This window comes from Aedes aegypti, chromosome 2, assembly GCF_002204515.2.
Source record: "Aedes aegypti strain LVP_AGWG chromosome 2, AaegL5.0 Primary Assembly, whole genome shotgun sequence".
NCBI lineage: Eukaryota > Metazoa > Arthropoda > Insecta > Diptera > Culicidae > Aedes > Aedes aegypti.
This window is the reverse complement of record NC_035108.1, coordinates 273,833,712-273,896,171: the sequence shown is the minus strand read 5'-3', so window position 1 is coordinate 273,896,171 and position 62,460 is coordinate 273,833,712. Positions and strand designations below refer to the sequence as shown.

The 62,460-nt window shown below is 36.3% G+C and overlaps 2 protein-coding genes across 3 annotated transcripts; one reads left to right on the top strand and one right to left on the bottom strand.

The window, feature by feature from the left end:
* Positions 1–5,985: 5,985 nt before the first annotated feature.
* Positions 5,986–50,844, top strand: LOC5570421 (chromosome transmission fidelity protein 18 homolog). Its single transcript, XM_001659081.2, has 10 exons — positions 5,986–6,235; positions 6,301–6,865; positions 6,931–7,099; positions 10,959–11,731; positions 11,799–12,018; positions 44,706–45,077; positions 48,286–48,461; positions 48,526–48,916; positions 50,560–50,620; positions 50,695–50,844. The coding sequence occupies exons 1-10, from the start codon at positions 6,151–6,153 to the stop codon at positions 50,793–50,795; spliced, it is 2,913 nt and encodes a 970-aa protein (XP_001659131.2). The 5' UTR covers positions 5,986–6,150; the 3' UTR covers positions 50,796–50,844.
* On the bottom strand, positions 12,035–41,284 carry LOC5570426 (cilia- and flagella-associated protein 206). Of its 2 annotated transcripts, XM_021845102.1 has the most exons (7): positions 40,904–40,994; positions 40,748–40,842; positions 40,271–40,687; positions 29,120–29,481; positions 28,792–29,049; positions 28,572–28,726; positions 12,038–12,552 (listed from the first exon to the last, which is right to left on the bottom strand). In XM_021845102.1, exons 2-7 carry the CDS (start codon positions 40,815–40,817, stop codon positions 12,090–12,092), a joined length of 1,725 nt encoding a protein of 574 aa, XP_021700794.1. In that variant the 5' UTR covers positions 40,818–40,842; positions 40,904–40,994; the 3' UTR covers positions 12,038–12,089. The 2 variants fall into 2 exon arrangements, with proteins under 2 accessions (XP_001659130.2, XP_021700794.1); XM_001659080.2 differs by having other exon boundaries at positions 12,035–12,552; positions 40,748–41,284.
* Positions 50,845–62,460: the final 11,616 nt, after the last annotated feature.

Genomic DNA, 62,460 nt, shown 5'->3' with positions numbered 1-62,460 from the left:
TTTAAGCAGCATGATTGCTTAGCTGTCGTGAATTAGCAGAAGCACTGCTATTCAAAATCTTTTGGTTATTAATAAGCATCTCCACAACACAGGTTGTTTTCTGTTTTCAGGCATCGTAATGCTCTTTTGTTGTTGTACAAATGCAATCAAGGAGTAGTACAGAGTGTATGTTACATAAGCAACATTGCGCTTTGTCTCTCTCACACCTTAGTGCCCTCGCTTTGACTGCTGTTGCAACCAATTTTGGGGAAGAGGAAAACATATTCAAACATGGTTGCAAAAGGAATTGGCAGAAATGTTTTTTTATCGGAAGAGGTACGCGTACTTCACAACGCAAAATATCAATATTCCGGCATGGGAGAAAGAAAATTGAATTATTTTATCGTGCCACCAGCTATCAATGTTTTGCCATACCATAAATGTTCATAATGTGCTTTTCGTTAACTCAATTTACATCCCAATACATCGTGCTTTGATAAGGGCATAAAATCAGCGCTCGACACCACATCATTTATAGCGTAGGGTAACGTATATAATTTGGACATGCATATAATTTGGACAGGCTGGTCGTTCTATGCTCATTTCCAATGAGATGGTGAGAAATCTATGTACGGGAAATCATGTATCGCATTATTAATACACTACGCTACTTATTAATGACGACCGTTTTCATAACAATTACAAATTGGCTTCAAAAATATCAAAATTGTAAATTGTATCAACAGGACATCTGTGAAACCTACGAATGCAAGAGGATGTACATTTCAAGGACATACATTAAATGCAATAATAGCGCATAAATTGTCATTCATAAAAAGTATAAAAGTGGCAATATGATAAAATATGTCTAAAATTAAAGCTAAGATCATTTAAAATCTTAACATGAGTATATAAGGCATAAATCAGATGATGTCCAAAATACATTATGGTTTCTGTTCAGTTGATATAATTTGGCCATCTGATGAAACACACTGGAATGTAGCATACATGCATATTTGCGGGCGTATCCGTGGATCAGATAATATTTGCTTGCAATAAATTGAATTATTGATTATCACTAATATACACATCCAATAGGCGAAAAAATGCATAAGTCACATGTGAACTCTTTAAATTTAATGATATGACCGTATTTTTAAGAAACCATTGTATGGCTATTGAGATAACTTCCCTGTCCAAATTATATTCACATGAGGATGTCCAAAATGTATATTTGGTGTCCGAAATGTACAGACAAGCCGCTAAAAACGCTATTTTGGAAGCTAATGCTACAGTTTGTTAGCTTTTGCTCCTCAGAAACTCAAAGTGCAATGGAACATTAAGCATATAAGTAACATTACGTAATAAAAGATTAGTATCTAATGTAGTTATTCGATCGCCGTTTCCAGACATATGCTTAGCCTGTCCAAAATACATAATTTACCCTATTTATAACGTAGCTCATCAATGTGTACCTAATAAGATTACAATTATCTATTGTAAATAATTTCAACTAAGAATTTGAAATTCACACGATGAATTGTTTCATTTAGTACGTCAAAGTTCTCCTCACGGTTGGCAAAGCGATTGGCTAAATGGCCAACTGGGACGGTGGTTACATTCCATAATTCCTAGAGTTTCCTTGCGAGCGTGGTGGAAAGGTTTGGATCTAAGTCGAGATTTCATTCGCGTGATGTCAAGACTTATGTCCAACCATTACTCGCTAGATGCACATTTGCACAGGATTAACCCTAGGACAGGACGTGACAGCTCAATTAAGACTGCCCCGTTGTTTTTCAGTCGATAGCCTTGAAGATACAAAAGCCAGTGTTACCAGTATCCTTTTGTAGCAAATCTTGTAAACACATTTAAAATTCAAAGCTCATAATTTGATTGTTTCATGCACGCTTCATTCATTTAGTGCAATAGACGAAGCTATATTTGTTATAAGTTAGGTTAAATTTCCAAACCGGCGATATTTTTAGAGTGGATTGACAAAAATTCCATCCTATTCGTCTCAATTATGTACTTTTTATTTGTTTTAGAATTGTAGGAGCAACATGCTTTGAGCTTAATATCGAATGTAAATTGATTTGTTAGGAAAAGATTAAATGAAAAATTTCCAAACTTTTGATAAAACTCTAATGTATGAACTAGCAACACAGCCGGACTAGCAACAAAGTGCTCTGTTGCAATCAAACTCAACGATGTGAAAGTAGGCCTTTGCCAAAACGACCAATGAGAAGTGGTCTTTTTTGACAGGCAATTGGTTTCGTTTTTGTACTATGACCTGTCACGTCTTGTCTTAGGATTAACCTTGCGCTGAGCAATATTTGTAATAGGTGTGGTTATGGAATAGAAATATAAGTAGTAGAACGCTAGTGGCGCTGTTATCACAAAATAGAATTATTTTATTATTACTTACTGTTGAGGTTTTTGTCTGCTTGTTTAGTGTCATGTTGTAGAGAATGTTTTATTTTGGTCGAAAAAATTGATTTGACACTTATAGACCCGGTACTCAAGCTGTCAGAGCGTGGCAAACTAGATGTTGGTCACACGAACAGTCGCGACATTAGCCTTCTACGGCTAATGCTTCTACTGGTTATGGTTATGATGACATCGATCACGTAGTTTGGAAATGCCCGGATATGGACGCCTCCAGAGCACAACTTTTGGATACCCTTGCGGCCCGAGGTAGACAAGCCTATGTTCCTGTTAGAGATGTGTTGGGCACCCGCGATCTCATTTATATGGTCGCAATTTACGATTTTCTTCGCTTGTCCTGTATAAAAGTTTAATTCTCTTGTGTTCTCTTCTCCAGTTTTTTTTCTCTGTGTTTTGTCCCCTTTATGTTGGATTGAGGATCCTGGCCATCCGGCAGGCGAATACCGGCAAGAAATTGGTACCAACGCCATTACACGTTACCACGAGTTACCACGATATACCTCCCGGATGAGCTGCAGAAAACCCTAAACCCAATCCTCACCATGTCCTTCCTTTCAAAAATTGTGACCATTAACCTCGAGTTGCCACGAGTACCCTGGCTCCATCCCATACTAATTTTGGTATGAAAAATTGAATAATTTGTAAATAATACAAAAAATGGATTTTGGATTTCGGCTCCGTAAAGCGTTAAACGCGATTGAGCCTCAAATAAATGAACTAGTTAAAAAAAAAGAATTTGAAATTCACTTCCTTTATCTTGCCGGGTAATTTTCTTAACGCTTCTCGTATCGAGTAAACTTTTTACAGATGGCAGAACCTTACTTATGGACTCTATTTAAAAAGCAGAGAAGTTTGGATTAATTATTATTGCTCGCTGAATGTGTAAGCTTCACGCTTTCATATTTTATTTGCAACAAACACATCATGTGTCCGTGAGATTGTGTTTTTAGCAAAATACATATTAGGTTGATTTCAATTATTGGATGTTCTTTGAATTTCTTGCTTAAACAAACGTTTTGCTTACAGCCGACATCAAGCTCAATCGGGAAAACTGGGGTTCGTAATTATAGAAATACATTCAAATCATACCGACTTATTAACTCTGAGATCACTCTGAATTTTGTGTCGTGGATTTTCCTAACTCTTACATTTCAGTACTTTATACTTTCAGTACTTTATAAATTTTCAAGCTTCCAATTTCAATTTTACAAATAGTTTTTTTTAGGAGTTCGAGTTTTAACTCTTCTATGTTTACTAAACAATTTGGCGTCATGTTTTGATCGATCGTTATGCAGCATCCATTTATTACGTAACGCTCAAATTAGAAGATTTCATCCTGCGTTGAAAATATTCACAATATTGTATGAGTCGTAACGCTTGAACCCACCACTCCCCCTCTTTGAGCGTTATGTAATTTGTGGGCGGTGAGTTGTAAATGTGGCCCGCGCTAATCTCTGTGAGCACCACAGTGGCCAGCACCATCAGTTAGGCTGAGGATCACTGATGTACCGTATTCCGGGGTAACACTGTTCAGTATTCTTCAATCATTCATCAGTAATTATTGCGATTTTTTAAGACAAGTGCCTGCTCATAAATTTGACGTCAACAAATCTTAATTATAAACTCAGTTTTTGACATGAATTATTGTACAGTGGGATTCCGTTTTTGGCAACAAAGTCGAAATTTTCAGTTGCCAAAAACGGAACCGTGCCAAAATCGGAACCCATATTTCAAATTTTATTTTTCAACTGTTGGTTTTGGAAACTTCATTAGAATGTTATTACATGATCCTTATGGAATCATATGACATCGAGACTTCGGAACGGTTCACTTCGAAACAGTTTTCCGTAGAGTTGTACTATGCTATGAATCTATAGTTCCAGAATGTTAATTGTGGCAAACGTTTTACATACTTCTTACGCCTAATCTCCAATGGTTTTTTGGAAGCTTAATGTACTTTATTTATTTGTATGAGTGGGTCTCGTAAAATCAATAATCGCATAAGTGACCTTTATTTAAGAACTCGACGTTTTCTTAAAACTGACTAAAAATACGAAAAATACAATGTATTACTGTGTTCGTACAAAGACGTTTTTACAAAACAAAAGCGCTGAGTATTGCAAAACGGCATATCTTTATTAATTTGATGAACATCAAAAATCAGTTTAACTTTTAGACTTTAGTTGAAAATTTGACAAAATTTATTATGTTTAGAATGGTTCCTTTAATCTATGTTTCTTATAAAGTAAAGTATTTCATAATGAATGAAAAACTGCAGTCAAAATTGCAAACATTAACATGAGGTGATCCATAAATGCGGCTTATAATTTTGTTGAATATCATTTTTACTTGATATATGTTTTACATTTACCTTATGTGATCAAAAGAAATTTACACGACGCCTTAGCAATCCTAAGAGTTTATTAGGAATCATTAGATTTTAGACATAATCCCCAATAACCAATAATACATTCTCAGCATCCCGCCAGAAACCCTCAGTGTACGTTAGGAATCTGGAGATATCCTCAATTATCCGTTGAAATTTCTGAAGAAGTCCCCGAATAACCGAGAATCCTCAAAGGTTTCTCATAGACCCAGCTCGTAAGGAATATTTTGATTATGTTCAGACCCGTATCCTTGGTTAAAAACCTAGTATCGAATTCTGGATCGTCTCTTAATCTAACGTCTTACAGAATTTCTAACAAAGAGGGAACGTAACTCTAGATAGATATATCTCTAAACCAGATTTCATTACCAAAACTCGTACCAATTAGCTCATATGGTTGAATTAATTGAATTTCTGTTAGATATCATTGAATGCCTTAGGAAATTGCATATATTTAGGCGTTTTCCGCGTAATTGTTGAAATTTAACTGTTCGTTATTTATATAAATATTGCATTGTTAAGAATTTGACAAGCATATTCGGATTCAGGGAGCTCAAATTTATCATGTAGAGTTGTTTTGAAAACAAACAATAATGGCATTGACAAGTGATCAATTTCACCCCGAAATAAGATCCCCTGATTTTTTATTTTAGAGATATTTGTTAACACTAAAATGACATTTGTTAGAAAATTTCAGTACATGAGTCGATGAGGCTCACCTTCGTACTTGTTTTCCTGCATTTAGTTGTTTGGCATTGTTAACATTATAGAAAACAGACTAGAAAAACCGTGAAAAATGATCAATTTCACCCGAAATTACGGTACTGCTCTAAACCATGTCATCATAAAATCACATTCTGCGGGCCACATTACACTAACTATCAAAATCAGTTCGCGGGCCGCACAAAACCTCTCTAGGGGGGGGGGGGGGGCGTGGGGGGCACAGTTTGGTGACCACTGCGGTACATGAACAAATGAACTTCAATATTATTTCTAAGAAAATTCCTCTGAGGCTTGAGTAGAAAACTCTCACAGTGTGCAGATGTCCGCCTAAAAGTATGCTTTAAGTTTATCATTTTGAAAAGCTTCCAACGTAATCCATCTGATGTCGCAAGTGTACTTATGCAGATCATGTGGAACAGCAGTATGCTTGAGGAAAGAGCGCGAAATACTGACAGACCCACCGATGTTTACGTTGTTCCTCAGTTGAATCCAAACATTGTTCATGTCGTTAGTTGTTTTTCGTGGCGGTTTGCGAAAAAATTGTGTTTTTCACCGATTTACGTGTTATTAAGTTGTTATTTCCTTCTGGAGAGTGCGCAAAATAGTTATCCATCAAAATGGATCAATATCCCACGGAGGAAGAGGAATTTGAGTTGATGTACGGCGATGACCTGGAAGCTATGAATGATATGGATATCGAGAGTAAGTGGTCTTCCTAAGATCATAAATCGTAATCGTGACTGATATTACGTTGTTGCTTATTTTAGTGAATCCAGCCACCCCGGGTCCATCGAGAGCTAAGGAGAAGCCAGCAGATCCACCTCGAGCATCGACATCACATTCGCACTATTCCCGTCCTCCGCTGGATAGCCCCAGTCTCTCTCAAATTAACGAAGACAGCCCACTGCGAAGTCCAGCATATTCAGTTATTTCCAAGAACTCCACAACCATCAATAAGCGTCTGTTCGATGGGGATGGGAATTACGGTCGCATGGCTTCCACGCCGTTCCCGCGATTGTCTCAATCTTCGGCTACGGATCCGTTGGCTGAAATCCAGAACATCGGTCTCAATACGCGAAAGAGACGTTTGGACGCCTTGTTTGGCGATATTCAAGATATTGAAGATGATGGCAGTGTGTATGACTTTTGCCAGCAGGGCAATACAAAAAAGACCAAGACGGAAGAGGAGCGGGACATGGAATTGATTGAAAAGATTCTGGAAGCCAGGAAGCGCTTCCAAGCGATTGTTCATCCAACTAAATCCAGCGGGTTGGATAGAGCTGAGGCTTTGCATCGGTTCAAAATGCAAAATTTATCGTATTCGTTGCCAAAGTATGCTTTAAATCTCAAGAAGATTGTTAAATGATTTTAATGATGAAAGTAACTTATTATTTCAGATGGCCGTTTGCTACTGTCGTTAGAAGCGATAAAGAACGCGTCTATGTGCGGTTTCATTCTGAGGAGTTTGAAACCAACGCAATTAATGAGATTAACTGCTTTAAAGATGGCTATAACGGACTGCTCGGAGACGCCAAGGAAAGAATTTGGAAAGAGGCTAACGACATAGTGAGTGTAGTTTTGCGCAATACATTTCAGGGCTGGTAGTGAGTCATAATTTAGTGATTTGGTCACATTTTTTCAAATTAATTACCGTGAAGGTCCCATACTCTGCGCACTTAAGGTGAAGATGAATCGAAGCCAAACCTCAAATTTTTAAGAGCACAAATCTGGAGAACCGAACACCCGTTTGAGCTGAAAACTTAATCGATTGGTCACCACCAGCGAGTGACCAATCGATAAAGTTTTCAGCTCAGACGGATGCTTGGTTCTCCAGATCCGTGCTCTTGAAAATTTGAGGTTTGGCTTCGATTCATCTTCACCTTAAGGCTTTTCAATTTTCAAACAGCTGTAATTAATTGAAAACAAAACACAATATTCTGATATTTTGGAAGCAAATACTTATTGATCTTATGTATAAAGCGAAGTATGCACTTCAACAGAAAAGTAATCACCTATCTAGATGCGTGGGAAATTTCTTGCAAGAAATGGTCAAGAAAAGCATCTTTCTTTGATCGCACTACGCAGTTGAAAAGAAAGGTCATTTCAAATGGAACTCACTGTAGAAAATTTCTTGACCATTTCTTCCGCAGAAATTTTTACTTTTCGGAACAGCATACTTAGCTTAAGGAAAAATATAAAAGCTTCACTAAGTAATGATTTTTATGACAAATTATTAAGGGTGTTCGTGTTCCTAACTCTGCGCAGTCATTTTTGCAATGCTCCTTTTCTTTTTTTATTTTTAATTTCTTTATTAGTATCATTCCAAACATTACATTCATTATTTCTTATATCTAGGTGTTCTGTGTTATTAGACAACACTATCATCCTAATTTGGTAACACAAATCTAAGATTTTATTAACATATTGTTAACAACATATTACATTTCATTTGCCGTAGCAGTTCAGATTTTTTTACAGGTGAATTGATTTCACCTGCTTATAAGAGAAAAAAAAAGTTTTGAATATACTTCACCTAACTTAACCTAAACATATAACGCATTAATCGTGGCAATATTGTAACGATTTTTGCCTGAAATTATTAATTATTTTATTTGACATTTGTTCCAATGCTTCAACATTGAATATTCTATGTAACTCATTGGTATTATACCAGAAAGGAAGCCTCAGAATCATTTTCAAAATTTTATTTTGAATTCTCTGCAGAACAATAGTAATAAAAAAGTACGCGAAGAATTTTCTTGACAAATTTACGTTTATTACATTAATAAAAAATAAAATAGCTTTAAAAATATTGAAAAACGTCCAAATTGATTGCCCGTTAGCAAAAATGCTATCACTTAAGTCATTTTAAGAAAATTAAAGACAATATATTTCATATTTTTAGTAGGTAGGCACTAGTAGATTCATCGAGCAATAATCACTGGTGAAGTGCAACTTATTTTCTCTTCATTTTCTTATTCTTCTTAAGTGTGCATAGTAAGGAACCATTTTTCAACTATATTCCTTACTATGCGCAGCAGGTATAAAACGTTATTTTCAACATACAATCAACCCTCCACATGTCGATATTGAAGGGAACCATCGACTTGTCGACACCATCGGAATAGAAATGCTTTGGAAAATTGTTTGAGGAGACCATCATAGTAAGGGAATATTAAAAAATGACGTCCATCATATTTTAAGGATTTTTACACTCCGTCCCCTCAATCCTCTGATTGTTTTTTTATTTTCCAAAAAATATATCTCTTAAACTAAAAAACATACATCGCTGAAAATTTGAAAGTAAGCGTAAAATTTTCTGAACCTTTAAGAAAAAATGAGAACAGCAATAGCCCCTTTGGTCCCGAGGCCTTCAAAATACGAAAAAGCGGAAATTGATGATTTTTGTTCATGTAAAAAAACAATTTTTGTGAAATTTTATATTTTTCCAGAAAAGTCAAAATCTTTGGGTATAATTTAACGTGTAATACAAAAAATTGTATACACTAAAGATTTTTTACACGCTTTTTTGCACGCTTTTTTGCACGCTTTTTTGCACGTTTTATTTTACACCCCTTTCGGAATTTACACGGTACTTTTTTGCACGGAATTCGGATTTAACACGGTTTTTTTTTATTTACACGGATTTGAATTAACACGGTTTTTTGCACGGAATTTTTTTGCACACGACCTTAGTGTATTTTATATTTTTCTACAATCAACATATCACAGAAAAAGAGCCTGGTGGAATTGAAATAATTTCAAACCGATTTTTCCATTAGTTACACAGAAAATAAAATGAAAAATAAAAAATTGTGTATTTTCAAATGTACCGCAAAAACTCATTTTTTTAAAGGGGTAGGGATGTTCAAAAATGAAAATTAACCAAATCGAAACCCAAAATTCATAAATTGGCTAATAAAAATAAATCATTGTCCAAAACGTGCATAGATTGATTTTAGATATCGAAAAATGATACTTAGATCGAAAATAAAAATTTGGGTATTAGAGGGTTAAACTGAATCGATCATCAACGTTTTGATTTTAAAGTCACTATTTTCTTAAATCTCCCTGGCCACGATCACAGGGTTTGACGGTGCCAAAGTAGAAGGTGCACCATAATAATACCCGTCTGTGAAACATATCACCTTCCCAATACTTTGGCACACCTCTAACGGTTCATGATTTATCATGAAACGGCTGCAATCAGGCGGAGGATCTGTTAATATGTTTCGGCATATTATCAGGTCCTCTTCGAACGGGTCCCTCCAGGGCTCATTAGTTACTTATAAACCAGTGCTGGTTGTTGATGTTTCAGTTCGTTTACACGAGCTGTAGTATCCTTTGTACTAATCAGCAATGGTGGTTAAGTTTCGAAGCCAACGTGTGATCAATCGTTTTATAATGCAACATAAAAATGGGTGTTTCGTGGAACTGTGCGTTACATTCGTCGTTATTAAATTTAGTGATTGTGAAGGTGCTAATAGTGATTTTATAATAAAATCTATGGTGTTGAAAATTTGAAAATGAAAGTGGAAGTGGTTCTGATAGTTTTGTTAAAAATATAATAATAATGATGTGATCTCTACTAATTTAATTATGGCCATAATACATTGTGCAATCATTTCTCTGAATATAAACTTTATTGCCTAGTTCTTCAAACGTGCATGATAAAAGTGTTAATAATGACAGCGAGTGCAGAAGAATGGATCTAAGTGAGTTTTTACTGTAACTTTCTTGATCATAGTGCTAAATCGTAGTTTGAATAGTAATTACTCTACAGCAACAAAAATAATGATACATTTAAATTGAATATCTTTTAATTACATAGTAATGCTAACAGATGGTAAATGGTAATAACAATGAATTTATATGAAAATGATGTGATGTGAAAAGTGGTATAATGGAAAGTATATCTAAAGTGTATTACGAAAGTTGATGAGTGATAATCGGTGATATACGTGAACGTGATAGTGTCGAAAATAAAAGTGACGATAGTGAGTGATGAAATGAAATGGGGAATGAGGACCTTTTAATAAAACTATTTCGTTCTTCACTTTAACCACTCTAGTAGCATTTCAGGCCTTATCATAGTTTGATAGTAGTCTGAACTACTAGACTGCAAAACTACGGCAAGGGCTGATTGCTGCTAGCGTACACAGTGACCATTTGAGCAACATTGCTTAGGAACGTCTGTGTGATGAACGCAATAGAGGCTTATAAAAGCAAATGCTGGGAAGGAGCTTAGGGCAGATTAAGAGTGCCAGTACTACCCCTATCGCTACCGACAAAAAAAAAAAAAAAAAAAAGTCACTATTTTCTTAAATCTGCTTGCTATATTATAACTATTTTTGGCTCTTATTTCCACTACCAGAACTGACATTTGAATAATCTATATAACCTGTTATAAATAATTTAATTTCAGATAGCCAAGCGATTGGACGCATCATCCCGAGCCATTGCACCTAACCCGGATGTAGTCGTCGTTCCGGATCAAGGCAACTCGTTGTGGGTTGAAAAGTATCGTCCTAAACGGTACGTTGATCTGCTGTCGGATGAAACGACCAACAGAAGTCTGCTTCAGTGGCTCAAACTTTGGGATAAGGTCGTTTTCGGACGAGAACCTAAAGAGAAGAAAGACGTCAAACAATTGAACAGCTTTAACAAGAAGACCGGCCGATTTGAGTCCAATGGAGGATGGAAAAAGAAGAATCGCTCTGCGCTGAATACTGAACTGGACGAGCATGGAAGGCCAATGCAGAAGGTAGCTCTTCTATGTGGTCCTCCCGGTTTGGGCAAGACTACGTTGGCGCACACGATTGCACGACATGCTGGCTATGTGGTGCGTGAAGTCAATGCATCCGATGACCGCAGTCCAGAGGCGTTCCGTATAGCGTTGGAAAGTGGAACTCAGATGAAGTCGGTTTTGAATGAGGATAAAAGGCCGAATTGCATTGTACTAGACGAAATCGACGGAGCTCCAGTCGCCACAATCGATTTCTTGTTAAAGTTCATATCAGGTTCGGTGTCCCAGAAAGGCGGTAAAAAGGGTAAAGGTGAAAAAACAGAAAAGTTTATATTGAAACGACCCATAATTTGTATTTGCAACGATATGTACGTTCCTGCTTTGAGACAGTTGAGGCAGATAGCGTTCGTAGTAAACTTTCCTCCCACGGAATGCGCGCGATTGGCTGAAAGGTACGTATATTATAATCAACTAAGAATAACCCACAAGGTTTCATGATTCATTTTTATTTCATCGTAGGCTGCTTTCCATCGCCAAGCGAGAGAAAATTGAAACGGATTTAACGTCAATGCTGGCTCTAGCCGACAAATCTGGGAATGACGTCCGATCCTGTTTGTCCATGTTACAATTTTGCAGTTCACTGAAGAAACCCATCCGGCTGACCGACGTCCTGAAGAGTACCGTCGGTCAAAAAGATCGTCACAAGGGCCTATTCGGTATTTGGTCTGCCATATTTCAGGTATGTAAGCATTATATACTATTCAGTTTACTAGTTTATTGGAATCTGTCAATCAATCATATTTACTAAATTCATTTAATTCGGCTCATCGTTGCTGAGCTGAAATCTTCGACAGTCATACTGTACACTTGAAGCGGTGATGGTGCCGTCTCGGGCTTCTTGATACGTGGGCGCCGTTCCTCGGTTTCGGTAGCGCGATTAACTTTAGTTTGAGTACCTTGATTCTTGGGCAAATAGACTTGCGTTTGCTTGACTTTTGCCGTCTGACTGGAACTTGTTCGTTTCATGCGCAGATTGGTCAGTTCAATCGCTTCCCGACGAAGGTCCCAAATGTTCCACCGGTATTGACGGTCGATGTTCGACGGAACTGGATGCAATTCGGTTTGAATCTGTTGCTCGCAGGTGACGGGGGCTTTTAGGCGAAACACTTCTCTGCTGTGGGAGTTGTATGCAGTTTGAACTTTATAAAATATGTCCAGGAATGCAACGAGTTGAATCTTCTTTCGAGCTAAGGTCACAACTTTGAATATGTATCTGAAAAATATAACAAACCATGGTTAAAAAAATATTTAACAAGTTTAATACAAAAATGTGGTTGAGATCAGGGAGTTTGAGGTAAATGAGATCTACCCTAGAGGGGTCCTAGAAGGTCGGGATTTTACATGAGCTTGGTTGGCAGCCCGTGGTTGCTACTCCAGTCTCGCTAGATCAGTTGCTATCCATCTCTCAGTCAGAGCAGACGTACACGGCTTTCGGTTCATCTTCAAAGTAATATTGTTCGTTGCAATTATGCCAGTGTCGCGTAAAAATTGTATTGTGCTAGACACATTGATTCTACCGAAACGGCCAACTGTTCCGGACATCAAAAAGTTCCTTGATGAGGAGCTCAAGCTTGATTTGACCGTGGTGAAAAGTGTGCAAATGCACAACGTTAAAAATGTAGTGAAGAATTGGCATCTGCGATAGCTACAAAGCACCACTTGAAGCATTTTATGGAATGTGCTGGGAAGAAGCAGTCAATCCCGCTACCTATATATATTGACAACAATGCCGTCGATGTACGTCTCCACGATCTCCCTGAAGAGATTGACAATCTGGTCGTTGCCAACCATATGCGTCAATATGGGGAAGTAATAAGCATTCGCAACGATGTCTGGAGGGATTACTTTCCGGGCCTCAGTAACGGCGTTCGTGTAGTGCGAATGCAACTTAAAACCCCGATACCATCGTTCATTACTGTGGCGGAAGAAATTACGTCAGTTTTGCATTTTCTTCAAGTACGCACCTGTCGCACGTGTGGTTGCAAATCGCACCCGAAAATGCGATGTTCAGAAGCAGCAGTCAAATTTCAATCCCTTCCACTTCAACAAGCAAGCAAAGCTTCATTGCAAACGCCGTCGGTGGTACAGCAACAAAATATCTCCAAAGAACAATGGCCATCCCTTCCCCAAACAGCAGCCGCAGAGACCAAAACAACTAAAGCGAAAACTGGAAAAAACGAAGTGAAGCGTCAGAGGTCAGTCGATTCGGTCGATACAGAATCCAAACAACAGAAAAAGCCTGCACCATCAACGTCCAGCGATAGTGATAGCAGCCTAATTGTTGTTCCTGATGTTTTTCCCGCACAGTTGGTGAGACAATTATCGTATTCACACATCGCAGATGAGGACTTACGTCGCCAATATATCGAAGAGGATAATATGAGAATCGAAGAATTGATTAGACAAGGTTGTTCATTAACAAATTGATAATCATTCTTATGTTTTTCGGCTCCGTTATGCTTACCGCGAATGAGTCTTTCAAATAAATAAATAAATAAAAAAGTCTCGCTAGATCGGCAGCACGTACAAAAGGAACCAACCAGACGACTGCTTGGGACTAACCCTCCGAGTATAAATGCAGGTGATCTTCTATTTCTAGGTACCAATAGCTCCTGCCACACAAGAATGCAGACGAATGAGGGGAAGGGGAGGAATTAATGGTGCATTTCAAACTGGCCAACAGTAGTGCGGATATACCCCTGCATCTACGCCAGGTTATGCGGGAAGGTATAGGGGTAAGGTAATTTTATGGTAGAGGCTTTTTTATAAGGAGGAAATCTGCAATCAGATCCCTGAGAGGGTAACGCAGGTAGTGTGGGGATGCCGCACCACCGACGATTCACTAAAACCAACCCATGCACGGTACATGAGCATACATACATACATGTCTATAGCAACGATGTCCTGACAGAAACTGTATCAGGTGGAATTTCACTTCTGCATGGTTTCTTTTATAGCAATCTGACACATTTGGTATTAGCCGATGGGTTAACGATCAACGCTTCGTCATCGTAATCATCGTCATCATCGAAACTTCAAAAGCAGTTTTTCTGTTGAATACTAAAAATTTGTCGATGAAAATGTGTTCACTGTGTTTCGGTTGGAGAATAGAATACAGTGAACATATTTTCCTGTAAATTTTATTCATTTTGAACGAAAAAACTGCTTTTGAAAATTCAGAAATCAATGACGGATCCTGCCCCCTTAATCTACCCTTAGTTGAGTTATCCCATTCTTGCTGCCAACCTCTGAGCGATGTCTCTTTACACGCGTTGCGGTCTCCTATGGTACCTCTTTTGTTGAAGCACCGAACATCTTCCTTGGATGTGCGTCATCCCGGCTATGAAGCACACGGCCTCTTTAAAACCGTTCGGTATGCGCTTGCTACTCTTAAGCACATGATCATATATGTGCTTTCCAACCGTTTTAGGTATATGCTTGTTCTAAACGCTTTTGACCAGATTGGTCCTCCATAACTCAGTATGGACCGTGCCACGCCTGCCAGGAGCTTGAATTTTCTGGCAAGCAGAGCTGTTAGACATTGTAAGGATTATGAGAGGTTAGAAGTAGAGTATAGGTACACTCAAAATAATCCACACGTCAAGGCTACGTGAAAAATCACGTAGATCCTTATAAAATGAACTTTTCTCTAATTTACCGGACAACGGTAAAAATCACCCAAACGTAGATATACATGAAATGGTCTTTCAATAATATTTACTGTTGGTGTCCATCACTCTTACGTGAAAAACACGTAGGCTGAAATGAACTCAAATGTTGACAGTTCAGTTTCTGTTTTGAACTGTCAGCAGTACAAAACGAGTAACATCCTGACTCCCAGTCAGGAGATTACAAAAAATATTCACAAGATTTTGGTGAGTAAATTTTGTTTAAGATAAACTTTTACCTTTTTTGATTTGTGTTTTCCTTCGAATAGGACGGAGCATCGTACTTTCACCGCCAATGGCAGCTGGCTCATCTCCATTTATCAGCGATGTACTGCGGCACTACGCATCTGATTGCAGAAATATTTCCGGTGTCCGTTGACCAATATGCATGACTAAGCAAGTTCCTGAAATTAGATCAAATTTGCCGTCGATTGCTTCCTGGCACATCCAATTTCATCATTTTTTTAACACTTGTCCGCCTAAGATATTCGTCACTTACACGGACGACGAAGCCTCAAAATCAGTTGGAACGCTAAATTCAACCCACTATATCTCGGCTGTCCTAAGCCCGAGTTACAAAATTTTGGCACCTACAGAAATGTATGGGCTTCTAGATTCATGTCAAATTTTTGAAATATTTTTGGGAACTACAGTTTGATTTGTAGTACTTAAAACACCGGAGCAAGTCCTAAAAAAAATTCTAACCGGCGGTAATTTGTAGATAACTTAGAATTTATCGCGATAACCTATAGATTTTTTTATTGTATGATGATCGTATTAGTGTAATCTAACAATTGGCATTGAATTTTTGATTGTTAGCCGTTCAAAGAACTACAATATATTCACAAAACTGCGTAGAATACAGAAAAAATACATTTTCAATTACAACTTGAAATTCATCGCGATGACCCAAACATTTTATGATCTTAATATATACTCATATTTAAGGCCATCAAATTTGCAGAACACTGTTAATATATCTCTGTTGAAAAAACTACAATATTTTCACAAAATAGTGAAAAATACAGGAAAATACAGGTTTTTTACAGTAATTTCATGTTTATCGCAATGACTCATCAGTTTTATAATTTTAAACTCTTTGTGTGTTCATGAGAAACACATTTCCTGAACATCGTTGATCGCTGTTTGTTCAAAGAACTACAATATATTCACAAAACTGCGTAGAATACAGAAAAAAATACATTTTCAATTATAACTTGAAATTTATCGCGATGACCCAAACGTTTAATGATCTTAAAATATACTCATATTTAAGGCCATCAAATTTGCAGAACACTGATAATAAATTTCTGTTGGAAAAACTACAATATTTTCACAAAATAGTGAAAAATACAGGTTTTCTACAGTAATTTCATATTTATCGCAATGAGTCATCAGTTTTATAATTTTAATCTCATTGTTTGTTCATGAGAAACAAATTTTCTGATCATTTTTGATTGCTGATTGTTCAAAGAACTACAATATATTCACAAAACTGCGTAGAATACAGAAAAAATACTTTTACAACTATAACTTGAAATTTATCGCGATGACCCAAACATTTTATGATCTTAAAATATACTCATATTTAAGGCCATCACATTCGCAGAACACTGATAATGAATTTAATGAAAAACTACAATATTTTTACAAAATAGTGAAAAATGCAGAAAAATACAGGTTTTCTACAATAATTTCATATTTATAGTTTTATAATAGTTTATAATTTTGATCTCTTTGTATGTTCATGAGAAACAAATTTTCTGAACATCGTTGATAGCTGTTTGTGCAACGAACTACAATGCTTTCACAAAATCTTGTATTGTAATTTTCTGTATTAAATTCTGATATTTCTTCTACAATTAATTGGTTGTCTCTAGACCTTATCAATTTAAAGACAATGCTTCAATTGTGAGACATAAAAATAAACATATTTTTTAAAACATGTTTTATGTTTTTCAAAGAACGACAACTTTTTCGCAAAACTGTGAATAATACAGGAAAAATACGATCTTAACAACAGTTTGATTTTTTTTTGCAATGATCCATGGGTTTTTTTTATTTTAAAATATTCTCATATTTAGGGTTGTCAAGTTTGCACAACATAATCGATGAAATTTTATTGAAAGAACTACAATATTTTCACAAATTACCGTATAATACAAAAATATTCTGTTGCTACCGAAGTTTGAACATTTTATCATCTGTATAATTTTCTAAATTGTTGTAAATTTTCAAGAAAAATAAGTGTGCTCGAAAATCATGTATAATACAGAAACATTTAAAATTTCTCCTGTAATTTCAAAATTGCTGCATCTTCTTATAATCTCCACGGTTTAGAATTTTTCAGATTCATATATAAATTTCTATACACAGCAACAAACGTTGAATGTCAAAACGTCGAAAGGAATAACACATCGAAAAGAAAAAATATCGAAATATTTATTCTTTCGGAAGAGAATAATTCTTCCAAGATCATTTCGTTCTCTTCCAATTCCCACCTTTCGACGTTTTGTCAGCCAAATGCAAATAACTGATTGCCTCCAGACCGTATAATTTTAAGGGTTTGGAGCATAATTATATATAAAAGTAAATATATCTACATAACATTTTTAGTGATTTCTGAAGAACTAAAACATTTACACAAAACTGTGGAAAATACCAGAAAAGTTAGATCGTAATAAAATCCTGAAATTGACCACAATGTTCCATGGATTTTATGATTTGAAAATGTTAAATAAAATATTTTCATTTAGAGTTGGTAAGCTTGTATAAATTAACCGATGAAATTTCGTTAGAAAACTTCAATATTTTCACAAAATACCATGTAATACAAGAATATACTATTGCTTTTCTTGTTTCATATTATTCAAGATGACTAATTGATTTTATTATTCGAAACCGTTATTAAGTTTTGAAAAAAAAAACAAACTTTCTCAACAATTATAATGGCTATTTGCTCTAAGAACTAACAATATTTTCACAAAATCACGAATAATACAGAACAGTTTCTGACTATGGTTGCGTTTTCATAATAGTTGCGTTTACGATTTGAAATATTCTCAACGTAATAAATATAAAAAATAGAGCAGTTATTATTTCTGTTTTCAAAGCACGACAAACAGTTTACAAAATTGGTAATATAACAATTTCGATTTATCTATCTATATAAATAAAAATGGAATGGTGTTTGTATGTCACGAAATGGCTTACGAACGGGTCAACGGATCTGAATGATTCTTACTCAGTTTTGTTCGTCCGACGTGTTTGTGTGTATAAAAATCCCAGGATATTCACCGGGAAAGTCTGAAAAACGGGAGTGAACGGAACTGTCATTTTGTACGGTACGTTTCATGGCATTTTTCAACAGCCTACTCGATGGCAAGACGAAGTTTGCCGGGCCCACTAGTATATATAAATAAAAATGGAGTGGTGTTTGTATGTCACGAAATGGCTAACGAACGGGTCAACGTATTTGAATGATAATTTCTCCGTTTTGTTCCTCAAGGGTTCCGACGTGTTTGAATGTATAAAAATCCCAGGATATTCACCGGAAAAGTGGGGGAAAACGAGCGTGAACGGAACTGTCATTGTATATGGGACGATCCATAGCGTTTTTCAACAGCCTACTTGATGACAAGACGAAGTTTGCCGGGACCACTAGTTGATAATATTTGCACAAATCATATCTATGTATTATTATGTATTACAGGTTGGACTCGATTATCCGGAGTATCGATTTTTTTTTCACTCCGGATAATCGAATCACTAAGAAAAAAAATTGAAATCTTCGATAAAAGAACTTAAATATTATCTTTTATTGTTGTTTTATTTATATGATACGGTGGTGTAGCCAGAAATTATTTCTAGGAACAGTAGGGGTCATTACAAGAAAAAAAAATTGGCCAGCATACACACAAAAAACCACTTTTTCAAACCCCCCTTTTCTTAAATACGTTCAAAACTAAAAAACCATTCATATTGTATATTGCAATACCAAATTATCTCAGATTTATGCATAAAAATTGAAAAACAAGAACATCAAAAATCAAATTCCGGAGAATCGAGTCTAAAATTCCGGATAATCGAATCTCGGATAATCGAGTTCCCAGATAATCGAGTCTCCGGATAATCGAGTCCGACCTGTATAACAGAAATGGGGCCCAGATAGCCGTAGCGGTAAACGCGCAGCTATTCAGCAAGACCAAGCTGAGGGTCGTGGGTTCGTATCCCACCGGTCGAGGATCTTTTCGGGTTGGAAATTTTCTCGACATCCCAGGGCATAGAGTATCCTCTTACCTGCCACACGATATACACATGCGAAAATGATCAATTGGCATAGAAAGCTCTCAGTTAATAACTGTGGAAGTGCTCATAAGAACACTAAGCTGAGAAGCAGGCTTTGTCCCAGTTGGGACGTAACGCCAGAAAGAAGAAGAAGAAGAAGAAGAAGAAGAACAGAAGTATATCCGATTTCCGTTGCAATATAATAATTGTGGCAAGGAGTTATCATTTTAATGATTTTTTTATATTTTTTCATATTATAAACCATAAATTAACTGAGCAAATTTTATAGTTTCTCCAAAGCATTAAACCATTCTCAAAAAATTGTAAATAATACAGAAAAAATACCTTCAACTATCTTACTTCATATTCACCGCAACGACCCATAGATTTTGTGGTTTTAAACGTTTCTCATATTTGAGACTTACAACTACAAATTGTAGCCAATCCATTATTGTCGCAATGACATTTACTTATAATAACGCAATTAATGATATTTTACTTACATGGATGACGGTGTTAAAAAAAAGTTGATCGCTTCAACCCTAGTTTGTCCTTATTTGTAGATTCATGTGCGGTTATAGAAATGTGCTTGGAATCTATTGTTTGATTTGTAGTACTACAAACACTGGAGCTAGTCTATAAAAATTTAGCGTTTGTTTGTACACAACTTGGAACTTATCTAACAATGAAGTTCAAATTTATATTACCAAACATTTTTCATTTTTTTTAACGAATTACAACATATATATTGAACTGCGTAGCATATGGCAGAAAAAAAAAGTTTCAGCAATACCTAGCTTAAAATAATCGCTATTACCCATGAATTTTACAATTTATAATATGAACACTCGCCTCTCACGCCGAGGACCTGGGATCGAATCCCATCCCCATCATAGTCACTTATGACGTAAAAAGTTATAGTGACGACTTCCTTCGGAAGGGAAGTAAAGCCGTTGGTCCCGAGATGAACTAGCCCAGGGCTAAAAATCTCGTTAATAAAGTCAAATCAATCAAATCAATCAATTCAAACCATTTTCATGTTCACGAAAATTGATACGTGTTGTTTTTCATTAAATAATTTATTCAAAACTAAGAACTTTTTTGTAATTTAATAATTTCACGCAATGACCTACAGTGCTGTTCTGAATAATAGCAGCGCATGTCAATTTTCGTACAAAATGCTCAACTTTGACATGCTGTAGTTTTGTTCCCTTTCAAGCAATCGAGCTGAAATTTTCTCCACAGAACTACAAATATGATCAATTTCAGTTTTTTCTGAGTCCCTGCCGAAAAGTGAGACACTAGGTGAAACTTTTCTAAAAAATAGCAGTTTTTCATTTTAAAATTTTTCTTCTACAAATATTTTAAACATTTTCGGTTTAGGTGTAGGTTTGATAAGTAGGAGGAGATTGTTCCAATGGTGAGTGATATACAATATAAAACTATAATGTCAAGCCGAAATTCAAATTTTTAAAACTGCTATTTTTTCGAACAATTTCACCTAGTATCTCACTTTCCGGCAGGGGCTTAGAAAATTTTGAAATTTTGTGTTTACAAAATTGGGCATATTTGTAGTTCTGTGGAGAAAATTTCAACTCGATTGCTTGAAAGGGAACAAAACTACAGCATGTCAAAGTTGAGCATTTTGTATGAAAATCGACATGCGCTGCTATTATTCAGAACAGCACTGTATATTTTATGGTTCAAAACATTCTCATAAAAAAACAAGAACATGTTTGATCTAATAACCTATAATAAGAATAAGAATAAAAATATAAAGGTAAATATTTCAAATATGCAGTTACCCACTGCAATCACTGTCTCAGCTAGGGCTTAATCGATAACCAATTTTCATGTCACTTTTTCAGATCCATTTTTATTTTGTACTAATAGCATATACTTTTAACTACCATGTAGTAAGTTAAACAGTAAGAATCGATTCAACCAGCTTTACTTTAATAATATTTGAACATGACACATCTTAAAAAATCTGCTTCAAAATACTATCATTTTATTCTTAAAAGAACTACAATCACAATAGAATGTTGAACGCAATAAAAAACTTTCGTTTACCTATTGCTATGGAAAACTTACAGATATTTTAATGTTTAACCACATCGTACTGTTTACTATCACCGTAGTTTTCCTATTTCGCAGGGAAAAGAAATAGAGTACCATCTGTGCACCATATTCCCCTCATTTAAGGGAAGTAAGGTGTTCGAAGGTTCATTTTAAAATAACTATTGAGTCGATCAATACTTTTTTTATGTTACAATGTAGCTCCAAGTATAGATGATCAGCGTTAATATAAAAATTATTTTAAAAACATTCATAAAACATATTTACCGTAATCCGGGGTAACATTGATCGGGATGACTCATCTTGTTAAACGTTCAATTTATTGATTTATTGATGAAACATTTTCGAACCATGAATGGTGCCTCTCTTTCGTATGCTCATAAGCTAATGATAATTAAGGTTTTTGCCAAAATTGCGTTTAGTTCATGCGCAAATTTGTCAACTTTTTGAAACAATGATTTCTATCATTTTCACTGACACTACCGAAAATTCATGTCTCACATGAGTTCTGCAGACGATGTGATCAAGGAAAATGCGGGTTTTACTAAAAATGGCATCGCCGAAAACGATTCCGTTGTCAAATCTTTCATAAGTTTATTCAATTAGGCAACATTAACTAATTACTATTACGAATGTAGAATTTCCTGAGGAAATTGCCTACTTTTAGGCGTATTCCGCGGTTCACGGTGTTTTTAATTTTGAAATAACTCAAAAAGTAAATGACTTGTAAGAGTTTGGTCTTCATATTCGGCTTCAGGGGCCCTGATTTTAGTAAGTAACGACATTTCCAATATTAGCGAACATTGTTTACTTGGGTGATCAATGTTACCCCATATCAGCTGAATCAAAAAATCACTTAAAACATTTATTTAAACATGTTCAAATCTTTCGAAAAACAAAATAAAGTACATAGTTAGGAGCGGTGGGTGCCAGTACTTGTTTTAAAAATATGAAACTTGTAACATTTGTATTGTGAAATGAAAAATTTAAGAAAAACTAAAAAAAAAGATCAATGTTACCCCGGATTACGGTAATTGAAACTGTTACTGCATCTAAGTGTTCCTATTCCGCTCACGGTAAACAGATTTCGTGACGAACATACTGGATAAAAAGCATTACATAATAAGAATTTCGTTATTTATCCTGCTATTTTTTATGGTCAAATCATACCTACTTCAGCAAAAAGAATTAGTATACATAATAATTTTTGAATGAGCGATTATTGAAACATAAAAAAATACCTACTGATCCAATAGCCGCTCAAGGCGTCTTGTGTTTTTAATATAAAGAATAATTTTACCACATAAAAATAAAGTCAGACGACTTCATTTGAAAGTTGTTAATATTGCTAGAATATATCACGCTATGTCTAAATCAGCAGATTATGCAAATCGAATGTACCTCGGATTTATTTCCGCTACAGTTCGTAATTGGGTTATGTTTTCATAATTAGAAAGTTTTACAATATTCCAAAGGAACAAACAAACAAACAGCTTCTAATAATTTTGAGCACATTTATTTTTATTGAAAATACACAACGATTTAGAAAATTATATAGATGATAAAATTTTCAAACTTCGATAGCAACAGAATATTTTTGTATTATATGGTAATTAGTGAAAATATTGTAGTTCTTTTAATAAAATTTCATCGATTATGTTGTGAAAACTTGATAACCCTAAATATGACAATATTTTAAAATCACAAAATACATGTATCATTGCAATGATTTTCAAACTGTTGTTAGGATCGTAATTTCCCTGTATTATTCATAGTTTTGTGAAATTGTTGTAGTTCTTTAAAAAACATCAAAAATGTTCTGTAAATATATTTATTTTCATAACTAAAAATACTTAAAATCTTTTAATTGATCTAGAGGCAATCAATACATTGCAGCAAAAATTTAAGATTTTTCTGTATTATACAAGATTTTGTGAATATATTGTAGTTCTTTGAACAAACAGCGATCAAAGATGTTCATGAAATTTGTTTCTCATGAACAAACAAAGAGTTTAAAATTATAAAACTGATGAGTCATTGCGATAAACATGAAATTACTGTAGAAAACCTGTATTTTCCTATATTTTTTTACTTTTTTGTGAAGATATTGTAGTTTTTCCAACAGAAATTTATTATCAGTTTCCTGCAAATCTGATGGCCTTAAATATGAGTATATTCTAAGATCATAAAATGTTTGGGTCATCGCGATAAATTTCAAGTTATAGTTGAAAATGTATTTTTTTCTGTATTCTACGCAGTTTTGTGAATATATTGTAGTTCTTTGAACAAACAGCGATCAACGATGTTTAGGAAATGTGTTTCTCATGAACAAACAAAGAGATTAAAATTATAAAACTGATGATTCATTGCGATATATATGAAATAACTGTTGAAAACCTGTATTTTCCTGTATTTTTCACTATTTTGTGAAAATATTGTAGTTTTTCCAACAGAAATTTATTATCAGTGTTCTGCAAATTTGATGGCCTTAAATATGAGTATATATTAAGACCATAAAATGTTTGGGTCATCGCGGTAAATTTCAAGTTATAATTGAAAATGTATTTTTTCTGTATTCTACGCAGTTTTGTGAATAAATTGTAGTTCTTTGAACGGCTAACAATCAAAAATTCAATGCCAATTGTTAGATTACACTAAAACGATCATCATACTATAAAAAAATCTATAGGTTATCGCGATAAATTCTAAGTTATCTACAAATTACCGCTGGTTAGAAATTTTTTTAGGACTTGCTCCGGTGTTTTAAGTACTACAAATCAAATTGTAGTTCCCAAAAATATTTCAAAAATCTGACATGAATCTAGAAGCCCATACATTTCTGTAGGTGCCAAAATTTTGTAAATCGGGCTTAGGACAGCCGAGATATAGTGGGTTGAATTTAGCGTTCCAACTGATTTTGAGGCTTCGTCCTCGGTGTGTTAATGAAGTTATAAGCTTTTGAATTTAGGCAAAATGTTGCCTATCTTAATCATTTTGCTTATCCCCTGTATTTAATGTAATCTTACATTCAGATATATTTCCAAATAAAAAAATTAAAATATTTTGGGAGAATGAAAGGAATCTAACTAAAACACTTCATTTCTTCAAAGTTTCCGTAAAATTGATAGTATAATTGCTTAGAATCCAATAAAACGCTCCGTAAAAGGTAATTACAAAACATTTAGCTGCTACGTGGAATTCCCATAAATCGAGAAAAGTTCATCAGCTCGTGTGCTCATTCTGTACTACCTATGATTCACGTAAGTGCTACGTGGAAAGTGCTATGGAAGAAAACCACGTATGTTTTCACGTAGCCTTGACGTTTGGATTATTTTGAGTGTAAAACAAAATATGTTCATGAGCCAACGAAATCAATAGGGTCCTAAAGCCCTGCCCCAGTTATACTCCACTGCACTGTGACGTCACGCATCAATTTTGATAGGTACTGGTCCTGTTGTTTACAGTTTGGACTTAGTACTTTTTTCGAATCATTCTTAATTTCGTGAAAGTTTGCTGCGAGGAGAGGTCAAATCCACTGCAGATACCCCCGGATCGTATTATTCTATCTTCCTACCGTGGAAAATCGTCACCATCAAGCATGCTGGTGATAGAAATGCGAAGATGAAAAAATGATGGAAAAAACGACTAAGTCCGAAACGTAAACAACAGGACCAGCAGTGTCAAGTGAGGTTAGGCTTGTCATATGCAGCGCTCTATAGTGCCAAACGCTGTTAGTTTAGGCTAAAACACATGTTTACTCAATTTTTTAATGTTTTTCGTTTGTTTAAGCCCAAAAAACATTTTTTATGTATTTTTTGAATTTTGTCACACCTTTTGGCTTTAACTCGAATTGTTGTCAAATTGTGTATTTTGTTTTCCGTGTCCCTTCCGATTTGTCAAATAGGAACAATCCCAGTGTTTAAACTAAAACCCCTGTGGTGTTTTTGTCGACTAAGCGAACGTCAAACATGATCAAAAGTGTCAATGTTCATTTATGGACCTAATTTTTAAATTAAAGTTTCGATATGATATAGGGTAGGTGTACCAGTTATGGCCATAGTGGTTCCCTATTTCGCCATACGTGATAGCTTGAATTTCTTCACATTTTGAAAAGTGTTGTGTGTTTTAGCGGTATGATAAAATATGTATCTAGATGTCAAGATTAATAACGTGAAAGTTATCCAAATAGGGAACCACTATGGCCATAACTGATACACTTTCACTAGCCGTTATTTGAGCGAGAAAAAAATGCTAAAGTAGTTGTAGTAACATGCTCTTTCGTGTAAATAAATAAAAACAAGATTTCATTAAACATTTTAGGACCGTATTCAGATCATAGTAGATATTGCCCATTGCACGGTGACGTCATCAGAAAATCGCTCTCTTTCCCTCCTTCGGAAAATCTGAAAACAACGGTGCCAGTACCTGTCAAAGTTGAAAGGTAGGGGGATTAGGGGTATAATGAACATACAGAGCGAAATGGACACCCCCCAATGAGAATATATACTAAGGTGTGGAAAAAGAAGCAACGGCTATGTATTAGTAAAGAGAAAAACGTAAACAAAAATAACTACGTCACTTATTTACACGGCTTCTTATGGAACCTCGCTCGCTTGTAGTTGTGAAACATTTTGCACCGTACACGGATGTCACGCACACTACATGTCTTTTCCTCACCTCGGTATATATTCTCATTGGACACCTCCTCTATCTCTGAGAATATGCATACTTCATCAAAACTTCATACACTGCATGAAATCTGTATTGCATTTGGAATATTTGATGTTATAAAAGTTTATGTTTTGCTTCAATTGTCCTTTGAAATTTGACTTTAAGTTTTTCTCAGTTTCAAATTGTCATATATGCAAGGCGGTTGAAGAATCTATTTTTTGGGCACATTAACGAGCCTAGAGAGGTTATTTTTAGCTATTATGATTGAGGTAGATTCCCTTTCTAAGAGGCTTTTTCCCAAGACGATGTCCAAAAAGAATTACCACCGCTATCGGGTCCAACGGAAAATCGAAGACACGGGTTCAACCAAGGATCGAAAAAAGGAATCAAAAGTTATAATAATTAGCACTTGAAAAGTGCTATTTCATTGATTCAGGCTTTTCGATTCAAGTAAGGAACCAAAACGTGCCACCAATCGTGACCAGTTGTTCAGTATTTGGAGGATTTAGGCAGGAGATCTGGAACCCCGTTAGGGAAATCGCGAAGAAATATGCCGGAAACATCTCAAGATCGCAAATTTCTTCTCCAACACCTTGAAGAGAAGAGGCATATTTTTTGCTTACGACGACAAAACTGAAAAAAATGTATTCAAGGTCTTAAGCGGTCTCTCAAGTAACTATAAGTCACCTGAAGAGTCAAAAATAAGATAAATGATTTATCTGGATTTTCCCCAGTACAAGTAATTATAATGAAAAAGAGAATCCAATCTGGCTTTCTTTTCATTTTCATTTTCATTTTGCAGCGTTTGGTGGGGCAATGAGAGCGCAAGTCAGTCCAAAGCCGGGGGAAGGGATAGGTAATGGCCGTAATAGTCTATGCGGACCACTTGAACACCATCGGAAAGGATAAGAAGGGTTGGGGTAGGGTATAGGGAATGGGAATTGGAGAAGACTTGACACAGTAATGCGATTAATGCTGTAAAATGTAAATGTGCTGAAAGCAATTTAATTTGAGTTTTGAAGTTTGATTTTACTTACTAAAATTCCAAATAGATCGGTCATTGTACAAGTAAGAGAGAATATGCTGATCGCTTTCTAGAAATTTTATAAACAACAAAAAATAACAAGTGAGTGATGCTAAGGGCTGCTGATGGCACGATGTGACGCTTTAGGAGATTTTGATACTGATTGAACATTACTATAAAGAGCGCAATTCAATCGATGGTGATAACTTTACAGACTTTATCTGTTCTTGCACTGATTGACGATGCTGATTTATATAAAAATTCATTTGTTTGTGTGATCCAGGTGTTGATAATGAAAAAATTTTACATACCCTTGATGATAATACTTCCCTGACCAGAAATATTATATTTTGAGCACCCTTTTCGAAGCTGTTCTATCTTGGTATCCATGTACTGCTTTCAATCCTGAAATTATTCTTATTGTGCATGCTCATGCATTATATTAGTGGTGCTCATAATCATGCAACAAATAAGAAGGAGAGAAAAAGAGAATATAGGAACAGTGATTAGTAATGAGTTAATTATGTAGTTTTGTTAGAATTATAAACAATTAAATAGTAGCAATGAATAGCTTACGAAAACTTTGCAGCATAGCTGAGCCTTTCGGATAGTAAGACCGATGTATAAAAATAATTTGTTTCGAAATTGTCCGCGTGGTCTTCTAGTGCCCCTATAAGATAAGAATCAGTCATAGACATACATACCGAATGAACGCCATGACCCTATGACCAAAATTTGTATATGTATAGCCTTAGCTGATGTGGCTTTTCTAATAGGTAGTTCTTTCACTCATTGATTGTCTTCAAAACCTTGTCAAGTATAGAAAATTGATTTTATTTCATTTATTACTACATTGAAGCTACATTGTACTTATTAAGTATTAGGTATTATTTTATGTTTTTGTCACTATTGAAATTTTTAAGGCCAGAATTCCCAGTGAGTGAAGAATTTTATAGTACTAGAACACCATAGAAGATCGCTAAACATTACCTAATCATGGAACGGCTTTTTGCTCTATTATTTTAGGTAGATGCTATTGATCTCCCTTTGCTCCTATCCGCAACCCGGTGCACGCGCCCTGTTGGTTTTCGAAAACCTCGTAGAAGATTACAAACCGTCAATGGCATTCCCAATTACTACCCCACATTGCACATTCAAGGGTCTGATTGTGCTCCTAACCCACCCTCAGTCTGTAATCTTCTCGCCAGTTTGAAATTATATTTTCCCGAAGTGAAAGTAATTTTGATGAGTGATAGCGTAGTGCAGCCCAACTGCATAGTACAGTAGTTTAACCAGAATCTTTAGGTCAGAAGATAAAATCTAAATTTTGTAATAAAAAGGTTGCCATTGCTTTGAAATTCACCCAACATCTAATCAAAACTACTAACAACAGCGACCAATTATCAAAATTCATCGCTCCCTGGAAAATATAATTCCAAGCCCAGGGAGAATCCAATCTGGCTTTCTTTGAACAAAAAACATCTATCGTATTAATATACTTACTTATCTGGATCTTCATCGAAAAATATCGCTGCCTCAGGAATATTGAATGCATAAAAATCCTTCTGATGTTGACACACTCCCATATCGGTATTGCCTGGCATCAGCACCCCATTAGCCTCAGCCAAATGCCACACGCAAAACTTCAACAGTTCAATCTGCAAAGCATTAAATTGTATTTGATATAATAGCCTTTGTTGGCTTTGCCTATGAAGAACCATACCTTCATCCCGGGTGAATATGCCACAACTTCACAGGCATTTTCAACGCCCATGAGAAGACGTTTTCCTTTGGTTTTGTTCAGTCTGTCGACATCGGTATGGATCTGGCATTCCCCCAGCAAACGGTAGGCCAAATCGTCAAAGCTCAGACAGCGTTCGGTGAGATTGGTCAAGGTATTGCTGATCTGGTTGATTTCCGAGAGCAGATAGATGTAGTTTTGAAACTGTAGCCAAATGCGTGTCAGTTCCGAAAATTTTGGCTGGAAAGTAAAATTGAAACGTCGTGAAGCTACTTGTGAATTTTTTTTTTGGTATTATGGGATGGCCTACAAAGACTCTATCCGTTGGAATGGCCGTCCGATATTGAACTGATTCATGGATTTTTATCAGCTTGCTGTTGTACTCCTGATTACATGTGTCGATGTTGAATTTAATCAAAGCTAGCTCATCGATAAGCTTACGAGTATACACTTCATGTTGACGATACATAACTAGGAGATCTTTGAGATTATCCAGGTCATCTGATGAGATATTCTCTGGTAGAAGCGTGACAATCGTCCTGTTCCTCAAGTCGTATGCTATAGAAGAATTTAATGCGCTTGTGAGAAGGTTGACTTTGTCCATTATTTCGCAAAGGGTGATTTGAAGAATGGACTTTGTGGAGTCGTGTGACTGATCCAATACTCGGGGGACTGTAAAGACAAAACACCTGTATTAGTTAGACTATAAAGCATTTCGAGTACCGTAAACCGGGGGCAAATTGATCTGTGTTTTTAAGATTTCTGTCGTATTAAACTTATTATTTCAGACATTATCCAATTACTTCGTCGAAATCAATACTGCGCTAATCTTTTTCAGCATATGTAAATTTTTTTTTTTATAAAAGAACATTAAACAGTTCATAAATCATCCTTAAACATCAAATATTGAAAATTACTCTTTGGGGTAAAATTAATCAACATAATATATATTATAGCAAAACATGATTAAAAATTATCAACTTCCTTCGAAATAACGTTCTTCTGAAACAAACAGTTTCATGAACATAACCGTTGATGACCTAAAATTCGATGTTGCTTTTCTCTGATTGATCAGCATAAACGAAATTTAAAAGCATAAGCAAAATTGCATAAGGAATTAACAGATGGAGCTCGGGAGTAGCTTTCCATCTTCAGTGCACAATTTCGGAAATTACAAATATTATAAAGTCAATAACGGCGCCGACAATGTTCTTACGATCATCGGGAAAGGGAAGCAATGTTAGAGTGATATCCAATGTTACTAAATATCGAGCATTCTTCTGCATCTTCACAGTGGTCACGGCAAGGAGTTTTTGTTAGTGGGAAGGATTCAAAATTTACACATTCTGGATTCACCTTGGTAAGTGATGCGATTTGTGTATCCTCAAAAAGGCATAGATTAAGACTGAATATTTAATATGTGAACACCTTTGGTGACGAACTATTCAAAGGTTTTGTAAATACAAAATGGGACATGTGTGTTGTGTTTTCATGTTACGGCATGTGTAACGGTATTTCAGTAATGAAAGGAATATTAGGGCCCTATTTTATAAGTAGTGTCGACCAAAATGACTCGACTGGAGTCGCTGTCGACCAAAAACTACGCTCGACTCAGCTCTGTCACTCGAGTTTATCGACAGTTGTCACTCTATGTGACTGGATTACTATAGGGCGCTTGCAGCAAACAAAAGTGTGCCCAACGGCCCCTTTGATTTTGCTGGGTAACGGTTTGAAACGGAAAACACGTTACGAAACGTTTCCCAGCAAAATCAAAGGGGTCCGTTGGGCACACTAAACAAAGGCTGCAAGTGCCCTATGGGAGTCGACCGGTGACATCTGAAATATCCATGCTCACTTTAATCGACAGTGACTACAACTGAGTTACATGAATCTGCTCGATTTACAAAATAGACCCGTTAGTATGATATCCGTTGTTAATAGAGATAGAGATCGAGTATACCTCTTCTGCCAATGGGGAGCTTCTGCTAATAGGGAAGATTTAAGAGTTATATGAAATCAAATGGGTAAATCATTAGAGTCACAGAATGAATCAAGGTGTAGCTAGAGGGGGCAGGGAAGGGCCGTTGCCCCCCTGGCCGATGGAAAAAAAAAAATAGAATCATAATAAATATTCGAGCTGTTTAGTGGAATACCTATAAGTAAATGAATACCGAGTTTAGTACTATACCATTTAATTCCACTAGAGTTTGTATCCTTGGATAGATACGCGTAGTTCTAGCTCAACTGTAAGGCCGTCTTCAGTGTCGTGTATTAGATTCGACTCTAGTACAAGACACTGAATACGACATTACAGTTACGGTCGAAATATGCGTATCTGTCAAATAATACAAAATCTAGTGGAATCAAATGGCATTGTACTAAATTTGATTTTCATTTATTTAAATAAAATCAACTAGTTTGCCTTTAAAAATTGTTTTCAGTATTCATATTAAAAAAATGGAGTCCAGTTTGAAACCAAGACAAAGATATATTTAGAAATCAACCGGAAAATCGCTCCTTCTCAAAAATTGACTTATATTTTGTTTCCTTCCAAAGGTCTTACCAGAAATCATTCGATGGTGTTATTCATCCCTATACTGCCCATAAACGCATAATTATCCCATGTGAATAGGAAATCCAGCAAACATGGGACTGACATGCGTTTATGGTCAGTATGGGCCTGAGTGACAGAAAAAAATACTAAAATTCTCACCGCTCAGCGGATACTTAACGGGTCTCAACTATTTTTTTTCAGTATACTCGTACACATATCTAGTTTCTAAAAGTGGCGACACTTTGGGTAATACTAGTTTAGAGTTTTATGTTTATGTGTGAAAAATTTGATCGCGATCTGTCGCAATCTGCCAGCAATTCTTGGGCACGATGATCGATAATCCTGGTCAGTCGCACAGATGGATCGGTAAAAGGTTTGGAATCCACCATTCCACCGTGTCTCGCGTTGTGAAGATGTTCCAGGAGACGAAGACCATCGAGCGGCGCGCTGGAAGCGGTCGAAAATCCAAAACGGAAAACCCAGAGAAGGCGCGGAAGATAAGGCAGTACTTTAAGAACAACCTTTCAATCCGAGACGTGGCCAAAAAGGTCAATTCGTTAAAGTGGTTTGTCCAGCAGACTATAAAGCGGGCTGGGCTACGTGTTTTTAAATTAAGTAAGGCGCCACACTGGACTGACAAGCAAAACACGGTGGTCAAATTGCGTGCGCGGAAGCTGTACCGTGAGTGGCTGGTCAAGTCAGGCTGTCTCGTCATGGACGACGATCGACAGGCGATCTGCAAATGTGGACAAGACAGCAAACCGTTCGTTACAACCGGCACCATAAACGGGCACAATTATCGAGAGAAATGCTTGCAGAAGCTCATCGTGGTCCCACGCTGTTCTGGCCAGATCTCGCTTCGGGCCATTACGCCAAGCCTGTAAAGGATTGGTACGAAGCGAAGTACGTTAAAGTGGTCCCGTAGGAGGCCAACCTACCAAATACACCAGAACTTCGTCCGATTCGAAAAGTTTTGGGCGATAATGAAGCAGAAGTTGAAGAAAAGCGGAAAAACATTCAAAACCGATGAAGTTTTGAAGAAAAACTGGGAAAAATTGTGTATGAAAGATGGGCGAAGCCTCGCCCAAGATCTCATGGGCAGTATCAAGAGAAATGTACAAGCATTCAGCTTGGATGACGAAATTCAATAACTGAATTATGAATTATACATAGATAATATATAGTTATTTAATCCCTGAAAATTTGAGAAGTATCCAATTTAAAATAAACTTTTGGTGATCATTTTTGTGTGTCTCATTTTTTCCGAGTTCAGTCTTTATAATATTGAATATCAAATCTTACTGATTTATGGAATCACCGGCATAACTTTGACCACAAGAATGTTCCCGAGTTTCTCTGGCCACTTCTAGAAACTAGATATGTTTGCCAGTATACCGACAAAAAAAATGAATCCGTTAAGTATTCGCTGAGCGGTGAGGGTCTTAGTATTTTTGCTTTTACTCAGGCCTATACGGGTTAACAGTCCGCAGTATATCTTTCTAGAGATGAATCTGCCAGAAATCTCATATGAAGTTCAAAAGGATTATGCCGAGGATCTGTCTAGTTATCTTAAAATTAATAAATACAGAAATTCTACGAAGAATACGACAATGTATTTAATAAGAGATTGTTTCACACATTCCCCAGGAGTTCTGTCTGGGATTTATTTAGATGATTCTTCCGATTCTAAAGAGGAATTTCTTCAATGATCACTCCAGGGTTTATTTCTAGAAATCTTGGAGTACCTCGAATTTCTCTCACCAATCGTAAACAGTATCTCAAGGTAATTTTTGGAATGTTTCATCAATTGTTTCAAGTGTTCTAGCAAAGAACTGGCTGAGATCTTTCATGCATTCTCTCTTGAACTCAATCACTAATTACACCCGAAGTTTAATTAGAAATTATATTATCTTAGGAATCACGTTAGAAGTATTTTTTATTTTTGTAAAATTTGTTCGGTTATTGTTATTTAGATATATTTAGTAATTCTTCAGAAAAATCCTTGCTCTTAATAATTCGTTAACTTCTTCAATGATGCTGTCATTTTCTGTGGGAGTCTTTGATGAAATTCAGATATCTCTGAGAACTCCTCCGATTTTTTTTACGGAAACTGTACTCACTTTCATTCTGGAATTTTTACATCTTATTCTTTATGATCATCCAGAGAACTTCCACCAAAGATTATCGAAGGATTCCTACATGAATCATTTCAGTTTTTTTTTCCAAAGAATCTCCAAGAAATCGCTCTCAAAGTAATTTGTCTTTAAAAGTTTTTGGATATTATCCTTGCAAATCTCCTAGAAATACATTTTGAGCTTTTCCAAAGAAGTTTACAGAATACCTCTAATAATTGAAATATATTTAATGATATCCCTGTCAATGTTGTGCAAGCATTCCTTTCAAGATTTTTTGTAAAACTTACTCCAGATCTAGATAAATAAAAATGGAATGATTTTTGTATGCCACGAAATAACTTGAGAACGAGTCAACGGATCTGATTCTTTCACAGTTAGGTTCTTGAAGTGTTTCGACGTGTTAGTGTTTAAAAATAGGGGTAGGAAGCAGACACTTTGTTAGTAGAATTTTGTTTCACATTATCTAACAGCCTACTTCGGGACAAAACAAGGTTTGTCGGGTCAACTACTACTACATAAAAATGCAGAATGCTGAAGTTTCTTCAAGAGATTTTTCATAGAATTTCTAGGAACTTTCTCTAAAGTTCTCTTGGGGACTTTCAAAAAGTTCGCCGAAGTTCCAAGAAAGGCTTCGGAAAAATAATTTAAGAAATTAGTTAGGGGTTCAGGTCATTAGGCCGAATATCGAAAAGGTCGTTAGGCCGAAATAACATTAGATCACTTACTACAATTTTAAATGGGCAACACATTTATTAGCGTTATTTTTCCTTCTTTTAATCGAAGGCTGTTCTTTCTAGTTATATTTCACAGCGGATATTGTGGGCTTCTAGGTAATGCAAATTATCCTGATCTAACAATCAACAGTCCATTAGACTTGGAAATTAATTTGGCGGCTTCTAGGTAATGCAAATTACCATGACCTATCCATGTTGGATATCCATTCGATTTTACGGTTCGTTAGAACTATCGGCCATTTCCGGCCTAACGACCCTTTCGGCCTAACTGCATTCGGCCTAATGGCCTTCGGCCTAACGACATTCGGTCTAACGGCATTCGGCCTAACGGAATAGAACCACACCTCAAATGATATACCGTGCACCCCCGCTAATTTGAACGGTACCTCATGCAAACCATCGGGGTTCATTTTTAATTTGAACATCTAGTCACCTTAGAAACGTGTTTCTGGTTACCTCTTTCACAGTTTTGTTTTGATTCTGCGTTGCGTTTCACAGCGTTCCATCTCACTTCACTCCATTCCATGATCTAAATGACGTTTGAACCATTTTTAATCTGAACGATGTGCAAATTAGCGGGGTACAGATTAAAAAGTGTTCAAATTAAATGTGGTCAAACCAACGAGAGTACCCAGTACGTATTTTGATTTCATGCAGGAATTACTCCTAAAATGTATCGCATTGGTTTTTCCAAGAAATAATCTTGCGATTTCCGTTGAAAAAAAATGTTATGATTTTTCTCAAGATCCCTCCAAATATTATGTAGAAATTTTTCCAAAGATGCATAAGGAATAATATCAATTATTTTTGCAGGATTTTATCTAATACTCCAGGTTTTACTATCATATATCTAAGAATACTTCTGAGAACACAAAAAAATCATCTTAAGAATTCAAAGGATTTTTTTACATGTTACTTCTTGCATTCCACAAATCCTTGCTGAATTTTTTTTGAGAAATCTTTGAAGAACTTCCTGTGCTTATCTATATAAATAAAAATTGAATGGTGTTTGTATGTCACGAAATGGCTTACGAACGGGTCAACGGATTTGGATGATTCCTTCTCCGTTTTGTTCGTCAAGGGTTCCGACGTGTTTGAATGTATAAAAATCCCAGGATATTCTCCGGGAAAGTTGAAAAACGAGCGCGAACGAAACTGTCATTTTATATGGGACGATCAAAAGCGTTTTTCAGAAGCCTACTTGATGGCAAGACGAAGTTTGCCGGGACCACTAGTTGCAAATAGAAATTTCCAAGTAATTTCTTCTTCTTCATCATCTTCTTCTTCTTTTTCTTGGCATCACGTCCTCACTGGGACAGAGCATGCTTCTCAGTTTCTGAGAGCTTTCTTTGCCAAAGTTGCCATTTTCGCATTCTTATATCGTGTGACATAGAGTGTCAGCCCAGGGAAGTCAAGGAAATTTCCACTACGAAAAGATCCTGGACCGACCGGGATTCGAACCCAGACATCTTCAGCATGCCTTTGCTTTATAGCCGCGGACTCTAATCACTCGGCTAAGAAAGCAACGTCTGGAAAGATTTTTGAAGAATTTTTTGGGAAAATATGTGTTTTTTTCCAGTTTGAATAAAGGGTGTCTGCGATGAAATTGCCACACTATGAAATTGCACTAACTTTTTAACCGTTGGGTAGAATTTAATGAAAATTTGGGTGGATTTAGTTCATAGTGCATTATTTACATCCTGAAAGTTCTGTGATCGAAACTCGCGGAAATGGAGTCGAAAGAACAGCTCTCGCATCGTTCCATCGCTAAAACGTTGGGAATCGCGAATTCCACGGTGTCGCTAGTGATTAAGCGGTTCGAGGAACGATAGACCACCGATCGGAAGCCCAGAAGTGAAGGAAAAAGTATTCCGTACAACACCAAAAATCACAACCGCGTAGTTGGGGCCTTCAACCGAAACCCGAACGCCTCCAACCGCCGGCAACCTGTTTTTCACGGCCAAGGATAAGTTCAGCGTTCCGGAGCATGTCCGCACTCAGAATATGTCCAAATTTGCAAAGAAACTCCTGGTTTGGCAAGCCATCTGCACGTGCGAGAAGCGGAGTGCACCTTTCATAACCCAGGACACGATGAACTGACAGGTGTACATGAAAGAGTGCCTCCAGAAGCAACTGCTTCCTCTCCTGAAGGCCCACAACGTCCCAACAATCTTCTGGCCGGATTTGGCCTCATGCCACTTCTCCAAGGACGTGCTGAAGTGGTATGCGGACAATAATGTCATTTTCGTGCCGAAAATGTTCATCCCTCCCAACACTCCGGAGCTCCGCCCCATCGAGAAGTACTGGGCGATTATGAAGCAGCACCTTCTTAAACGACCTAAGGTAGTGAAGACAGTCGAGGAACTGAAGAAAGTATGGGTTTACATGCAAAAAACGGTTGATTCACAGGTGGTGCAGAATCTTATGGCCGGGGTTAAGGCCAAGGTGCGGGCATTTGCGTATGGACTGTAAATAAAATACGTAAAACGTAGTAAAATGGTAAAATGAAGTTTAATAGTTATTTTTTAATCCCTGAAAATTTGATGGCAATCGGATGAAAACTCGAATTTTGTGAATCAATTTTGTATGTGGCAATTTCATCGTGGACACCCTTTAGGGATTTCAAGATGAGTTTTGTGGAATTTATAGTAACTTTTTTGGAAGAATTTTAAAAACATGCCTATTTATTAATCTTTGTAGAAATTTTGGAGATCTAAAAATATTGTTGATTTTTAAAAGAACTCTAGAAGTTATGCCATGAATAATTTTTGTAGGAAATAGTTAAAAAAAATTTAGAGGTTTTCTCATATCTCTAAAAGAACTTTCGATAATATTGTTGTCGTACAGAAAATAAATCGATGGAAGAATCTTTGATAAAGTTCATGGAAAATTTAAGACATGGTCCCACAAAAAATACCATATTAAAAAAAATCACGGGGATATCTTCAGGAGAAAGTAATGTAATTTGAACAAAGTCCTGAAAAAAATGGATTGTTTCTTGAAAATATATTAAAAATTTTCCTGAATCAATCCTTAGTTTAATTCTGAGTGTAATTTCGGAAGAAATTGAAGAGGAAATAAAAGCATCTGCTGAGTAATTTGATGCATTATTCCAAAGAGTTCAATTTGGAAAATACTTTGTGGAATCTATTAGAAATTAAAAATCTTTGGAGTAGTTTACGAAGTGCAATAAGTGAGAAGTTGAACTTGTGTATTTAGAGCCATAAATTTGATGTAACTAATGCACTGTGGAGATGTTAAAACAGCATGGAGTAATACCAGCTAGACATCTGTAGAAAAAAAAATTCTTATATCTTGTTTCAATAACTTGCTAGGCTGCAATTGCCAATCAATGGGCACTCTACCAATTGAATCTTTTGACTTTCTTCAATCTGAATTATTGGTTTAGGATTTCACCTTGCCCACTGTTGATGTCCATCCTATTTCAACGTTTCATGCAAAAAAAATCTGAAGTTGTGTATAGTGATAGTTTTGAGTGCAAAATCCTTTAAGGCAGCTTCCCTCCCCTAATGGAAATCCTGGCTACGCCCATGGAAGCGGGCCATCTTGATGCACTCAGTATATTTTAATGGAATAAACAGTTTTATGATCGAATAACAAACATTCTAAATCAGTACCGTAATTTCGGGTGAAATTGATCATTTTTCACGGTTTTTCTTGTCCGTTTTCTATAATGTTAACAATGCCAAACAATTGAATGCAGGAAAACAAGTACGAAGGTGAGTCTCATTGACTCATGTACCGAATTTTTTTAACAAATGTCATTTTAGTGCTAAGAAATATCTCTAAAATAAAAAATCGGGAAATCTCATTTCGGGGTGAAATTGATCACTTGTCAATGCGATTATTGTTAGTTTTCAAACCAACTCTATATAATAAATTTGAGGTCCCTGAATCCGAATATGCTTGCTAAATTCTCAACAATACAATAATTATAGAAATAATGAATAGTTAAATTTCAAGAATTACGCAAAAAACGCCTAAATGTATGCAATTTACTAAGGAATATCTCGATATCTAACAGAAATTCAATTATTTCCACCGAATGACCAAATTGATACGAGTTTTGGTTATGAAATCTGGTTTGGGGATATATCTCAAGCATCCTCACAAACTTTCAGGTTTATAACATGTTCAAATTCTTGTTTAGAACTAGAAGTTTATGGATGTTTGTCAATATTGCACCGCACATGATATTGGAATTTTACATTATTTTCATAGGAATAAACATTTTTTAACGCAAAACACTTTACAACACACAATTCAACAATAGTTACGACAAACAACGTTCATTTACTGCAGGTTACATTGATATTTGTGCTCCAATAGGAAGAAATAAAATCGAGTGACACGATGATCAATTTCACCCTATTGATCAATTTCACCCGAATTTACGGTATGCTTTCAAAGTTCATTTCACACATCATTTTAAATACAACCAGCTTATATCTCGGCTTAGCATAAAAGTATTGGTTAATACCGTAAAACGGGGTATCTTTGATAATGCGGGTAAATTTGATAGCGTGAGATCCACAACATACAGTCAAACCTCCATGAGTCGATATCTGAAGGGACCATCGACTCATGGAACTATCGAGTCGTGGAAACAAAATCCTTGGAAAGCTGTTTGAGGGGACCATCCTAGTAACCATGAAATTTTGTTTTCAGTATGGAACCATCGAGTAATGGAACATCGACTCATGGAGGTTTCACTGTACTAAATATAATAACATATTGCTGTGTGCGTTTGAAATGCGAATATCAAATGCGGGAACACCAAAAGCGGTAAGATTTTTTACAAGAAATGCGATGTCAAAGATATATTTTTCTTGCAAGGGCGGCGGTGATTTATTTAATCGTTGCCAGGTGTCCTTTGATTGTTTTGTGTTACCGCATTTGGAGGACGTTTAGTCTAGATTTGCATCCCAAATGCAAACAGCAATAATATCTGTTAATCGATTAAGCAAAACGAATGCAAAAGTAAAGATTATTAGCATGACACTTCATGTCAGAGCTATTTTCGTTAGAATCGATAACATTTTAAGGTTCATAATCGAATATTGAAAATCGATGAGATTTTATCATTTTTTGATACTCTTACAATCTGTTCTACGATCATTATTTGGTGAAATTTTAAATAATTCAACATTTATCTCTGTCAGCCTAGTTATAGTTGAACATGAATCCAGTCTCAAATCTCTCTGAGAAAATCATTTCAACAAATTGGGGGCATTTTTGTAATCGAAGTCAGAAATTTCCATAAAATGTCAAACACCTAGAAGTATGTAACGCCCTATGTACTCTAAGTAATTCATTCGTTGAAAAGTGAATATCGATCGATATCTCTTCAAAAATATTATTTTTTAGCAGTTCATACAGACTTATAATGGTGTTTGTCATGCATTTTTGACCTCAATACACTTTTACAGCAGAATTTTACTATAAATTCTGTTATTTTATGAACAATATTTAATCCACGTTCTCTATCAACATTCTCCAATGATGTTCCAACTGCAATTATACCAAACAGTATTTTGGTTGTTTTTTAGATGTTCATGTGTTTACATAAGCATTATCAAAGTTACCCCACAACCGAAAATCGACTTTCAATCATATGAAAAATTATCGGCCCATTCAAAATGAGTCGCTATGCGATATTTCAACTGAAACCGATAACTGAGATACCAGTACTTGTTGTACTTGTTTTAAAAATATTTCAAATTAATTGCAGAAATATTCAGATTTTTGTCCAAAAAACTATCAAAGTTATTCCGTTTTACGATACTCAATTTGTCAGCCATTGTGGTTACACGTTTGGAAACATTAAATAATTTAATGAAAACTTTTTGAAGAACAAAATGGTTAAAAATCATCATTTAGACATCTAAAATCTAGAAAATGAATGTATGTGTTGCAAACAAAACAAAAAAGAAATTGCAGTTGGGTTCTGAACATGTAAAATTCGTACCACTGATCAATTTGACCCCATCTTACGGTATCGTTATCCGGGCACATACGATCCGACATTCCATTGGTGGAATTTCCTGCATGTTTGTTAAAAATACGAATGCCGCAGACAATTTCCCGTATATCCTTCAGTGCCAGCAATCGATCCTTTTTGTCCAGGGTAACGAACTTGGCTTTATCGCTGCGAGACATGACAGAGTTCAATGCCTTCATGGTTTCGTTGATGACCTCCTTGTTGTCTGGGCTCCCCAACCCCATGTGCAAAACGATATCGATGATAATTTTGTTGAATATTTCCTCCTGTTCGTCCTTGGTGATGACGTCGTTCTCGGTGATTTCCTTCAACAAATGTGCCGTTTTGAGCTGTAGATTTCTCATATGTTTTTCCACAACTTCATCCCGATTGAAGAAATTTTCCAAGAAGTAGAGTTGCATTTTCAGCGTAATCAATGCCGGGGAACGATCCTCTGTAAGTTATTAAAATCATTTTATGGATTTTACTTTAATTCTCATTTCATTCTTCATACCTGACAATCGTTGTACGCATTCCTTAACAAAATCGTCGTGATTCCGGCGGTCGGCACTCAGCGTTTCCATGTAAATCTCGAACTGTGGATCCAAACTGAGGAGGTTCATTACGAACGTAACCAAATGTTTATCATATCGAATGTTCTGGCGCTCACATTGCTTAACGATCTCGTAGAACAACGGCTTAAGATTCGCGTTTGATTCCAAAAGATAGGTTTTAAGATGGTTCGAAGTCATGATCCACGGCAGATAACAATCTTTATTGGAAGGAAAACTGTTCCTGAATGGGGTGGAAAGTCGACTGCCGTATGATTTTTGTTTATTTTTGCTTGCGTGGTTGTTTCGGTGGTTGCTACGAGATATTTATGTATTGCTATGGAAAACTTCCTTAATACCAAAATACCCATTCCCAGGCCAATGCCGGTTTAATTTTTTGCATCTCTTTTTTTACTGGAACAGAATAATTATTACAGTCAAACGGGGTAACTAACTTGCAACACTTTTCAACTTCAAGCTACAGTCAACTCTTCATAACTCGATATTGAAGTGACCATCGTGTTGGGAGGTATCGAGTTACAGAACACAAAATCAGTTCAACTGCGATCCAAGAGACCATCAAGGTAGCCACGAAACCCAACTTTTAATATGGTTCTCCACGGTAAAAAGAAGCAAGGTATTATACTCCGAAAAATGACATTTGGCAGTGACGTCATTCCTATCGCAAACTCGAACGAGTGAAAAAGAAAGCAAGGCCTGCTCTCCTTTACTATCCTCAAGGCCTCATGCTTGACGATAGGAATGACGACACATGTTTTGATGCAAAATCGTTGTTTACACGTGGGAATAGCCTACCTTGTTGTGTCTACCGTGATGGTTCTCTAACTCGATATTAATAGAGATACGAAATCAGTGTTGACATTTGGAACGGTGGCAGACTACAGGCGTGGGACAAAATTTAGATTTTCGCTCCAGTCCACTTTTTGGATTCCATTTGGGTCTCATAACAACTGTGCAAAATTTCAGCTCGATCGGTGAAACTATACTTTAGCGCCAGCCGTTCAAATTTTGTATGGGATTTACTATAGGAAAACTTACTTTTGCAAAGAAAAATTGCCAGAGGTCGTCCATTGACCTCTATAAAAATTCCGAACGCAGACCTCGGTAGGTAATTTCACCATGAAGAATATTGCAGAACACCGCGAAACAATCCGACACTTGTGAAGAAAGTTATTCAATGCAAACCTATTGGCAAGGCGACGTTGATTAATATGTAAAGAAATAACAATAATAACAAAATCGATGCTTTATAACTTTTTTCACTAGCATCGGATTGCTTTGCGGTCTTCGACAATGTTTTTCATCGTAAAAATACCTATCGAGGTCTGCGTTCGGAATTTTTATAGAGGACAATGGACGACCTCTTGCGATTTTTCTTTGCAAAAGTATGTTTTCCCATAGTAAATCCCATACAAACTTTGAACGGCTGGCGCCAAAATATAGTTTCACCGATCGAGCTGAAATTTTGCACAGTTGTTATTGGACCCAAATGCAATCCAAAAAATGGACTGGAGCGAGAATCTTTATTTTTCATATAACCGTGTCCCAGGCTACTGTACACCCGCCTGAAACGTGAAGCGACAAAAGTCGGCCTGGTGGTGAATGCGTCAAAAACAAAGTACATGCTGATAGGCGGAACCGAGCGCGACAGAGCCCGCCAGGGAAGCAGTGTTACGATAAACGGGGATACTTTTGAGGTGGTTGATGAGTTCGTCTACCCCGGATCCTTGTTAACGGCCGATAACAACGTTAGTCGTGAAATACGGAGACGCATCATCAGTAGGGCCTTCCTTAGCCGAGTGGTTAGAGTCCGCGGCTACAAAGCAAAGCCATGCTGAAGGTGTCTGGGTTCGAATCCCGGTCGGTCCAGCATCTTTTCGTAATGGAAATTTCCATGATCTCCCTGGACATAGAGTATCATCGTACCTGCCACACGATATACGAATGCGAAAACAGCAACTTTGGCAAAGAAAGCTCTCAGTTAATAACTGTGGAAGTGCTCATAAGAACACTACGCTGAGAAACAGGCTCTATCCCAGTGGGAACGTTAATGCCAAGAAGAAGAAGATCATCAGTGGATGTCGCACCTACTATGGACTCCAGAAGAAGCTGCGGTCGAGAAAGATTCACCCCGCACCAAATGTACCATGTACAAAACGCTTATAAGACCGGTGGTCCTCTATGGACATGAAGCATGGACCATGCTGGAAGAGGACCTGCAAGCACTTGGAGTGTTCGAACGAAGGGTGCTTAGGACGATGTTTGGCGGAGTACAGGAAAACGGTGTGTTGCGGCAGAGAATGAACCACGAGCTCGCTAGGCTCTACGGCGAACCCAGTATCCAGAAGGTTGCGAAAGCCGGAAGGGTGCGCTGGGCAGGGCATGTTGTAAGACTACCGGACAACAATCCTGCATAGATGGTGTTCGCGTCGAATCCGGTTGGCACAAGAAGGCGAGGAGCACAGCGAGCGAGGTGGCTTGATCAGGTGCAACAAGATCTGGAGAACGTGGGCCAAAATCGAAGTTGGAGAGACACAGCCATGGACCGAGTAAATTGGCGTAACATCGTTAACCCTTCAGTCGTCGCGTGGTTTGCCACCGTCAGAACCATCACGCTGATGCTATGTACGATAAGCGAGGTTTTTTCACCACTGTTGTACAAAATACAACAGCGCGACGACTGAAGTGTTAACGAGGTTTTATCAAATTAATTGATGTAACACCAACTAAATAAATAAACAATAATGATGTTTGCCAATACTGCACCGTACATGATTTTGAAATTTTACATTTTTTTTCCATAGAAATAAACATTTTTTAACGTTAAAAAACTTCATAACACACAATTTGACAATATTTACGACAAACAGCGTTCATTCACTGCAGGTTACATTGATATTTGTGGTTAGGAAGAAATAAAATCGAGTGGCATAGTGATGAAATTCACCCTACTGATCAATTTCACCCCAAATTTACGGTATTATAAGATCAAAACAATATCTGGAAAGTTTGTTGATTGACCAACAAATCAATATGAAACTATGATCTGACAGACGACCAAGAATAAAAAAAAACATGTCGACAATCGGTATCGAACCCTCGACCTCTAGATCTATACACAGAGACGCTGACCATTCGGCTATATTCCACAACTAGAGGATGAAGTAAATGAGAGATACATGTTCTTCGCTGTCTAATCTACTAGTTGCTCTTAGAGGTTGCTCCGACGTCTCACTGTTCAGTCCGACCATTTTGTGTTTTGTTTCATGTTAATGAACTAATTTTGATCTTATGATCATTTGATGTCGAGCTATCGCGTTGAGTTCTATTAAATTTTCGAACATCTTTTCAATATCAGATTGAGATATGAGATCAAAATTTGTTCGTTTCGAGATACGATTTTGAAATTCCCGTCTGCCCGGGACGAACACCGTCTACAGCCATTTAGCTGCACAGATTGCAACTTAACACTAAACAACGGACAAGCATGCTCCAGTGACAATGCCGAAAAACATTCCTGACGATAAGTTTCGAAGGCTGAAGTGGGAATCGAACCCACACCGATGCGCTTAAATACCTGATCAATTGTGTACCGTTTCAACTGACATGAATTGGAAAATGTCCATGCTCATAAGAGTGCTTCCAAAGTATATATAATTAAAATATGCCGACTTTTTTAAAACTAGGGTATATTGCCAATTATTGCACACTTGCCAATAATCGGGGAATATTACACTAAAAGAAATTAATTGAAACCCTAATATTTATGCAAATCACTAATAAATACTTCATTCCAGCTACCAGCCGTTTGTTTCTCATCAAAAAGTTCAAAATGCACTTTGAAACTATCATGTGCATATTTACAAAACGTTGAAAATCTTCTCTACTCTCATTTCCTAGATACAACGTCCCAAAAAGACCCTGGTGGATGCTGATAGCTGCGAAAGCGATGCTATTGTGACACTCACCGATATGTCTCCGGCAACCCGAATGACCAACATTCTGGACGTGATACACATGGCCGGCGATCAAGACCGATTGATGCAGGGGGTGTTCGAAAACTATCTGCACCAAAAAATGCCCGATCCGAACATGGCAGGAGTAGCTGAAGCCTGTGATTGGTTCTGCTTCAACGATCGTATCCAGCAGGTGATCAACCATCAGCAAAACTACTCCATCTATCCGTACCTGGCGTATGGTTTCGTCGTGTGGCACTATTTGTTTGCCAGTTTAGCTTGGCCAAAAATCAATTTCCCTAACAAGGGTTTCGAGGTAAGTCCGTGGGGGTGGTTGGTATTCTTGGTATTTTATATTTTCTGAGCGTAAGAGGTGTTGAATGAAGTCAATTACTGTGGCTATTAAAACTTATTATATGGTTTATAATAACGAAAGCGCATTGCGACCTGAAAGGATGTAATTATTTTCTCCGCTTAATGGGGAAGAGTTTGTTGGTGGTTATTATCTTTGAATGGGACCGTGTGCTTGCTTTGCTTCTTGTGTCGCTTCTAATTATTTCCTTCTTTCATCATTCAATCTGCGTGGCATTTTCTAATTTAGTATTCTATTTTGTGCCCGTTATATTGCGCAAAAGTCGTTACGTTATGATGGTGTTGTAGGTGGAAGGGGAGGGGGATTTTGAAGGGGAACTCGTTTGCTGACGGTAAGGACGTATCATCGTCACGTACATCGTCGGCCACAGGTAGAAGTGAACCGCACTTTTCTGTCTTTGCCCTCGAGGTAAAGCCTAGTGGTGGGAAGAAGTCCTTTGGCTCGTGACACGAGAAGCTGGCTGTGCTACGGTAGGAACTGAAGCATGATGATGTTAATAGAATGCACACAGTTTAAACATAACTTACACCATTTTAAATAATTCTTTTTGTAGATTATGTGTGTAGCTTGCTAGGTTGTGCTTGTATTCGATGAATTTGGGACGATGCGATGCCATTTTTTGTCCAAATTTTGGAATGTTGGCTCCCCTATGTTGAAAAAATGTTAATTATTGTAAATAATATCCTTTCAAGAAATCTATCCATACTCAATTTAAGTATTTCAAAGTATATTTATAATATTCAAAACTTTATCTAAATTCATTTTTTACGGATTTTCGGATTTGGATTTTTTAGTGTCGTTTCTTGAAGATGAATCTTCTAACCAGTGTGAAATCTTTCCAATTCTAGTAACATGATTTTAAGTTGTTTTTATGTTGTATCTTTAGAAGGTGTGCGAATATTTTGTCGATAAACGTTATGCTCCATTGCCCCAAGACATTTTTCCAGTAGGTATGCATTTCCATTACGAAAACATTTTTTTTTGCCAACAGCTCACTATGGTCCAGGAATCAGTTTTACGCGGAAAGATGCATTTTGAGCTTTAGAATGAAACATTAGACAAAAACGGTCTTCTACAAAGTTGTTCGTATTAGTTGAGCCCTTTGTTTGGTTTTATTGAAAATTAGGGTGGACCACATTTTCCTAGAAATTGTGTAACTAACTTTCTTATTTGTAGAAATTATATTATACATGCTTCAGCAAAGTTGTAGACCATTCAATTTTAAGCAACTTTGCCAAAAAAAGTTTTTTTGTATCTCTTAAATTGACCGATTTAGAGCTTTTTTCCTACGGTGGCCTAGGGTGGTCCGAACAAAACTGGTTTTCTGGCTCTAGAGTTTTCAATTCAAGTTTCTCATCAAAGTAGTCTATGAAACACTTTTAGAGCTTTGAAAAATGCGTAATTTGGTGAGTGAAGAAACTCGCTATGTCCTTCCGTTTAGGAGTTATTGTTGTTTTTCTCTCAAAAACATGCCTACTTTGATTGTGAATTTCTCTGATTGGGGCAAACATAAAAAATATCTTTTGACGGCATTCAAAAGACAAAATAAAATTGTATATTACATCAAAAAATTACAGATGTGTTATTTTTGTAACTCTAATAAAACGTCTTGAAAATCAAATATTTTTTATCACAAAAACTTTAATAACTTTTGAACTAAAATAGATATCAACAATCTTTTTGCATGAAAATTTGCGTTTTGTTAAGTTCTAAAAGTCGTTCATAGACGACTTTTACGAGAAAATAATATTAAAAAAACTAGAGTTGAAAAACTTATTTTTGTTGGACCACCCTGCAATGATAAGGAAAAAATGCTCTAGATTGGTCAAATTTTGAGCTACATAAAAACTTTTTTTTGGCAAAGTTGATCAAAATTTCAAGTTCTACCGCTTTGCCTTTGAGCGTATACTAGTATTTTTGCAAATAAAAAAGTTGATTATATGATATGTGTGATATTGTGGACCACCCTAGTTTCAAATGACACAGTATGAAAGCTTACATTTTTAGAAACAATTTTGTAGAAGATCATTTTTGTCTAAAATTTCATTTTCGTGCTCAAAATGCAAAATAATAAAGAAATACATACTATAAAAATCTTCAAAATAGTTTTAGAGCCCTATCTTTCTTATTTCAGATTTCTCGTCAAAGCAGTCTATGAACGATTTTTAGAACTTAACAAAACGCAAATTTTCATGCAAAAATATTGATGATATCTATTTTAGTTCAAAAGTTATTGAAGTTTTTCTGCTTGAAATCCTTTGTTTTTCAAGGCATTTTATTAGAGTTACAAAAATAACACATCTGTAATTTTTTGATATAATATACAATTTTATTTTGTCTTTTGAATGCCGTCAAAAGATATTTTTTATATTTGCCCCAACCAGAGATATTCACAATCAAAGTAGGCATGTTTTTGAGAGAAAAACAACAATAACTCCTAAACGGAAGGAGATAGCGAGTTTCTTCACTCACCAAATTACGCATTTTTTGAAGCTCTAAAAGTGTTTCATAGACTACTTTGATGAGAAATTTGAATTGAAAACTCTAGAGCCAGAAAACCAGTTTTGTTCGGACCACCCTATGTCACTGCTGGAAAAAAGCTCTAAATCAGTCAATTTAAGAGATACAAAAAAACTTTTTTTGGCAAAGTTGCTTGAAATTGAATGGTCTATAACTTTGCTGAAGCATGTATAATATAATTTCTACAAATAAGAAAGTTAGTTACACAATTTCTATGAAAATGTGGTCCACCCTAATTTTCAATAACACCAAACAAAGGGCTTAACTAATACAAACAACTTTGTAGAAGACCGTTTTTGTCTAATGTTTCATTCTAAAGCTCTAAATGCATCTTTCCGCGTAAAACTGATTCCTGGAACACTGTGCAGCTACCGAAAGCGTGGAAAATAAATCTGATGATTATTAAGATAACCCATTCAGCGAGCGCATTTCATGAAATGATTCTATTAATTATTCAATATTTTTTACCTTCTCTCAGGGCCCAGTAGCAGGTTAAGCTCAATCCCTTTTTTATGCAGTTACCCTTACAAAAGCCATTCAATTTCCTTTGCACAGCTCATTGCTTTTGATCTCGGTGCCTACTAAAAAAAATCTGTTCCTCATTTCATTTCATCCTCCCACGTGCTAATAGAATTCGCAAAAGCTGGCAACATGCAAGCTGATTCTCACCGGCCTACGAAAAGGACTATCGGCACAGTTGAAAGGAATTGGCGAAGGACCAACGGTGCTGCTGGATACGGTGCCATTGCTGAAACGCGTGCTAAGTCCGTCGTTGCGCTCGGTTTCTATTCAACTGCTGACACCGAAGTAAGTCTGCATTATAAGCTACTAGTTTTACGATTAACATTTGATTTTTGATTACAATTCACAGAGAAAAATCTGATTTAACTCACACGGTGGAAGTGATGGCGGACTTCGGTCTCAACTATATTCAACTGAAATCAACCGATGGAACCTATGCGTATCAGTTGGATCCTGATATCGAACAGCTGGGGAATTTCCCAGGTATTGCAGGTCAAAATCTTAACTACTTTGGCAAGCAACTGGTAGCCAGGGAAGTTGAGTTGGAGCGCATGCGACGGGCTCAACCGAAAGCAGCTAATAGTAGGGGCCCACCAGCATCGATAACCGAAATTAAAGAGGCGAGCAGTGGATCGAAGAAGACTAAAAAAATCGAACCAAGGAAAGAATCCACGGCGCAGTTACCGAATCATTTGCAAACATTGAAGCCGAAGCAAATTACCGAGAAGGTAAAGCAGGTGGTAAGTATCAAAAATATGAATTTTGATTTTCTCATCATTGTATTTTTTAATACCATTAACTGCAGCAGGAATGCGATCAAATATCACACTTTTCTTGATACGGGCCAACATAAGCAGCGTGAAGTTTTTTATATTTCATGAATTGTCCAATAATTGTGATTATCTTCTAAAGCTCACAAAGATGGTCAAATTTCAGCGCAGTACGAATCAATCGCCATGTGATGCACTTTTCTAACATCTATGCTCTGCACAAAAATTATTCTCTCTTTTAAAAAAAAGCCAGTAAAAGACATAATCCCATAAACAATCAAAATGGGTGTAAGGGGGCGGACCTGGTGTAGTGGTTAGAACACACGCCTCTCACGCCGAGGATCTGGGATCGAATCCCATCCCCGAGATAGTCACGAAAAGAATTTCAGTGACGACTTCCTTCGGAAGGAAAGTAAAGCCGTTGGTCCCGAGATGAACTAGCCCAGGGCTAAAAATCTCGTTAATAAAGATAGAAAAAAAATGGGTGTAGACCCTATGATGAAAATTTGAAAATCTAGTTAGTTTTCTTGAGCGCTCAACTCGCGGATATTTTTGCCTGCGGGCGAAATTGTCCATAGCGCCGAAGTGGATTTAAAATTGAGTGCCATAATAACTCGAACAGGCCTTCCTTAGCCTAGTGCCTAGCCTATTAAAATAAAGATCTGCTCCTCTGTCGATTGGTCGTCAAGGCAAATAGCTGAAAAATTCCTCGACTTTCTAGATCATAAAGTTTATTTGTGTAAGGTAACGTGAAAATTAGCAACATGAGCTCTAAATGAATTACTGTGAAAATGCACTTAGTTGAAAAGCAGGCTTGGTTCCAGTTAGGAAATAATACAACACTGAAGATGAAAAACTAAGAAATTTGCAATAATCCAGTATGAATTTTCCATGTTTAAATGGATCTTTTACATGCAGGTTTTAATATGCTAAATTGAACACGCAAAAATTCCAAATACTAATAAAATACATACAGATTAATGGAGCGAGTAATATCTTCTCCGGATCTGAACATGAGCAAACTCTATCAATCCTATCAATATTATGCGTTTCCATAATACCGAGCCATCCAACAGGACGTCAAAGCGGAAAAATTGCGGCGAAAAAGTAATCACCATCGCGCGCGCTCGCTGTTAGAGTTATCCTACCATCAAGGATCAATTTAGGAAATATTTTTATTATTCAGATTGATTGCATCGTGCGCTTTCCGGTAACAAGAGAAGTTATGTGCGCTCTAACGAAAACCACCATCGTGGCTGGATGGAAAATACCTACTCGGAGAAAGTTTGATTGAACGGCTGATAGATCGGTGTTCTCGTCGTCCCTCCACCCACCTTGCTGTTTTTTCTTCATTCTGGTGAATTTTCTTTCCAAGTCTTGCTGCGGCTGCCGATGGGCACCCTTTTACATTCTAGAGTGGAAGCCGAAGATCCAATCTTACTTTTGATTGGTTTGATAGGATTGGTTTCACGACTAAAATTGATATTTGAGATTAGGTGTACTTACCCATCTTTGCCAGTGGATTATTCGGAAAATCGAAATCGGTTACGGTTATCATTTTTTTAACAAAATGGGTTTTTAAGAATTGTTTGTTTTTTTCTTCTCACTTCCAGGTTTCCAAGGATTTCTTCGGTCGTGTGACTACGAAGGAGACAGTACTATCTGTTCAAGAAGGTGCGTTATTTTTTCGCGAAGTGATATTGGAAGGCATAATTTTGTTGTTTCTTTATATTTCTCATTTTCTATAGGAGGAACTGATACCATTGTCAAAAGCCCGATATGGTATCGCTACAAGGAAGGATTTAACAATGCAGTTCGGAAAGACGTCACGCTAATTGATTTGATGTAAATCATCTGTACAGATGGTATCTTTTAAATGAAACGTCCAAACGCATAAACCTCATGTTATTTTTTTTATCTTAGAATGCAAGAGAAATCCTGCCGCATTCAAGCGACGTTAAATAATCGATTTTTCTTTCACAGCAACAAAATCGAGTTACCAAACTTTGAAATTTCCCAACTTCCATCTCGTAAAACAGCAATTTCACTATGTTAAACCGCAAACCACCCGATAAAGAATCAACTAAAGACACATAAGCGCGCGCGCTCCTGCCCACGGGCTTAGCCAGGAATCAAATCAGGGGGAGCAAAGTAACTGACCAAGAGAAATTTCTTCTTGGTAATGAGCTAGAGGGAGAGCACTTTTACACATCAGTACGTTTGACACCCATCAATAAAATAGTTTTTACTAAATCCCACGAAAGTGTTCATTTTGCTCCGATACCTTCTTACCAACCGTGTTTTCGACCTAATTTTCTGCCTCGTTTTTCTGACATTCGATTTGATTTTTTCAATGAATGCAGCACGTCATACTAATTATGAACTTGGAAACCAACCAGAGTAATAAAAAAGACAGCCATTCTATGGTGTTGCGATGCGATGTTGCGATCTATAGATTAGGCTACTGATACCACCCTGCTCTCTCAGAAAGATTTCTCACTCTCCGATCGTATACGGTATCACACGACAGAAATACAGGGTGTTTGGTTCCGGACTTTAAGAATTTTGAGGGTAGATAGATCTCTACGAGTTATGAAAAAGTGCCTAAGGAACATAGGGTCGCAAGTCACTGCTAAGTGAATTAATCACAATTTAAAGTTTTTAAATTTTCTCATCTTTGACGCTCCATAACTAAATAACTATTAGTCGTACATTCAATATCTGCGCACGAATCGAAAGCTTATGACCTCATCTTTCTTAGCTTCTTTGACATGAATTTTGTAGAAAATGGTTAACATGCATAAATAATAAAAAGTTTGCAAAAAGTGACGAATAAATCAGCATTTTTTCAGGTATTTTCATGAAATTTAATATGATAATGAAACTTCCTTCAAAACAGTTCTTCTACAAAATGTGCATTATCTTGTTAGCTGTCAAAGTTTCTTTGGGAGCAACATTGTATGTTTTGTATATTCGTCACAATATCACTTTTAATGTTGTGCACCAAACAGTAATAAATCAATCAAATAATTGACGGTTTACCCTATTCGTTCGTATATTCGTTGATTGCTGCCTTCGCGTGGGAATGAAGTGGACGGTGACGATGGATGTTGGTCGTGCCGAAGCGGAAGGAAAATGAATTCGCTTTGCAATTTGCGCCATGTTATCTTCGCTGCGGCGTTTGGTTTGTAAACAGTTGCGCATACAGATTCAATGCGTGCGCCGCATGACTGTCGTAGTAGCGAATGTGTGTTTATAACGACCGACCCCTTTAAATTCTTCGCACTAGTAGCTGAGCTACGGTGCAGAGCGGATGGGGGGTGTGCGTGCGCGTGCAGCGAGAACTCAATTTGTGCATTTCTCGTGTATGACGTTGCACTTTTAATGCATTATTATGCTATTATAAGTCCTTTATACTTGAATTACATGTTAATAATCTTGACCCATATTGTAAGCGATACATAAAGATGGGCGAGGGAGTCATACAGGGGGAGAGGTCGGTTTTTAAGGAACCATATAGGGGGAAGGGAGGTGTGGCCAATGAACACGGTACAAACAAATTCTATTTTACGTTTTTGTATAAATCACGTGATTCATGGACAACCGCTTTTCACGCACCACGCGCGTCGTTGTAATGTTGTACTTGTAATGTAACCTCGTAAACCTCGGTCGTATTACACAGCACAAGCGAGGTCTTAGGTCAATTTCTCAATGCGGTGGAAATTAGAGAAAATGTATAACCCTAAACGAGCCTCAATTGGCGGGATTCGAACCCACGATCAACAGCATGGTTCGCGGAATTACCGCTACGGCTGGCATATGATATGATATGTAGGAATATTATAATCGCGTAGAACATAGTTTTGCATAATGTGCCTTGCTAGAAAAGTCTATGAAACAAATTTAGATAAATCTCATATTTTTTGAGAGATTTTTTTTTCTAGTGTTACGTTTCAACAGGAACCTGATCCTCAGCTAAATGCTAGTACTTCCACTGTTATTAACCGAGTGGTTTTCTTTCCAATTGATCATTATGTGCATTTCTAAGTCATACAGGTTTCTTTCAAAATCACAAGCAGCATTTCCAGAACTTTCAATAGAATTGCTAAAGCAATTTTCTGCTCTTTTTCACGAAGAAAATTACAAGGAATTATACTGGAGATAACTCAAAACAACAACATAGTAATTCGTTTGAGGATTGCTTCAGGAATGATTTAAAGAATTATTCAAGGAACTGCAACGAAGGTTTTTTTCAAAAATTAATCTGGGAGTTTCTTGATCTCCCAATTTTTATTTCTGGAATGCTAGAGATAGTCGGGTCTCGGGTTTGAGTCGTCTTTGGTGATCATTATGAACAGAGCAACAATCGCCAACGAACATTTCTGCTAAATAAGAATTCTGGACAAACATTTCAAAAGGGCACATTGACATTGGTAAACGTTGGCTTTGCAAGACGCTGTTGAGCCCAATTCAACTCGATCGCGCTCACCAATACCACTATCAGGAAGATCTAACACCAATCTTTCTGATAGTGGTGTTAGTTTGCGTGGGCGGGCCAAAAAGGGCTCAACAGCCACGTTTCTGAAAAAAGGCTCAAGACCTCTTGGGCCCTTTTCAAATGTTTGTCCAGAATTGAAAAGAACTCTCTCAAGCGTACTCCAACGTATGTCAGAAAAGTTTGATTTACTAGTAATTTAAAACAGGGCCTTTAGAAGGATTTTCTCAAAAATTGCTTCCAGAAAATTTGGGGTTTGAGTTTCGAAACAAATAATTATTTCAGGTTTGGGTCGGGCCCGGGTTTTAAAAAAATAAAATATGTCTGATGGGTTTGGGTTTATAAAATGTGAATTCCGACCAAACCTACTTTCTGGAGTTTCTAAAAAAGTTACACTTGAAATACCTACAGGAAATTCGACTGGAAATCTTCAACAAAAAAAATATTTTTATTTCTGTAGAACACACTTTTGTGTTTTCCAAGGCCTTGTTTAGGTATTTCCACATTAAGTGGTTCTGAAATTATTGCAAAAGTTCTATTGAGAACTTTTCAAGTTGTGCCTTTTAGAATTCATTAAGAAGTTCATGATTTCTTCAGGCATAATTTTTGGAAATTCTAGATGAGTTCTATCTGGAATTTCTTCCTCCAGAAGTGTACCTTCAGGAAGTTTTGAAGAACCTCCTGATCATAGTAATCCTGGAACTCTGCATGAAAACCTTTGGATATTCCAAGTGATACCTCTGGGGTTTTATGCAATATTCTTCTTGAAATTCCTTCACGGTAATTTGACTACGAATTGATACAGAAATGCGTATAGAGATGCTCTCAGGAAACAATCCAGTGATTACTTCCAGGATTGCTTAAAATATTGCTTTAGAGACACCTCCCGGTGTTCCAGAAAGGATTCCTTAAAAGTGTTTCTCCAGGATTTTCTAAGAAACACCCTTCTTTGATTTTTCATCTGTTCTCTCAAGAACATTAAACTTATTTTCATTTTTTTTCTACGGTTCATACACAATAATAGAGGGTACTTCAAACATTTGCAAAATGACTTGAATAACTATTTTAAAATTTTCACTGGTTTTCAGGTTTTTCCTCCAAAATGACGAACCAAACTATGTATCTTTAAACTATCTATCATTATCAAGAAATTGATTACCACCACAATTTTGCGGGATTAATATAGTTACTACTTTGTAGTACGAAATTCCTATAGTGGTTTTCCCAGGAATATATCACAGGCTTTTTTAGGTATTTTACTAGGAATTTATTCTAATTTTTGTTCATGAAATTTTCAAAATAATCATCCCAGAATTCTTCAAGCAATTTCCGGAAGCACCAGGACTCCTTTTGCTTTGATTCAGAACATTTTTAAACTTGCACCCCGCTAATCTGCACATTTTTCAAATTTAAAATGATTCAGACGTTATTCAACTCATTAAATGGAATAAAGCGAATGAAAAATCATGAAACAATATGCAGAATCAAAACAAAAAGCCAACCAGAAACAGGTGACCAGAAGTTCAAATTTAAAATGAACCCTGATGGTTGGTATTAGCTTTTATTTAAATAACTGGAGGTACACAATACATCTTCATGAATTTTGTGGTGGAATTCCTGGTAAAATCCTTCAAGAATTTTTAGGTGGAACCCTAAAAGGGAACCTTGGAGGTAGAGCAGGGATACTTGGAGGCATTCTAGGAGAAATCTTTGACGCCTCCATGAGTCGATATGAGGATGAAACCATCCATTCATGGAAATATCGAGTCATGGAACAGAAATGCTTAGGAAGCTGATTGAGGGAACCATCATAGTAACCATGAAATTTTGTTTTTAGTATGGTTCCATGATTCGATATCGAGTATCCTGGAACATCGACTCATGGAGGATTCACCGTATTGCTATAGAAATTTTTGCAAGTATTTCTGACGGAGTTCATGGAGGTATTCTTGAAAAATCTCTGGAGGTTTTGTTCAAAGAATCCTTTGAAATATTACTGGGAAAACCCTTAATGTATTCCTGTAGAATATCTTGGAGGTATTCTTAGTGAAATGCCTAGAGATTAGACCTGTTCATATTTAAATCTACCGGTCAAGCAGTATTCGGAATTCTCATGCTAAGAACAATGTCTGGTCAAATTTTCAGCTCATTTGATAAAGATTTTAGTATGCTTCAAGTTGAAAATGTGTTTTTGGGCTTTTTTCAAGGTTTGAAAAATCATAGCTAGCATGTGGAAAATCAAAACCACTTGCTATTACCACTATTTGAAAGCTAATTCTATTCTGTTAAAGTTTGTCGAACACACTAACAAGATAAAATTGAGTTTTAACACTGTTTGATCCAAATTAGTACTCCGCTGTACCAAGAAATTACAGTTTTCTCAATATACATGGTATATAAAACATGCATTGGTATTATTTTTTCAGGCCCTAGTCAACGGGAGTCAAACATAATACATTTATGAATTCATTGACCATCAACAAATTACATGTTCCTAAAGGCAATAAATTACAATAAATGCCCATAGATCGAGCACCGCATCGCAACCTGATGATAGTTAAATCATGCATGACACATGTACCGGAAACGAATGAATTGAACAAGTTAGCATTGCTTTTCCTTTCCGAGTGATGATTGTTTTGATCGCATTTCACTGATCATTTAGAACGATTTGAAAACAATCATCATCATTGACTGAGAAAAGGCAGTGCTAACGTGTTCATTGAAGCTCACGGTGGTGCTCTAGGCTCACCCACAGTGGATTTACAAATGTGCTTCATAATTACCTATTTTTTACAATTTATTTTCGTAAGATAAATGGTTACTTTGAACGGGATTGACTTTTAGATATGCATTGTCATCATGTCTGGAAATTAAAAATACGAAATTTTCATGCAGGCATGCTGTTCAGTGAAAACAATTCCCGATAAAAGAGATTTTCAAGAACCTCGAGATACAAACCTCAACCAAACTATGTTAAAACTTGCTCCAATCATAAAATTGTGTTCGGCAAAAGATCGTAGAATTGGATAAACTACTATGTAGAAGTATTTCCGATAAATGTTGATGCTTCGTTCGGTAGTTATGATTTTTTAAAGCTTGAAAATAGCCCAAAAACACATAATTGATTTAAAGCACAACTAAATTTACTCTAAATTGAGTGAAATTTTGGCCAGAAGTTCATTTCGCAATGAAAAATCAAAGTATTGGTTGACTGGGGGGTTTCCAGACATTTTTGAAAATATGAATAGGTCTACTAGAGATATTCCTGTAGAATACTACCAGGTTCTTATTGCTAGAGTAATCTATGGAAGAACTTCTGCAGGAATCACAAAAAAAAAAGAAATTCCTGGAAAATGTCCCTACAAATCTCTGAATAAATACCTTAAACAACTCTTGAAAGTCATCCAGGAGGAATTCTAAGAGAGATTGCTGTAGGAAAATTAAAAGTTATTTTTGGGAAATCTAGCAGGTATTCCTGGAGGAATCCTTGAAGGTTTTCCTTGAAGAATTTTTGTAGTAAAATTTTGGAGAAATCTCATGTTCCTAGAAGAATTCCTAGAGTTGTGTTTGGTTTAATCCCTGGTAGTATTCCTGTATGAAACCTTGGAGGTACTCCTAGAGGAATCGTTAGAGGCATTTTTGTGGTATACGTGCTAATATTCCCTAAGGTATTCATGAAGGAATCTTTGATGGTATTCCTTGATAATTTCTTGATGGCATTCTTGGAGACATTTCTGAAGATATTATCTGAGGTATATCTGGAAGGGATTCTAGCAGTATTATTTAAGGCAGTGGTCACCAAACTGCGGCCCGCGGGTCGTATGCGGCTCTCAGTTTCTTCAAGACTACAAAGTTGCGACGTTCCAGTAGCTTTTGTTTTCAAAAAAGAAAGTGTTTTTTCCTAATATTTCTACTTTAGTTCCTAAATTACACTGAAGTTTTAGTTTCGCTGTGGCTAAGGATTTTTTATAACATAAAGGTTAATTGTTGATATTATACTAGTGTTGCAACCATCAAATTGGGGAAAATATTAAAAGTTTGTCAAAGATTGTTTAATATTTGAAAAATAATCCACATGCTTTATCTATTGAATCGTAACTGGATTGATTGTGACCATAATGTTTCACTTCCGGAAATCATATAATTTTTGACATTACATGTCATTGTATTGTCATTGACATTATATCTTTGCACGAAGGACGAACTCTTGACAATCCAGGGACATCGGTGTTATCAGAAAAGAATATTGAAACGGTTATTAACTGTCGAACACAATAGGCATGCTTATTTCAGAAGTCACCTGTCGACCCCGATAGAAACCCAGTCAAATTGTGTGACAACTATCGAAAAACTCGACTGACAGAGTCGTGCAGTCGAGTCGTTTCGATCAGATTTAAAAAAATAGGAGTAAAGTAATGGCCCGCTTAACCAGTTATGCTGAGGACCACTGCTCTAAATCGTCCGTACGTGATAAAAATTCAATCAAATTTGTTTTTTTTCGGTAAAAGGCACGATGTTCATTTTGCCACCACTTCCCCTATATCTCTCTACTGACTTATTGTTCTTGATTCTTGAACAACTAATGGAAATGTCCTATTTAATTATTAAAATAATACATTTTTGCATTAGGCTTGAAATAACTAGAGTTTTCAAATTTCCCGGGAAACGGGAAATAAAATTACCATTTCCCAGGAAATCCCGGGATCACGGGAAATTCTGAAAAACGTGAAAATAAAGCAAATTTGGTGGAATTTTATTTTTCAAATTATTCGTAATTCGTGTAGGGTCGGTGTTCCCTTAGTAGACAGTCCCCTATTGTCGCACTAGTAGTTTTTAACGGCCGTTTTGGTACAAATCGTTGCAAAATATTTTTTGACGTGAACCATTCACCTAAGTACCATTCATACACAACTCGATTTTGTTAAAAAAATGATCGAAATATAGTTTTGCTTATGATTTAAGCTTCCTTGCATCTATAATAAACCTATTGTTCCTATAGTAGCACTTCTAAGAAAAACTATTTTTCATAAACCAAATTACTTAATTAAATTAGAACTTTTTTATATCAATCAAAAGCTTTTGATCCACTTTTAAAAGCAAAAATGTAAAAGTTATGTAAAAACACGATTTTGATTTGTATTTTGCTTTGTATTATAGATTATAGTAGCACAAGCGACAATAAATACAAAAAAAATTGTTTTCGTATTTTGTGTTTTTTTTTCACAAAACCGTGATAAAAAGCTTTCAGACGTAAAAACAATGCCACTGGCTTTATTTTTCGATTTTATTCAAATATTTGTTCTCAGTCATGCGGCTTCATCGACCCTATATGTATTTTATACCAGTAAATTTGTTGGTTATTTCTCTTCTTTGTGAGTAATTTATTCATATTTCTCTAAATAAATGTTAGCTTAATTTCAAACGCTAGGCTTCAGAACAACAAAGTTTATAGCATTAAGCAAAAGTCCTCGTGGAGTTTATTCTTGATCCAACTAGAGTCTTCATATTAAAAATTGTGACTGTTACATCCATGAAAACTTTATAAGCCTTCTGAATTCATAGAAAAGATCCCTTGAAAATTCCTTTATTTTATATGACAAATTTCGTCAAAAACCATATCTATTTTATTAACAACTTTTTCATTACAAAAATAAAACAAAAAATCAGCATCGAAATATAACTAGTGATGTAGTGAGTTCATTGGTAAGAATTATATGATAAGTAAATTGTGCAATGGTTTTTGTTTGAAAATAGATAGTCAATTTCATGATAAAGTTTATAGTTTAAAGACACATAGTTTGGTTCGCTATGATTACGTTTGTGGTTTAAGTTGAAGTTTAAGTTTGTTTAAGTTAATATAAACTCGCGTTCAAAAGTTTAGGGTCACCACCTGAAAAAACATACATAAGTTTTGGTCAGTTGACGTGTCGAATGAATAAAACTTACTTTGTAGGAATTGTTTGAATATTGTTTACCAAATTTATGCTTGAGTTTGTGACACATGTTAAAAACTAAACTGAAAAAAACAAGTCATATTTTCTCAGCATTGAATTGACCAATATTTTGAATCAATGAGGCATTAAAAATTTAATCCAGAAGGGTACTTGCAAAATTTTGGAGGAAAAACCTGAAAACCAGTGAAAATTTTAAAATAGTTATTCAAGTCATTTTGCAAATGTTTGAAGTACCCTCTATTATTGTGTATGAACCGTAGAAAAAAAAATGAAAATAAGTTTAATGTTCTTGAGAGAACAGATGAAAAATCAAAGAAGGGTGTTTCTTAGAAAATCCTGGAGAAACATTTTTAAGGAATCCTTTCTGGAACACCGCGAGGAGTCTCTAAAGCAATATTTTAAGCAATCCTGGAAGTAATCACTGGATTGTTTCCTGAGAGCATCTCTATACGCATTTCTGTATCAATTAATAGTCAAATTACCATGAAGGAATTTCAAGAAGAATATTGCATAAAACTTCAGAGGTATCACTTGGAATATCCGAAGGTTTTCATGCAGAGTTCGAGGATTACTATGATCAGGAGTTTTCAAAACTTCCTGAAGGTACACTTCTGGAGGAAGAAATTCCAGATAGAGCTAATCTAGAATTTCCAAAAATTATGCCTGAAAAAATCATGAACTTCTTCATGAATTCTAAAAGGAAAAACTTGAAAAGTTCTCAATAGAACTTTTGCAATAATTTCAGAACCACTTAATGTGGAAATACCTAAACAAGTCCTTGGAAAACACAAAAGTGTGTTCTACAGAAATAAAAATATTTTTTTTGTTGAAGATTTCCAGACGAATTTCATGGAGGTATTTCGAATGTAACTTTTGGAGAAACTCCAGAGAGTAGGTTTGGTCGGAATTCACATTTTATAAACCCAAACCCATCAGACATATTTTATTTTTTTAAAACCCGGGCCCGACCCAAACCCGAAATAATTATTTGTTTCCAAACTCAAACCCTAAATTTTCTGGAAGCAATTTTTGAGAAAATCCTTCTAAAAGCCCTGTTTGAAATTACTAGTAAATTAAACTTTTCTGACATACGTTGGAGTACGCTTGAGAGAGTTTTTTTCAATTCTTATTTAGCAGAAATGTTCGTTGGCGATTGTTGCTCTGTTCATAATGATCACCAAAGACGACTCAAACCCGAGACCCGACTATCTCTAGCATTCCAGAAATAAAAATTGGGAGATCAAGAAACTCCCAGATTAATTTTTGAAAAAAACCTTCGTTGCAGTTCCTTGAATAATTCTTTAAATCATTCCTGAAGCAATCCTCAAACGAATTACTATGTTGTTGTTTTGAGTTATCTCCAGTATAATTCCTTGTAATTTTCTTCGTGAAAAAGAGCAGAAAATTGCTTTAGCAATTCTATTGAAAGTTCTGGAAATGCTGCTTGTGATTTTGAAAGAAACCTGTACGACTTAGAAATGCACATAATGATCAATTGGAAAGAAAACCACTCGGTTAATAACAGTGGAAGTACTAGCATTTAGCTGAGGATCAGGTTCCTGTTGAAACGTAACACTAGAAAAAAAATCTTGATCGTGGGTTCGAATCCCGCCAATTGAGGCTCGTTTAGGGTTATACATTTTCTCTAATTTCCACCGCATTGAGAAATTGACCTAAGACCTCGCTTGTGCTGTGTAATACGACCGAGGTTTACGAGGTTACATTACAAGTACAACATTACAACGACGCGCGTGGTGCGTGAAAAGCGGTTGTCCATGAATCACGTGATTTATACAAAAACATAAAATAGAATTTGTTTGTACCGTGTTCATTGGCCACACCTCCCTTCCCCCTATATGGTTCCTTAAAAACCGACCTCTCCCCCTGTATGACTCCCTCGCCCATCTTTATGTATCGCTTACAATATGGGTCAAGATTATTAACATGTAATTCAAGTATAAAGGACTTATAATAGCATAATAATGCATTAAAAGTGCAACGTCATACACGAGAAATGCACAAATTGAGTTCTCGCTGCACGCGCACGCACACCCCCCATCCGCTCTGCACCGTAGCTCAGCTACTAGTGCGAAGAATTTAAAGGGGTCGGTCGTTATAAACACACATTCGCTACTACGACAGTCATGCGGCGCACGCATTGAATCTGTATGCGCAACTGTTTACAAACCAAACGCCGCAGCGAAGATAACATGGCGCAAATTGCAAAGCGAATTCATTTTCCTTCCGCTTCGGCACGACCAACATCCATCGTCACCGTCCACTTCATTCCCACGCGAAGGCAGCAATCAACGAATATACGAATGAATAGGGTAAACCGTCAATTATTTGATTGATTTATTACTGTTTGGTGCACAACATTAAAAGTGATATTGTGACGAATATACAAAACATACAATGTTGCTCCCAAAGAAACTTTGACAGCTAACAAGATAATGCACATTTTGTAGAAGAACTGTTTTGAAGGAAGTTTCATTATCATATTAAATTTCATGAAAATACCTGAAAAAATGCTGATTTATTCGTCACTTTTTGCAAACTTTTCATTATTTATGCATGTTAACCATTTTCTACAAAATTCATGTCAAAGAAGCTAAGAAAGATGAGGTCATAAGCTTTCGATTCGTGCGCAGATATTGAATGTACGACTAATAGTTATTTAATTATGGAGCGTCAAAGATGAGAAAATTTAAAAACTTTAAATTGTGATTAATTCACTAAGCAGTGACTTGCGACCCTATGTTCCTTAGGCACTTTTTCAAAACTCGTGGAGATCTATCTACCCTCAAAATTCTTAAAGTCCGGAACCAAACACCCTGTATAAATCTATCTTTAGTTATGCCAGCAGCCACCGACGTGATAGGATCGCGACTGAAAAAGAAATTATTCGGTGAATACAAGTTGAGTTTAAATAAACCATCCAGTGTTTTTAGTGCCCAAATTGAAGGAGTTATTTCGAGTCACGAGATCTGAGTACTGAAGCCTCTAACAAACTGAGGATTCCGCGAGTGACAAGATATTTCGGGCCGATTTAGTAAAACTTC

What these genes read in the sequence shown, in the direction of transcription:
- LOC5570421 (XM_001659081.2), top strand. Translation starts at nt 6,151, where the DNA reads ATGGATCAATATCCCACGGAGGAAGAGGAATTTGAGTTGATGTACGGC. An exon ending in TTTGGTCTGCCATATTTCAG is followed by an intron (nt 12,019 to 44,705) that starts GTATGTAAGCAT and finishes CTCATTTCCTAG; the next exon opens with ATACAACGTCCCAAAAAGAC. An exon ending in CCGAGAAGGTAAAGCAGGTG is followed by an intron (nt 48,917 to 50,559) that starts GTAAGTATCAAA and finishes TCTCACTTCCAG; the next exon opens with GTTTCCAAGGATTTCTTCGG.
- LOC5570426 (XM_001659080.2), bottom strand. Translation starts at nt 40,985, where the DNA reads ATGACTTCGAACCATCTTAAAACCTATCTTTTGGAATCAAACGCGAAT. An exon ending in CACCAATGGAATGTCGGATC is followed by an intron (nt 29,482 to 40,270) that starts GTATGTGCCCGG and finishes TTGTCTTTACAG; the next exon opens with TCCCCCGAGTATTGGATCAG. An exon ending in TTCCAACGGATAGAGTCTTT is followed by an intron (nt 29,050 to 29,119) that starts GTAGGCCATCCC and finishes TTTACTTTCCAG; the next exon opens with CCAAAATTTTCGGAACTGAC.